The sequence below is a fragment of the Primulina eburnea genome, chromosome 12 (genome assembly GCF_022965805.1).
Source record: "Primulina eburnea isolate SZY01 chromosome 12, ASM2296580v1, whole genome shotgun sequence".
In the NCBI taxonomy this organism is placed as follows: domain Eukaryota; kingdom Viridiplantae; phylum Streptophyta; class Magnoliopsida; order Lamiales; family Gesneriaceae; genus Primulina; species Primulina eburnea.
The window spans coordinates 37,512,177-37,583,698 of record NC_133112.1 but is presented as its reverse complement, the minus strand read 5'-3'; the positions used below and the strand labels follow the sequence as shown (position 1 = coordinate 37,583,698).

General features: G+C 33.8%; 6 protein-coding genes and 1 long non-coding RNA gene across 14 annotated transcripts; 4 read left to right on the top strand and 3 right to left on the bottom strand.

Moving 5' to 3' along the window:
- Positions 1-5,718: 5,718 nt before the first annotated feature.
- Positions 5,719-6,334, bottom strand: LOC140807818 (uncharacterized). The gene is made up of 2 exons (XR_012112770.1): positions 6,110-6,334; positions 5,719-5,793 (listed from the first exon to the last, which is right to left on the bottom strand). It is a non-coding gene; the product is annotated as an uncharacterized lncRNA (long non-coding RNA).
- A 4,773-nt stretch (positions 6,335-11,107) lies between these two features.
- Positions 11,108-17,166, top strand: LOC140808218 (uncharacterized). The gene is made up of 7 exons (XM_073165286.1): positions 11,108-11,301; positions 11,380-11,446; positions 11,631-11,714; positions 16,075-16,114; positions 16,366-16,434; positions 16,545-16,654; positions 16,894-17,166. The coding sequence occupies exons 1-7, from the start codon at positions 11,292-11,294 to the stop codon at positions 17,021-17,023; spliced, it is 510 nt and encodes a 169-aa protein (XP_073021387.1). The 5' UTR covers positions 11,108-11,291; the 3' UTR covers positions 17,024-17,166.
- Positions 17,167-17,931: 765 nt separating this feature from the next.
- LOC140807071 (eukaryotic peptide chain release factor subunit 1-3) lies at positions 17,932-22,380 on the top strand. 2 transcript variants are annotated; one of them, XM_073163739.1, is made up of 2 exons: positions 17,932-18,069; positions 20,722-22,380. In XM_073163739.1, the coding sequence occupies exon 2, from the start codon at positions 20,769-20,771 to the stop codon at positions 22,080-22,082; it is 1,314 nt and encodes a 437-aa protein (XP_073019840.1). In that variant the 5' UTR covers positions 17,932-18,069; positions 20,722-20,768; the 3' UTR covers positions 22,083-22,380. The 2 variants fall into 2 exon arrangements, with proteins under 2 accessions (XP_073019840.1, XP_073019841.1); XM_073163740.1 differs by having other exon boundaries at positions 17,964-18,130.
- An 882-nt stretch (positions 22,381-23,262) lies between these two features.
- LOC140807988 (protein MAEA homolog) lies at positions 23,263-26,642 on the top strand. Its single transcript, XM_073164976.1, has 7 exons — positions 23,263-23,606; positions 24,119-24,313; positions 24,405-24,527; positions 24,690-24,875; positions 25,789-25,922; positions 26,063-26,249; positions 26,330-26,642. The coding sequence occupies exons 1-7, from the start codon at positions 23,298-23,300 to the stop codon at positions 26,429-26,431; spliced, it is 1,236 nt and encodes a 411-aa protein (XP_073021077.1). The 5' UTR covers positions 23,263-23,297; the 3' UTR covers positions 26,432-26,642.
- A 717-nt stretch (positions 26,643-27,359) lies between these two features.
- LOC140806974 (protein RDM16-like) lies at positions 27,360-31,704 on the bottom strand. 3 transcript variants are annotated; one of them, XM_073163561.1, is made up of 7 exons: positions 31,362-31,511; positions 30,562-30,642; positions 30,367-30,485; positions 29,742-30,209; positions 29,354-29,548; positions 29,101-29,261; positions 27,360-28,556 (listed from the first exon to the last, which is right to left on the bottom strand). In XM_073163561.1, the coding sequence occupies exons 3-7, from the start codon at positions 30,406-30,408 to the stop codon at positions 27,677-27,679; spliced, it is 1,746 nt and encodes a 581-aa protein (XP_073019662.1). In that variant the 5' UTR covers positions 30,409-30,485; positions 30,562-30,642; positions 31,362-31,511; the 3' UTR covers positions 27,360-27,676. The 3 variants fall into 3 exon arrangements, with proteins under 3 accessions (XP_073019662.1, XP_073019663.1, XP_073019661.1); XM_073163562.1 differs by having other exon boundaries at positions 30,367-30,490; positions 31,362-31,421; XM_073163560.1 differs by having other exon boundaries at positions 30,367-30,642; positions 31,362-31,704.
- Positions 31,705-33,115: 1,411 nt separating this feature from the next.
- On the bottom strand, positions 33,116-48,582 carry LOC140807544 (E3 ubiquitin-protein ligase UPL1-like). 5 transcript variants are annotated; one of them, XM_073164444.1, is made up of 16 exons: positions 48,248-48,582; positions 47,637-47,741; positions 47,357-47,563; positions 38,927-46,801; positions 38,541-38,858; positions 38,203-38,401; positions 37,831-38,120; positions 37,455-37,744; positions 36,161-37,283; positions 35,914-36,060; positions 35,745-35,825; positions 35,387-35,612; positions 35,157-35,296; positions 34,609-34,715; positions 34,334-34,500; positions 33,116-33,438 (listed from the first exon to the last, which is right to left on the bottom strand). In XM_073164444.1, exons 1-15 carry the CDS (start codon positions 48,278-48,280, stop codon positions 34,398-34,400), a joined length of 11,244 nt encoding a protein of 3,747 aa, XP_073020545.1. In that variant the 5' UTR covers positions 48,281-48,582; the 3' UTR covers positions 33,116-33,438; positions 34,334-34,397. The 5 variants fall into 5 exon arrangements, with proteins under 5 accessions (XP_073020545.1, XP_073020544.1, XP_073020548.1 ...); XM_073164443.1 differs by having other exon boundaries at positions 34,338-34,500; XM_073164447.1 differs by having other exon boundaries at positions 34,338-34,500; positions 38,927-46,552.
- Positions 48,583-49,149: 567 nt separating this feature from the next.
- On the top strand, positions 49,150-57,160 carry LOC140807545 (sulfate transporter 4.1, chloroplastic-like). Its single transcript, XM_073164448.1, has 17 exons — positions 49,150-49,521; positions 49,721-49,769; positions 49,996-50,197; positions 50,615-50,783; positions 51,851-51,916; positions 52,001-52,108; positions 52,250-52,357; positions 52,481-52,546; positions 53,248-53,308; positions 53,432-53,559; positions 53,945-53,986; positions 54,946-55,062; positions 55,454-55,505; positions 55,789-55,927; positions 56,040-56,128; positions 56,350-56,426; positions 56,498-57,160. The coding sequence occupies exons 1-17, from the start codon at positions 49,228-49,230 to the stop codon at positions 56,822-56,824; spliced, it is 2,094 nt and encodes a 697-aa protein (XP_073020549.1). The 5' UTR covers positions 49,150-49,227; the 3' UTR covers positions 56,825-57,160.
- Positions 57,161-71,522: the final 14,362 nt, after the last annotated feature.

Genomic DNA, 71,522 nt, shown 5'->3' with positions numbered 1-71,522 from the left:
CTTGAATGAATGTATAAATTGTGAAGAATGACGTCAAGGTCATCAAAATTGAGATAGAGATCATTCGTAGATGGGTTTAAACTACTTTCCTATAAATTGATTCATATCTCTGATCACATTCTTATGCCAAAATGACCTTCCAGTTGTCCCAAGTGTTTAGAAACCTTCAGAATTTCAAAAATAGTGATGAATCCAATGACTCTTGTCAGGTAGTCAGTTACAAGTTTTACTTGAGTAGCGTATACAATGAGTAATTAGGTAGTACAGGGTCTTACATTGCACGTTTCATGCTGCGGCTTTCTAAACTTGTCGATTTCAGCTATTTGAATATTAGGGTAGGTGTTCAGCGAGTCAACTTGTGACTTGAGTTTTATTGACTTTTATATAAAAAATAATATTTATTTTAATAATATTTTACAGTTTTATCCAATTACAACATTTACTTTATATGTAAATCAATGCAAATTGCATAGATAAAGTCTTTAAATACAATATAGGTACCACAAGGTATGCCTCTCAACTTAAAATCATTAAATTTATGAGGAAGTGTACTATATATTTTAAACATATTTTTAGGCGGCTGCTTGAGCTAAAGACTAACATATGTAATGTAATAAACGTCATGTTTTATTTGCAAGTGCATGAAGATATTCATTCATACAGATAACTGATCATTTGATGAGACAATGAACAACTCTCCTTTGAATTGTCCAATTGGTTATCACTTACCGAGTGAAATAGTCCGTGTTTATGGTTGTAACCATTAGTCCTTTGACTCGGGACAACATGGAGGCTCTACTTACTAGCATGTATTTTGATCCGTTTACCGACTTCATTGAGGGTTATCAGGTGGCGATGGTGGGTGTAGTTTCGAAATATGTAGAAGTCAATATATTGTATCCGGTGATTCATCATTTGCCTGCGTCCGAAAATATCCTATGTGATATTGTAAATTAATAGTGCAAGGAATCTGCAAGGAATCTTTGTCCAAAATAAGACGTGTGCATTTTGGAAAGATGTTTCCTTAGTTACAAATATCATGACAACATTATTACTCAAAGATACATCACATCATTATCGAATTCATATGTAACTCTCGATATACTAATGTCTGTATATTCGATCGGGATATATGAGATGAAAATACTGTATTATATGCCAACCATAACTTAAGGTTCTTCCAAGTACCGCTCTTACCACGATCTGGTTGATGCAATCGGACTTGAGTTCTGATATTCTCGATCAAAGGGTTAATGAAAAAATGAGGCTAATTAGGGTAAGTGCGAATACGAATAAATGTTATTATGAATCACAAGAAGTTTTGAACCCACGACTAGCTATGTCCCTAAACCATTGAGGGTTACACAAGTATCAGATTTTGTATTCTCGTTGAGATAGTTAAGATTAAAGAGATGAATTTGGCTACTGTAGTTTGATGGAGATCAAACAGATTGCTTATAAAGAAATTTATAAGTAAGTTTCATGTATTGAAAATTGTAGAGTTTAGCTTAATTGCTAATTAAGTAAAGGGAGTTGAACTGCCTGTTTTGGTGAAGGAATTCACAAAAATGACAGCTGCAAAAAATGGATTTGTAAAAATTTTGATCTTCGAAATTTTCAATTTTCATTATATGAACAAGATTTGTACCCTTGATACATCGACGTTATCTGATCGTCGATCAATGTTATAGTGAGTTCACAGTTATTTGTTTAGTAAATTTAGAATCTACTAATTAAATAATAATGTTAGTAGTAGTGACTTCTATATATACAAGATTCTCACGAAATATTCTAGATATGTCTAGAATTGCTTAATTAATTTATTAACAATTATTTAAAAACTTAAATAACGATGATTTAATTTTATATATATGTCCATACATTTACATATGTGTATATGTATGTATATCATACATTATCAAAAGTTGACTCTACATTATATATAAATACATGTGAATTTTAATTAATTAATGCAAATAGTAATCATAATGAGATTAGGATTATGAATCTAATAGGATAAAAAAAAATTGATATGATTAGGAAATCAAAGTCTATAAATATTTCATTGAGGGTTATATGAAATAACATAAGTTTTTACACACAAAATTGTCACCCTCTCCTCTCATTCTAAGATTTCGGGAAATTAAGATTTTTGAAGAAAAATTTCACGGCCACTTCCACATTCATCATCGTCGCAGCATCTCTGAAACTCCGGCGATTTAGTCTCAAAAATTGTTTAGGATCTCTAATGCGATCTAAACAAGAAATCTAGTATTCGATCATGGACTTGATTAGGCAATCAAAAAGAGGAAGACTTTTCGTATTGATTTACAAGAAGGATCAACTTTACTAATCTCGTACTGGTATGGTGTCTATCATTAAATACGCAAAAGTAAATAAACTAAAACACCACATGAATGTATCAAAAAAAAAAAAAAGCACCACCTGAATGTTATAAATCATACGTCAACCAAAGAACGTTTCGAACATTGAATCTAAAAATTTTTAAACTTCTGCTATGATCTGGATGCTAGAAAACGGTTCTCAACATTGAGAAGAAGCAGATTTCTCGTTTCTTGGATCGAACTTGTCCCTAGGATTGATATTTGTAGAAAGTAATGATATTGGAGAAAAACAATCACCATATTCCATTGAGAAACCAAGTACATATACAAGAGAACATAACAACTAAACGACTATTCAAATAAGATACAACAGATCCTAAACAACCGAGCTATAAACATGGGAGGCTAGTAACTAGTTACAACAAACTTCACAAAACTAGCTAACAGAAATGGGGTTTCCACACTCCCCCTCAAGGTTGATTGTAGATGTTAAGTAAATCAAGCTTGCTACACATTTCTTGAAAATTAGCTCGATGAAGTGCTTTAGTAATAATGTCAGCAACTTGGAGCTTTGATGAGACGTAGTTCATTGAGATTTCCTTTCATTCAATCTTCTCATTGAAGAAATGGCGGTTGATATCTATATGCTTAGTACGATCATGTTGAACTGGGTCCTTTGATATGCTAATTGATGCCTGGCTATCACACAACAAGCATACCAGACCATTCACTGTAATTTTAAGATCTTCTAGGAGTTTCTTTAATCAAATTCCTTCACAGACACCACTAGCTAAAGCTCGGAGTTCAGTTTCTGCACTACTTTGTGCTACGACACTTTGCTTATTACTCCGCCATGTCACCAAATTCCCCTATACAAACGTTTACATCCCCGAAGTTGATCTCTTGCCACTCACTGAACCAGCCTAGTCTGCTTCGTGTAAACATCAATTGTTTGCATCTGTGACTTTTTGAAGAATAAACCAATACCGGGTGTGCCCTTTAAGTACCCGAGGATCATCATGATTGCTTCCATGTGAGAAGTTGAGGGATTGTTCATGAATCGACTAACCATGCTAACTGCGAATCCAATGTATGGTCTAGTGTGTGCTAGATAAATTAGCTTCCCAACTAAACGTTGATATCTCCCCCTATCTACAGACTCTTCTGAAGTTTTGACCTATAATTTGATGTTGGGATCCATAGGAGTTGCAGCCGGCTTACAAATAGTTATACATGTCTCTTTGAGTAGGTCCAGAGTATACTTTCTCTGTGAAACTATGATTCCTCTACTTGATCGAGCCAGTTCCATGCCAAGGAAGTACTTCATCTGGCCGAGGTCCTTCATTTCAAACAATGAGCTGAGAGTGTTTTTGAGTTCTTTTATGCCTTCCAAGTTATCTCCGGTGATCACAATATCATCCACATACACGCTGAGAATAGTACACTTTCCATTTGTTGTATGTTTTGTGAATAACATGTGATTGACATAGCTTTGAGTGAAACCATAATGTTTGAGAGCTCGAGAGAATTTATCAAACCATGCTCTAGGAGATTGCTTGAGACCATACAATGACTTTTTCAACCTGCATTACTATTCGATTCATCGCAAAAACCTTGTGGAATCTGCATATAAACTTCTCCCTCGAGGTCACCATTGATGAAGGCGTTTTTTATGTCAAACTGGAAGAGGGGCCAATCTAAGTTAGCAGCGAGTGAGAGAAGTACATGTACCGTGTTGAATTTAGCCACAGGTGCAAAGGTTTCACTGTAATCTTCCCCATATGCATGTGTATATCCTTTTGCAACAAGTCTGGATTTGAGCCTATCAATTGATCTATCTGGACGGTGTTTGATAGTGAACAACCACTTACAACCAACGGCTCTTTTTCCATGGGGCAAATCTGTGATCTCTTAGGTGCCATTACTCTCAAGAGCTCTAATCTCCTCATGTGTAGCCTGCTTCCACTCGGGTATCTCAAGGGCTTCTTCAACTGAGCGAGGTATCGTTACCTTGTCCAGCTGTGATAGGAATGCTCTGAATTTGGATGACAGATTCCCATAATAGATATAGTCACTGAGTTGGTATGGGCTACATGACCGGGTTGGTTTCCTTAAGGCTATAGGCACATTCAAGTCAGTTTTCTCATTATCAGGAGTGACAACATTAGATGAGTTACCTGGTGAATCATCTTGCACCTGTGAATCTGGACTTGGTTCCTGTGACTCATGGATGTGTATCTGTGGTTCCTCAAGGATATTGGCATGATGATCTGGGGTTGGCTACACATGAGTGTGAGGTGGGGTTGAAGTGGAACTAGAGGAAGTGTGTACGGTGTTGAGTGTTGTCGGATCTGGATTGAAATACTTCCACGACTGAGACTGATATTGACTAGAGTTCCCCTTGAATCAAAGTGGAATTGAAATATGGGCTATGTTCCACGAACGTCGCATCCATTGTGGTATAGTATTTGCGGAGAGAGGGTGAAAAACATTTATACCCTTTTTGAGTTGTCCAGTAGCCTAGGAAGACACATTTGATGGATTTTGGGTCCAGTTTAGTCTGACCATATTGATGTACAAAGGCAGCGCACCCAAATACTTTGAGTGGGATGGTGGTGATTAGTCTAGTTGAAGGGTATGTTTTGAGAAAGGTTTGACACGGAGACTAAAATTTTAAGGCTCGTGATGGCATGCGATTTATAAGAAAAGTGACAGTTAAAACAGTATCACCCCAGAAGTGTTTGGGAACGTTGGTGGTAAACATGAGTGAGCGTGCAACTTCGAGTGGGTGTTTGTTTTTCCGTTCTGCAATACCATTTTGCAGGGGGGTTTTGGGTACATGAACTAGTGTGGACTATGTCGTGTGTTTTAAAATAACAGCCTAGTTGATCATTAAAGAATTCACCAGCATTATCTGTATGAAAGATGATATTTGCCTGGAATTGGGTTTGTATGATAACATTGAAGTTTTTGAACAATTGACAGGATTCAGACTTGTCTTTCATAAGGTAGACCCAACTAAGACAAGTATGATCATCGACGAACAGTAGGAACCACCAGGTTCTATTGAGATTAGAGACCTAGGATGGTCCACATACATCACAATGGATCATAGAAAAAAGATGGGATGGGGTGTATGGTCTAGGATAATATGAACCTCGTGTATGCTTTGAAAATGACATATCTCACATGAAAAATGTTTTGCCTTTTTATTAATGAACAATGATGGATATAAGTGCTCAAGATACATAAAGTTAGGGTGTTCTAGACGATAATGATAAAACATAATCTCGCTATCTTTATTAACTGAAAAGTGAAAAGAACTAGCAAAGCACGACATAGTTGGGCTGGCGGTAATGCACAGAACAAGTGATTTTTGATTACTTTTGAGTAGATATAGGCCACCACGTAGCTCAGCACATCCAATCATCATCCCCGAGTCCTGATCCTGAAAAGAACATGAGCGAAAAATGAAGGTTTTTAGGAAATTAGAATCACGATTAAGCTTTCCAACTGACAGCAAATTGCACTTAAGTTGTGTATGCGTAAAACAGATTTGAGCTCAAAGGAGTTGGATATGGGCACTGTTCTCATGCCTACAACACTCGATTGTGATCCATCCGCAATGGTCACTAACATATTTCTATTGCATGGAGTGTAGGTGTTGAACAATGCTTTATTACCCGTCATATGATCCGATGCTCCTGAATTGATTATCCACGACGAGTGTTCAGCTGTAGCATGTAGGGACAGAGATTGATTACCTCGTTGTGCAACATTCCCGGAGTTAGGATTGGGAGGTACTGAGCTCGGTACACCAGCCTTGATGGAGATAGCCTTGTTGACGAGGTTCTGGATTACCTCTAGCTATTCTTGATTTAACATGCTTGAGGTCACCGCATTCCCTTGTGAAGTCTGATCAGTTTGGTTTCGTGGCTTCTAATCTAGTGGTTTGCCATGGATCTTCCAGCATGTATCTCAAGTATGTCATGGCTTTCAGCAGTGGTCACAATAAGGGCGAGGTTTTTCTGGTCTTGCTATCGCTGTATGCTTTTGCAGCATTAGCCTGTATGTCTGAGGTTGAGGATAGAGTTGACATGTCTGAGGCTGAGCCCCCTGAAGTGTTTGAGGGACATTCCATCATCACCTTTCTTCGACTTTCTTCATGACGGATCATGGAGAATGTTTTTCTCAGTGTTGGTAGTGGTTTGCCATGGATCTTCCAGCAGGTATCTCAAGTATGTCATGGCTTTCAGCAGTGGTCACAATAAGGGCGAGGTTTTTCTGGTCTTGCTATCGCTGGATGCTTTTGCAGCATTAGCCTGTATGTCTGAGGTTGAGGATAGAGCTGACATGTCTGAGGCTGAGCCCCCTGAAGTGTTTGAGGGACATCCCATCATCACCTTTCTTCGACTTTCTTCATGACAGATCATGGAGAATGTTTTTCTCAGTGTTGGTAGTGGTTTTTCTCAGTGTTGGTAGTGGTTTAGATCTCAGATGAGAATTCTAAATAACATAATAAGTGTTAAAGATGATCATATATTTATTGAGTATACCAAAATAGTTATACACATATTATAAAAACTACCAAACCCGCTATTTTTTTTTTTTAAAAAAAAAAAAAAAACCTCGTCTTGCTGCATTATAAAATCACTAGCATTTCACCCGTGCGATGCACGGAGTGTTGATTTATATAATTAATGATTAAAATTAGTAAGTATTAATGTTTTAATAATTATTTAAAATACTTAATATAATATAATGAATATATTTAAATTTTAAATATTATTATAAAAAGTTATCATATCAAAATATTTATGTCATTTGAGATAACACTCAAATGATGAAAACAATATTCTGTCATTAAATTGACTTATTTATTTTGTTTAAGTGAAACTGTTATTAATAAATAAAAAATAAAAATATTTAAAAAATCATATATTATTTGTTTATCAAAATTTTAAATAATAAATAAATAATTTTTTGAAAATTAAATTTTTATGTCACTTATTTAGATGAATAAATTTATTTAATTTTTGAAAATATTAAAAATATTTAAATTAAATTTTTATTAAGATACATATAATAAAATTCTATTAAGATATATAATAATAATAACATTTCACAGGTAGTTAATATACCAAAAATTATGACAATTTTTAAAATAGTTGAAAACTTAATATTATATTAAAATTTGATATTTTATTTAATATGATATAAAGTAGTAAAAATTAACTCTATAAAAATAACACACAACTTAAAAACATAATTGAAATAAAATAGAATGATATAATCAATGCAAATACTTAAATGTAGTTTATCTTTTCAAAAAACATCAAATTTAAATTTAAATTTTAAAAAATAAATTTAAAAAAATCACATTTCAATACATATTTATTTCTTATTTGTTTCAAATATTCATATATTAATAATTATCATTTTTCTTTTATAGCATATTAGTGTTGGCGGAAACTTTTTAAATAGAACAAAAACTATGTTTATATATATATGACATTATTTGAGAATATTTTTCACTCTTTTTCATGATCGGACGCTTGATTATTTCATATATGTGTGAACCACATAAAATAAAAAAATATAAATAATACATCTATATCAAAAAAATAAAATATATGGAAAAAAATTGTAGCCTCTTGGTAATGAAAATAATAAGTTACATTTAAATTGATATAAAAATAATAAAATTCAAATTTGAATTAGAAAATAATTGATATAATCAATGCAAATAATAATTGAAGTTATCATTTATTACATTACACCTATTTCGAGATTTATTATATCTATATCTTTCTTTTTTTAGCATTGTCATTTTGGCGGGAACTTGCTATGTTAAGCACAACTCAGCTTTTATATATACTAGTATTTAACCCGTGCGATGCACGGCATGCTATTATTAAAAATTAGTGAAAAATGAATAAATATTTAAATTGAAAAAATAATATAATTTAAAAAATTAAAAATAAAAACTATTTTTCGCTAATTTAAAAAAACTTTCTTAAATATAACGCATGTCGATTAATTTTTTTGACTAATGATCACTATCATATATCAAAATTTTAGATTATGTTAGTCTAAGGCAATGACACGATTCTTATCGTGTTTAGTGTATTGATGTCGAACATCAACTTTAATACATATTTAATTCTTTAATTTTCGAGAAGCTATATGATTTTTTTAATATGTGATAAAATAAATATTTTTAAATCACATTCAATAAAATTAATGAGAACTTTTTTAAAAATTCAATAATTTCGTCTAAATCCACATTCACAAACAATTTTGTGACATGACACGTGTTTGACACATTTGAATGATAACAATAATTGTTTCATCAATATCTTTATCCAAATGGGTTGTGATTTTATCTACAAAATATCTTCATAATATACACAACAGCCTATTATTTTGAAAGAAAAATGAAACATGTGATCATAAGTAAATTATGTATAAATCAGAAAAGTTATTTTATTAACATTTACTATGTGTTTTCCAAAACAATGTCAATAAATTTTATAAGATGTCTTCTAATAACATGCGTACTTTCTTTGGAATTCGTTTAATCATTTCAATTACGGAGCATTTTATACTATCATGTATCCGTGACTTTGTAGCATAGAAGAAAATTATCACATTAGTAATACGTAATAATTAAAATTTTGTACAAATAGAAAAATAATATTTTTTACTCCTCGATCATGAAAGACATATTTCAAATTTAATGTCTCGTTGTTCTCGCTGTTTTCATATGTAAGTAGTTCATAACAACGAACAAATCTAAATTTAAACGAACATTACATCTTGGAAGGATTCAACTCATATATGGTGTTGAAAAGAGGAGTCATTTCAGAATTCAATTTTGGAGTAGATAAATTTAGTAAGATAAATTGAACAAAATTGGTTTTTAATATAATATGCAATATTATATTACTTATAGTTTAAAATTCAAATAAGACATCCCAAGGGACAAAAATTATACATTGGATGTTTTTGACAGAATTATACCATACATTAACTCTATCAAATTATGAAAATCTCAAATTGCATGCACTGAGTGTCAAACATTTCTGATTATTGAGGGTGATATACATGTTTATTGAGAGTAATTTAATGTCCATTTGAAACTCTTTTGAATCTATCTATTTTAATTCTCTTGTGCTATTTTATTTGAATTTTTAAAAAGACAATTCAAAATATATAATATACTTATGGTAAAAAGACAATTCAAAATATACAATATACATATGGTTTTGGAAGAAAATTACAATGCATTAATTCTTTCAAATTAAGGTAATTTCGAAATAATATGCATTTGAGATCAAAAAATTATGATTATTAAATGATAATTTAATGTCCATTGAAAAACCTTGTTGTAGTGATAACTTTTAACAATCGACCAATTTTATTTTTAGAAAAAATTTAATATTATATTTCTTTTTTAGTAAGTAATTTGGACAGAAAATTACTTAAAATAGCAAAATGTATTTTTGAATGATTTACATAATGAGTGATACTGAACATTGCAATCATTTGTATTTTAAATTTATTTATATATTTTTTAATTAAATTGATTGATATAATCAATGCAATGTATTTTATGTTTTCAATTTGAATAAAAAACATATAATACATAAATTATATTTGAATTAATATAAAAATGAATTAAATTCAAATTTGAATTAAATGAATTGATATAATCAATGCAAACAATAATTGAAGTGATCATTTATTGCAGTATATATATATATATATATATATATATATATATATATATATATATATATATATATGACATTTTGACGGAAAATTATCATTTTTTGCAAAAACTCTGCTTATATATAGATTTAAATAAAAAAACATATAATTTATAAATTACATTCAAATTGATATAAAAATAATAAAATTCAAATTTGAATTAATAAAAGAATTGATGTAATCAATGCAAACAATAATTAAAATTATCATTTATTACAGTACACCTATTTCGAGATTCATTGTATTTATATCTTTCTTTTTTTAGAAATGACATTTTAGCGGGAAACTACTATTTTTGGCAAAAGCTCTGTTTTTATATATATATAGATATAGATTTGTTTTTTTTCCATCGATTGAAATATTGAGTTGATAGCTCAATTGGTCTCATGTGCAGGCGTAGATTACTGCTTTGAGTCCCACTCCCCTCATTTTGTTCTAAAAAAAATATCGAGTCTTTTTGAACTGTTCGTTTCATAAATTAATATTATCCACTCTCTTATTTTAAATTAAACTCATTATTATCACATTCATTTATCTTCAAGATGATTATGATTATATTACTAATTATAATTTATATTTGATTGTTGTATCAAAATAAAAGCTATTCTAAATATATAATAATTAACTTGGCTTATTCTTACAAAATATGAGGTCGATTACAACCATTTAGTTTGAATCCTATATGTTTCAAATTATATATTTTAAAAGACCTCGATTTTCCTCGCCCACCCAGATCGTCGTTGGGTTAAGGACTTGAGAAAATAATTTATCAACATAATATATATAATTAATTAATGTTAAATCTCTTGCGCTAAATAACTTTTAATAAGAATGAAGTTTTAATTTTAAAAACATTTCATTTCCATCCACTTGTATATAAAATATTAGAGACACATACCATGGATTTTTAAACTTCCAAACATTTCTCTCTCTTTTTAAAAAAAAAAAAAAAAAACCAAAAGCATTTCTAATTTTGTTCATGTAATTAAAGTTTTATACATATGTGTCTCTCTGTATATATTTGAAAAAATTCATGGCCACGAAGCATACACGCAGTCGGTCCCATTTCTTTCCTTTTGAGGTCGAGACTCGAATTTTCTTCGTCAATTAATATCCTTCTCGACCAAAGGCCGCGCTGTATGATTCTACAATTTTCTAGCAAAGCTTTTTGTTATGGAAAAAGGTAAACTCTGATTTTCGATTGATTTTGAAGTCTAAATTAGGTATTAATTCTGATGTTTGATGTTATGTCTTTGTGAAGATGCAATGAAGGGCGCCGGGTTGTCCAAAACTGTATCTGATATCATTCTCCCTCGTATTCTTAACCTGTGAGTGTTCATCGTTCTGTTTGTCCAAAGATTTTTTGTTATGTAAATTCAACTCAACCAAGATTTAATTTATAATTATAGCTGGTTGGTTTTGGAGTTGGTTTTGGAAACTTGATGAGTTTCGAGTGCTTTAGAAAAAACTTGATGTCTTTGCTATAATTGCATCTTCTGTTGATTGTTTCAGTTATGCATCCCGTGCAACTCCTCAAGATTTTGAAATCTATGCTCCACATGCAACTTTTGAAGACCCACTTATGCAGGCACAAGGGTATGCATTTGTATTTGTTTTGCAGAATAATGGTTACTCATTGTGTGAACAAAATGTTACCTTTCAGATAATTGAAATACAAGGAAAATAAATTATATAAATTCAAAATAATACAAGTGATGATTTTGAACTTTATTAATTGTTTATGCCTTATGGTTGTGGAAATCCATTTGTATATCTCATAAGGTGTGTGTGTGTGTGGCAATGTAATGACGAACAAGTCTTGTTATCTATTTAACTCCTATTTTTGTACTATGGAATTTTATATTACTAGAAATATGCACGTGCGTTGCACGTGGAAACGATTTTATCTGAGATAAAATTAGTTGATATAATAAATAAAAATGAAAATTATATTTTTTATAAATTCATATTAATTACATATATGAAATTTACATGTTTTCACATGTTTATTTTAAATAATTTAATTTTCGTTATATAAATTTGTTTGTTATTTCTGTGTACATGTCGAGTTTTAATAACAAGTACGGATATCGTCCGACAAAACTTGATATATTACAAATCTACATTAAAAACAATTCTTTAATTAACTTGAACAAAAACTTGATAAATTAATAAAATAAATTGAAATTAAAATAAAAGGATGAAACAAACACAATTTAAATAATTTAAATTAAAATAATTAATAAACGACCGTACGAATATCGGTTAATGTACATATCAATTCTTAAGCAACGTCTTTGAAGGAATTCATTATTTTATCAATATACTATGTCAAATTATATTTAACTAATTCAACAACATACAATAACCAAGTGTCTTTTTGTTATTTAATAATTGCAATTGCAACAATGAATGATGGATTTCTCCAGCTTTCGTTTTTTAGTCTATGATTATCAGCATGTACTCAATCTCATATGTTGTTAGGACCGGCTAGATGTTTAGAGGGGGTGAATGAATGAATACCCTATTAAAACTTTCGGTATGATTGGTTTGAGGTAACAAAATACAATCGCTTTATCTCAACTCAGTTGAGTTACAAGTCAACAAGGTAAAATATATGCGCAGAAAAAGAGTTGTGTTCAAAGTTGAACCAAATAGATACTAACACGATAATCGGTAGATGCAGTTATCCCAATGCCAAAAATATTCATGATGTTCAGTAGTTTTTCGTTGATGAAAATATTGTTAGACAACCAATTCAAGCTGATTTTGATGTAGAAAATGGAGAAGAAATGCAGATCCTTTGGAGAATGCATAATCTGTAGAGTACAAGCAACAATCAATAATCAATCAACATATTTCAGTCAATGAGAAAGAAAATGAACAAAGATCTCAACGATTTAGAAAAAAGAGCAACATAGATGACACATCCTTTGGAGAATGCATAATCTGTAGAGTACAAGCAACAATCAATAATCAATCAACATATTTCAGTCAATGAAACAGAAAATGAACAAAGATCTCAACGATTTAGAAGAAGAGCAACATGGATGACTAATTATGAGGTAACTGGTAATAACCAAATTGAAGATTAATTTGTTCATTTTGCTCTATTTTCATAAATCAAATATTAAATAACCAAAAATGTATGGATGCGTATTATAGATAAATATGAATGGTATAATGACAAATTTATATATTTTATTTAACTTTAAGTTAACATATTAATATGAATAATTTTTTGTTAAAAAATATAGAAATATATTGTAGGTTTAAAAAAATACTAAACTTCAAATTTATATGTTCATTTAACTTGAAGTTTAAAAAATAAAGTCTGAACTATTTTTTGTTATGAAACATATATTTTTATTTAACTTGAAGTTTAAAAAATTAAGTTCGAACCGCTAACCAAAATTTATATGTTTATGTAACTTGAAGTTTAAAAAATTAAGTCTGAACCATTTTTGGTTATAAAACATAAAAAATATATTAAAAAAATAGAAAATATATTGTAGGTTTAAAAAATACTGACCACAAATTTATATGTTAAATCAACTCGAAGTTTAAAAAATAAAGTTTAAATTATTTTTAATTATAAAACATATATGTTTTTTTAACTTGAAGTTTAAAAAACTAAGTTCAAACCGCTAACAAAAAATTTATATTATAATGTAACTTAAAGTTTAAAAAAGCATAGAAAATATTTGAAGTTTAAAAAATTAAGTCCGGACCGCTAAAAATAGAAAATATATTATAGGTTTAAAAAATATTAACCACAAATTTATATGTTCATTGAACTTGAAGTTTAAAAAATAAAGTTTGAAATATTTTTAGTTATAAAAACATATATGTTTTTTTAACTTGAATTTTAAAAAATTAAGTCCGAACCGCTAACCAAAAATTTATATATTATTGTAACTTGAAGTTTTAAAAAAAATTAAGTACGCATTTTTGATTATAAAGCTTAGAAAATATAAAGATGTGAAATGTATTAATTAAACAAATTAGGTAATTAGATAAGAAAATTGAAAAGTCACCTAAAAAAATAAATAAGACATTAATTAAATAATAGTTGAAAAAGAGTAACCAAGTAAATTCACAATTGAAACTCATATATTTATAATAGTATAGATAATAGTATATATATAGATATAGATGAGTGCTGATTTTGGAAATGAAGCCAATAAAATATTTTGATTTTGATTTTGGTTCCATTTTTCTTGAGAACCGAGGTCGGGTTTATTTTTAGATCTAATATCTAAAATCTTAAGCAATGTTTGTAGATGTATCAAATACTACTAAATTTTATGTGGTGAATTTATAATTTGTTGATATATAATTTTTTTAAAAAAAGTGCTACTAAAATCTTTAAATTCCTTATCATAACTAAACTCTCTGAATTTTTCTAAAAGATTCATATTTTATGAGATTATTAATATATTAACATTCATAATTGTTGATATAAATTCTCCAAAATAATTTATTAACTCTTTACTTTCAATTATTAGTTAAAAAACCCATAAAATATGTTAGTATTAAACTTCATATTATCATATTATTTTATATTTATTATGTTATTCTACTGTTGCATATATAGTTAATTTTTTTTCATATATCTTCTTGTGATACTATAATTTATTACTTAATTTGAAATTTCACTAAAAATATAATTATAAAATTGTACTAAAATTATAAAAAATCACATAGAGAGAAAATTAAAAGGATAAAACAATTAAATGTAGTATATAGATGAAATATTTGATAAAATTAAGATAGGAGTTTAATTTTATTCTTGAAGTGATATAAATTACTACAATCAATGTGTAATATAGTGATAATTCATTAACTATTAATTATATATTAGGTGGAATAAACATAAAATTTTGATATTCCATTTTTGTCTTTGCAACAATTAGAATTTTACGTACATATCTTTATAGAGTTTTGGATTTGTATTAATAAAGAGATCATTTTTATCGTTTCACAATTGGAAAACAAGCTCATAATCTATACTTTTATAGGTATATAGATATAGATAAGGCATATAGCCACGTCCATCGAACCCAGGCTAGCCAAAGTGGTCGTGATTTTACTGGGAAATTTTGTTCTGGTTAGGGGAAGCTGCCCAAGCTGTACTCGGCTCAACAAAAGATCGAGCATGGGCAGAAGGCTCAGACACACTGCTAAGATGTTTAAAAACGAAGGGAGAATCAAAAAGGCCTACTGGAAGAAGGCCTTACTACATGACATTGAGCCGCAGACAGGGGCGGAGCCAAAGGCTCCTATAAAGCCCGGGTGACCCAATATTTTTTTAAAAAAAATTATATGTAAATTTTATATAATTTTGGAACAATATAATATTAGTCCGGGTAGATCAATTTAATATATTAAAAAATTATAGAGTTTAAAATTTTAGTCCGGGGCGGAGCCATGTTTCTGGCTCCGCCACTGGCCGCAGAACCAACGGAAGTGGACCCTTATGTAAACAATACCAACAATAAAATGAAAATAACAATGACAATAAATATATAGGGTGATGAACATTAAAATTTGATCGGGTTAAAATCGTGTTGAGCTTTGAGGTTGTTCTGAGTGTCCAATAACTTTAATGGAAGGTATGAAGTTATAACAGTGACTTTATTGGGCAATTCAAGGAAAATTTATCAATCAAATTTTTGTCTTGTATTCCTGAACTTACTTGACAAACTGCTTACCATTGATGAACTTTAGTTTATTGTTGAAATTTGAAGAATCATATTTCACTTTGATGACTTTTTTCCTTTTTGATTGGATATCCTTTGTTACCCCAAGAATGAAGAAGGTTTGATAGCAAGAAAGAAATAAAGGCGATGTTAACTAGTTTGAAACTCGCATTACTATTTGAGTATCATGCTTACCATTTTTCAGCTAGCATGATGAAATCTGGTTAACATTTGCTCTCATCTGTAACTTGCAGGGTAAAGGAGATCAAATCAGCATTCTATTCGCTAGCCAAGGTTGTATAATATTACATGCATTATCATGTTTTATTGTTATTTATTAACTTAGCCAGTTGCGCAAAGTGATAAATAGACATTGCAAATGTTCCAATTCATGTCTAAAAAAGTTTTATTTGCATAGAATCTTTTTTTATGGTACTCGATTAGACGAAACTACTGCCACTATTTTATCTTGCATTTCGTCATATTGTCATGAATACATTGTTGTTTTAGCTCATTATTGAAATGTCTCCTTTTAAACACTTCAGGTCTTCCGTGAATCAAAAATTGTGGACTACAATATTGAAGAAAATGTTATTTCACCTGGACACACGGAGGTTAGAAGTCCATCTTTCATTTCACAGCAAATCCATATTTACGTTTTCATATGGACTGGGTTTTACATTGTTTAGTTGTCGTTTTATTCATACTTAGTTTGGTCATCCAGATACTAATTGACAACAAACAGTATTACAAGTTTTGCGGAAAAGACATAAATGTGGCATCACTCATCAAGCTGTACACAGAGGATGGGAAGATTGTCCGTCATGAAGACTGGTATGTATTTCTACTTTGTAACTACTTCTGGTTCGCGCAGAAATCCTTGTCCATGTGGAGCTACTCATATAGATGACCCGATAATGTCCATGTGTAGCATAGTTAAAATACTTATTACTGCATATCTGTTTTTTGTCAGGACAGAACACCACTTAATGTTTTACTTGTCTGAATAAGCAAAACATATATTTCATCTTGTCTATATTGATCAATGAAAGCTTTGGCAAAATTTGTAACAGGTGGGATAAGAAGCCTTTGTCGAATAAAGAGACTTCACCATTCGTTGGCCGCATCAGTGAGTTTGGGAGAAGAGCAGCTATGCTCGTTACTCATGCTTTCATGGGGTTCGGGAAGGACCCGGCTGTGTAATTTCTTATTTCCTCCAAAGTTTGGTTTCAACTTTATATTACTGAAGTCATGGGCAGTGTAATAGTCAGTGGAATGATGTTTCTTAGAATAAAAATGGACCATTGTTGTACATATATATATCCAATAAAAGATATTCCACTCGATGGCCTGTGGAGTCAAATAATCTTTACAATTATTTATTTATTTCTTGGTAATATTTTGCAACTGGTACAACCAAACCCACTATTTTAAAATTACCCTCTTTAACTCTTCTTGATGCATCTTAAAGTCATTTGTTTTTTCCATTTAATTATGTTATTTTGTCGTTGATTCCATCAACTGAAATATTGAGTCAATATATTTTTTAATGAATTAATTTATATTGCGTTTGAATTGAGTGATTTTATTTCATAAATTGATTTGAAGGTTCGAATTTAATTACTCTATAATTAAAAATGATTTCAAATGCCTTGGTATTATTGAAAGAATATTGTTCAAGATTGAGATTGGATTTGAAGATTAGGCAAATAAATGTAGTCTACATGTAAATGTTTTTATTTAGTAGTTTGAAATCCAAAATTTTCTATCTAATGAAGACTCTGTCTCAGCGCTTTTAACGAAGTAATTATGATTATCACGAGTAAAGATATTTCCAAAAGTTAAATTTCAAATTTTTTTGCTGCAATTCCTCAAGCTTATTAAATGAATAATGAATAAATGGAGTCAAATTAATGAATGAACGAAATAAATATTTATAAAAGTTTCATATAAGAAGATGAAAATAAAAAAAAATATTGTAATAAAGAATCCGATTTATCTTAATCTAAATCGTTTATTATTATTTTTTTATAAAAATGATTACAATTTACTGTCTATTTTTTTAATTAATTAATTATATATTTTTTTTTAAAAAAGACAGTTGTCAGTTGATTAAAGAACAAATTCCGGAGGCCACCAGAGAACAAAATAAAGACCTATGCTGTCAAAACCCATTTCGGAAATCCTCAAAATTTTGGACCTCAAATCTCTAAATTTTTGGGCGATTTGCGCACCCTTTTCCACATACCGTAAAGCGACTCTCTTCACTTTTTCTCTTCTGTTGGATTTGATTTTCTTGATTTTAACGATGTAATTTTCATTATTTTGTTCCTTATGATATGATTGTCGTCTAAAATTCTGTTTTTGTTTTTGTTTTTCTTAATTAATTATTATGGCTCGAAGTAATTGACACTGTAGGCTTGCCCATCATGGATTGCATATGGTTTTATGGAGTCTGAATTGTGTGTGTGCATATATATATATATATATATATATATGTTGAGTGGTGCTTACAAACTGTTATTGGGTAAGTGAACAGATGTTTCCCGCCTCATAAAGGTTTTGGTGTAAAGAAAAAGTCAGAGGAGTAAAAAGGAGATGAAAACCCAAAATTTAATGGACTATGATTTGTGTAATTTAACTGGTACAAGTCTAATGGGAGTGATGCCCAATGGTAGTAAGTAAACCTCTCGTGGTCTGGGTTTATATATTTTCCAATTTCTCTAGATAATGAAAATTTATTGTTTTTAGTGGACGGGGCATTTCTCAACCCGGGAAGGACAGTTTCGCAGTTATATGAAGCACAATGATTTCAAGTGGAAAGCTTTGTAAGTTTGAGGTGATTTAAGGAGCGTTTTTAGTTTGGGGATCAAGATTAGGTTTTTTTTTCTTTTTTTTTTGGGGATCAAGATTAGGTTGAAAGGCAGTCAATGAATAAAATTGTCAGTTAGTGACTACGTGAACTAATGGTGTTGCCGTCATGGCAATGACTGAGTTTTCTGACTGACTATTGTTCTCATGTGAGTATTAAAAATGAATCAGTTTATATAATCAAGAGCATTGAATAATTTCCTATTTGCTGTGCCCAAACAAAAGCAAGAGATTGAAAAGCAAAGTGATTATTGTACCAATTTAGAGTTTTACTAAGTAAAAGAACTCCGAGAGGCAACAAAAGATCATTAAATATTTTCCTCAGCAAGCAAAATGCCATAAAACAAAAACAAAATTTGAGGTTAGAAGGTGTCAGGTGACATTAACTTGTTTTTGAGTCACATTTCAGCGTTCAAAGAATTGGTGCTAAATCTAAAAACAGGCAAGGACAATATTTGATGATTACATGAAGTGCAATTTTTCTACCCAATAACGTGGTTCAGAATCCTCTTGCACATTACTTTACAAGCAGTAATCTTTATCTGGCATCAGACAACCATGCCATATGCGAGTATTAAATTTTTAAATCTGACATAGGTTAGGAAAGATTTAGAAGAATTTCTAATAAGTTACAGAATTAGTAAGCATCATAGGATGAGCAGAAAAGAACTAAATGCCATTTCTAATTTATAGGAAGATTGGAACTGAAATTTTTGTCATTATCTATGGTTGCATTTATATTCTCTTAAATCTAGCAGCTTTCTATTGTGAGTGCTGTACATTTATCTCTAGAGATAAGAATGTAATTATATTCGTTGACGAGAAAGTGTGTTTATAATTTTCATTCAACAAGGTCAAGGTAAAGACATCAACTTAAATGTCATGCTGTGAGTTTTAAATTTTTTGGAGCTTTTGTTGTGTTTTGCATATTAAGATTCCCATGTTTGTTTTTATAAGGCCTTAGTGATATTTTATATTACAATTTTCTAATTGCAAGACATGATACCTTTTCAAATATATCAAGGGGAACAATGTTAACTTGGATTGTTTTTATCTAATGGCTTGGTAGGGAAAGAAATGGGAAAGAAAATATTTACTTGTACTTGTACCGACCACAAGAAATGGTCGAAACACCAATGAATTATGATTTAATTATAGGTAATTTTTCAACCCATGTGAGGAACTAAGAAGTTATTAAGAACTTTAAATAAGTAGTAAGATTATTGGCGAATCCTAAATACTTTGAATACATCTTTTTTGCTACCATCCACTGAGTCTTTGTGAATTGTGGAAATTTTTTGTACTTCTAGATAATTTTTTTTACAATTTTCAACCTAAGTTTCTTACCTTTGGATATTCTATCCAAGTTAAATAAAAAAATTTCTTTACTACTTAAAATATGATTCCTTTGATAGTGGTAGAATATTAAAGCAACAATGCATGCATTTTTTGAACATGATAAAATAAAAATGGACATTATGAAACTTACTAATCGAAAAGTGAAAAAGAGAAGAAAAGACTTTGAAGGAGCAACTCATTTTCAACTTTGAATCTATTAAAAATTCGAAATCTCAAACTGAATAAAGTATTGAAATTTTTTATAATGGATGATGAAATGTAATCTAGATGAAGTATTCGTAATGCTTAATCAACTTATTGGGCTGTCTATATAGGAAAGGCTACGTTTATGGAATTTGTTTAGTTTGCTGAGGATTGGACATCATAATATTGTTGTAAAATGTCTAAAGTCTTGTTTAAAGTCCTCTGATGTCTGCAACTGTGGTGCTAATTTCCTTCTCTGTCTGCTCTTAGGAAGCTAATTTTTCAATACCTTTATGTTTAGCCTTTTGATATTGTACTATCAAATGATTTCTTCAACCGACCTTAGTTACTGTCAATTTATAAGCTTCATATATCCTGTTTTCTGTTCTGTGCGTCGTTAGACTTTATGCATATTGGTCATTTCATTGAGCTCTATATAATCACTGTGAAAACTGTTTTAAAAGTCTCTCTATTTTCTATCTTGTTAGGTTCATTCGGTACCTGATCGAAACGGTAACATTATTCACGAATCACAATGGCAGATGGTCAAGAAAATGATAAGAATATTGAAATATGGAAAATAAAGAAATTGATTAAGGCTCTTGAATCTGCTAGAGGAAATGGTACCAGCATGATATCCCTCATCATTCCACCAGGTGATCAAATATCCCGGATCACCAAAATGCTTGCTGAGGAATATGGGACGGCTTCAAATATTAAAAGCAGGGTGAATCGTCAATCTGTGTTGGGCGCAATCACATCTGCTCAGCAAAGGCTTAAACTGTATAACAAGGTACCCCCTAATGGATTAGTGCTTTATACAGGAACTATAGTAACTGATGATGGAAAAGAAAAAAAGGTGACTTTCGACTTCATGCCTTTCAAGCCCATAAATGCTTCTTTATACCTTTGTGACAATAAATTTCACACTGAACCTCTTACTCAACTCCTAGAATCTGATGAGAAGTTTGGATTTATTGTCATGGATGGAAATGGAACCCTTTTTGGGACCTTAAGTGGTAACACTAGGGAAGTACTTCACAAGTTCACTGTTGATCTTCCAAAAAAACATGGAAGAGGTGGACAATCAGCTCTTCGATTTGCTCGTCTGCGAATGGAGAAGCGCCACAACTATGTGAGGAAGACTGCAGAGCTTGCTACCCAATTTTTTATTAATCCTGCTACCAGCCAGCCAAATGTATCAGGTCTAATACTTGCTGGTTCAGCTGATTTCAAGACCGAACTGAGTCAATCTGATATGTTTGATCCTCGCCTCCAGGCCAAGATACTAAACGTGGTAGACGTCTCATATGGTGGAGAAAATGGTTTCAATCAGGCCATCGAATTGTCTGCTGAAATTCTGTCCAATGTGAAATTCATTCAAGAAAAGCGTCTGATAGGGAAATTTTTTGAAGAAATCAGTCAGGACACTGGAAAATATGTATTTGGTGTGGATGACACTATAAAAGCTTTGGAGATGGGAGCTGTCGAAGTATTGATTGTGTGGGAAAACTTGGATATCAACCGTTGTGTGCTGAAAAACAGTACGACCAGTGAGATTATCATAAAATATTTTAATAAGGATCAAGAAACTGATCAGAGCAACTTCAAGGATTCAAATACCTCTGCTGAGTTAGAGGTTCAAGACAAAATGCCTCTGCTTGAGTGGTTTGCTAACGAATACAAAAATTTTGGCTGTTCACTTGAGTTTGTGACTAATAGATCTCAAGAAGGCTCTCAGTTCTGCCGTGGCTTTGGTGGCATTGGAGGAGTTCTTCGCTACCAGTTGGACATGCGATCTTTTGATGAGCCATCCGACGAAGGGGAAATCTACGAGGATTCAGATTAAAGCAATCGTTCTACCTGTACTTGGCCATGACAAGATGAGAAAACTTGCCACTGCTTGAAATTGTTGTCAGTTTCATGTTTCTTATAAATTATCTTGGATTGGATCTTTTCTTTTCTTTTCTTATTTTTGCATTGAATGGACTTCACTACTTATTAGTAGAGCAGTTTGTTTCACAGTCGCATTTGGTACATCACACCAGTGTGTGTGTCTGTGGGGGAAAAAATGTAACTTATCTTGCTTGTTCTATGAGCTTCTGTGCTTTAAAGAAGTTGCACTTTTTAGAAAAGTTTACATTACATTTCAAGTCCCACAAGGCACTGGTAACGGTCAGTTGGATGTCATAGACTCGCTTTGAGTTTTGAACTCATTGAAATCCTTGATTTTGGCTCTAATTAGTCTTTGGAGTAAAATGGAAAGATGTCTAGCATCGAGATTCGACTGTTGCTATCAGCTGGTAACCTCTTAGAACAAACCAAGTTTGTATCCACACACAATAAACAAGGAAAAGCCTTCAGAAAATTGAGTCATGCCTCCTAAAATAATTTAATATTTTCGAGATTAGAGGTGTGTCATTACATGCATGTATAATATATATACATATATATATGTGTGTGTGTGTGATTATATTTATTTAATATTTTCGAGATTAGAGGTGAATTTACGTTAAATGGAAATTTTAATTATATGTTTAAAATCGAAAATTATTATAAATTTCAGATCAAATTTGCCTATAAAAAACAAACACATAACGAAATTAAATATAAATATAACTAGCTTTGCAACTCAAAAATTCAAGACATAATTTATTTATATATTTTCCATAGATATAATTAATATATGATAAACAAATATTTTACATATATGAGTATGACATTTTGCCATATTTAATTATTAAAGTAAAATTTTCCATTATAAAAGAATGTTGTGAATTGGTTTAAAATATAATACAAGTACTTCTAACTTAATTATTTTGTATATATTAATATATATCAACATTTAAAAAACGTACCTTTAAATCAATAAATTTTCAAATTTTAACTTCAACTTATTATTAATACTAGCAGTTTATGCAAGTGATTGTCAACATTATTCATTTAATTAATTATTTTTATATTTTCTAATATATTTTTTTCAAAATTTAATTTAATTATAATATTATTACAAAAATGATGACATTTGTGTTAATGCACAGAGAAAAAAAAAAAAAGAAGAAAGATGTCTTCTCCAATGGACACCGATTCGCAACTCAGTAACGGAAACCCCGGCGGCGACGCGGCTGTCGGCGCCACTACCCCGTCGAAGATGGGGAAACTGGTCGAGTCTCTGAAACTGGAACATCAGTTCCTCCGTGTACCTTTCGAGCAGTATAAGAAGACGATCCGAGCCAACCACCGCGCCGTCGAGAAAGAGGTCTCAGCCGTCATTTCCGCCGCCTCTGTGGCCGTAGACTCGGATATCTCGCGAGACGACGCTGTTCTACAACTCAATTCTATTGTCTCCCGATTGCACGGCCTTAAAAGAAAGGTATTTTGTGTTTCGCGTTTTCGTTTGCCATTTTATTTTACTTTCTTTCCGCACAAAGATGCTTTTCTTGGTAACATTTTTCTTTCTTTGCGTTTTCGGTTGCGAAGAATCCTAGGAAATATGTGAGTAATTTTAAAACTCGTCTTCTGTCTAAGAGTATTTGCATCCTCGGTGTTTTTTAGTGAGAGGAATTTTAAAGTTTGAGGTTCTCAAATTTGTTTTTTTGTTAGATGGTGTAGTTAATTTATCAAGAACGAGAAAATTCTAACTTTTCAAAAAATTATATTTTCTGGCAAAATATGGCTACACGTTCAACGATAGTTTGATCTCTCTAACACTACAGCTGTCAATCTAACTTTTAGGGTATAAGCTGGAATTAGGAGTTTTCTTGGCATTCGATTTATGAGACACATGTTTAGTCGTGAAGTTGTTTACTGTTTTCACTCGGTTGTCTTGTTGAAAGTTGGAGTTGAATCATCTGAGGTACTTAAATCTGATGTTTGATCCATCAGTTGGCAGAGGAAAGTCGGACTGAGCACTTGCAAGCTCAGAAATGCCGAACTAGACTGGATCATTTAGAATCTGTAGAGGTGGACAATTTGTCAGAGTGGAACAACATCCGCTTGAAGCGAATACTTGTCGACTACATGTTGCGAATGTCATACTATGACACAGCTGTAAAGCTAGCAGATAGTAGCAACATTCAGGTGAACTTCATGACGAACCTCATATTGCATGTTGTTGTAATCCAAATGATAGATGGCATACAGATAACCTTTGGTATCTATCGGCAAGCAGGATCTTGTTGATATAGATCTGTTTCATGAAGCAAAGAAAGTCATTGATGCTCTGCAAAAGAAGGATGTGTCCCCTGCTCTAGCCTGGTGTGCTGATAACAAGTCCAGACTGAAGAAGTCAAAGGCAAATCACCATTTTCTGCCCACCTTGCTTTTCTGCTTGAATCTAATACTACCACAGACTTGCACCACTTTTCCACCTGCCAAATCCTATAATTACAAATGGTGTCGTTACAGTTTCCTAGATTATTTCTTTTAACCACATTCTTGCTGGTTTCTTCTGCAGAGCAAATTTGAGTTTCAACTGAGACTGCAAGAGTTCATTGAGTTTGTTAGAGCTGAACACAATATGCCAGCTATATCATATGCTCGGAAGTATCTGGCTTCTTGGGGAGCTACCCATATGAAAGAATTGCAGCGAGTCATGGCAACGCTTGCTTTTAGAAGTAATACTGAATGTGCTACATACAAGGTGAAACCATTACTTGTCTTATTAAAATTCATATTGCTCGATGCCTCCCTCTATGTATGGTCTGGATGCCTTGGTAGTATTATGAAATCCAATTTCTATTCTATTTATTTGCCATCAATAAATAATTTTCATAAATCCGCGTGACCCCAGGAACCACATCTCTATGGAGCATCTTTAACATTGCGCCTGTCAGCCTTCAATTAATACATCATTTTTTGTATAGATGTAGTCATCAACTTTTAATTATGATGGTAGTTTCCTGGATGATTTTTTTAACATTTAATGTTATATTAACAACGAACTTGTGCTCTTAAAGAGGTGGCTAACCAACCAGAGGTGGAGATAGCATCCATGAGTCTGCTTTCCACAAGTCCGTGTTCAAGTCACACCTTCTAGAATGCGCCCCTCCACCCAACCACCACCACCACCACCACCCCCCGGGAGAAAATTATCCCCAAGCTCCCCAATTATATCTTAACAGCAATTTTTTGTCTCTGAAGAGGTATCTTACCAACTACCTCTACTGCAGCCATGGAGGAGTTATTTTCCCAGAGTTCGGTTCTGGGTTCTGGCATCTCCCCAGATTGTTCCTCCCTCCTTCTACCCGCACACACTGAAAGAAAAACACCATAATGCACTAAGGAAGTAAATTGAAATAACTTAATTTGATAAATTTAAGAAAATAAAAATAGCCTTTTCCTGTGAAGAGGGAAAAATAACATGTTGGGAACTGTGTAAGAAATTCTGAACATTCTACTCTACCTGAATAATTTAATTTTCTCCTTGTTATATAACTAACCATTAAATTCATCCGCTTTTGTATTGTTTGCTGTGAGTTTTTCCATTCCATTAAGGCAGATGCTGTACTAATAAAAAAAATAACACATCGAACTTCATGATTGCTTTCTTCCAGGTTTTATTCGAAGCGAAGCAATGGGACTACCTGGTTGACCAATTTAAGCAAGAGTTCTGCAGATTATATGGCATGACACTAGAGCCTTTGTTGAATATATATCTGCAAGCGGGCTTATCTGCACTGAAAACACCGTATCCATGTTTTTACGCTTAGCCATGGACTTTCAGATTCTTTTAATATGTATATTACTAAAATCTCAGCATGATAATTTTTTACTTAGGCTTTGTTATGTGCCTCTTTCTGTCCTTGGTTCTGCCTTTGACACGGGTAGATTTTGCTATCAAGATGATTGTACAAAAGAGGATCCTCTGTCACAGGAGGGCTTTCGCAAATTAGCACAATCTCTGCCATATTCAAAGCAGCATCACTCAAAACTTGTTTGCTACATAAGTAAAGGATTTATGGATACTGAAAACCCCCCTCTTGTCCTGCCAAATGGCTATGTTTACAGCACAAAGGTTTGTGGTTGGTTTCAAGTCTTCTTCAAGCATGGATATTGTTCTTAACGTACCTTCTAATATTTAGTTTTGATGTACAGGCACTCGAAGATATGGCGAAGCAAAATAATGGTAAAATCACATGTCCAAGGACAGGTTTGGTTTGCAACTATACGGATGTGGTGAAAGCATATGTTTCTTAGGTTCGGTTGAAGTTGATTACTTTGCTTGTCAATTCTAATCTGCATCTTATCTGGCTGTGACCTGGGAACAGAGATATATGTTGTACATATGCAGAAATCGTTGGTTGGGATTTGTTCTTGCCCCCTGTTAAGTTTGCTAAACCAAATCAAGCATTTACATTTGTAAGCTGTGGATATTCTTGAGAAATTAAAGATGAAATTGAATTCTATATTGCCATCCTGATTTAGATTGATGTACTAGAATTGCACCCACACCAAATTTTAGTTGTTTCTAACTTCCTGGTGGTGTCTGGTAAGAGTGGTCATTTTGCTGTTGCGTGTCTCGCCTATTTGGATGCATTATTGGTATGTAACTGAAGCTTTGAGTCTCTATAATTTGGCACTGATTCGAAGTAGTGGCCGCTTTCGTGTCTTCTAGTCTCAGCAATCGGAGCGATTCGTGAAATCTCAAATGATAATTATTGGAAGTTTCATTACAGTGTAGACGCGTGTACCTTTTGTACAAGGTGTGGAATAGATCACCTCTCTATCAGACGATTTTCAGTATAAACTATATTTTAAAGCATGAGTCATAATCCCTAGTCTTGGGCCAATTTCTCTTCATTGCTGCTTCACATGGAATATGCGACGCTTGATGGGTTGTTTTGTTGAGACCAATATATATTTTTTTCCTCCAAAACTATATCCAAACTTATCCATATCGGGTATGGCAATAACACCATAATCGTAAAACCAGCTAGTTCAATGATCGAGCAGTTGTTTCCCTAACAGTGAAGTGGCAAAACTGAGTTACATTATATTTCCGAACTCGTTCGTTAAGCACAACAGTTGGATCCTGAGCACGAAAATGGATAAATTTCTAACATAGAGAAATATATCCTCTAAAATAAGTAGATCAGAACGTTCTTTTTACTAAAAAAAGCCAGGATTTAAAGAAGAAAATGCTTTCGCTTTCTAAGCTAAGGAAACCAAACATGCCTGCTGGGGCCTTCCTTGGACAAGTACACGAAAGTTGCGGCATCCAAGTAAATGAGATAGATACAGCGCTACCGAGAGAGGGTTTCAAGTATAACATAAGATGGTCCACAAAAATAAGGCAGAAAAACAGTAAAGTTACAGCCAACACCATGACCTACACTCTTTAACTTCATAACAGAACGGTTCCAATTTTAATATACCACTGAAGAAGGCATATAACAACCAAAATGCAAACGAAACATACGCCTGCATCTAACAACTCTCCAATTAAATTGATTCTTCGGTGAAGTTGACTGCAAGATCCCAAAAATGAGCGACCCCATGATCCGAAAAGAATTTGCGTGCAGCTGTTTCAGTTCTGCATTCTTGAACGAAAAATCTGTTAAAGCTTGGTTTGGCAACACTTCCCTGCCACACAAGTACACATTTGTTAAGGGGCTTAACCTCAGCATCATTCTCATCCCCATCTTCTTTCTTAACAGAAGCAGTCCAGTCGATTCTCTTAAGTATAAGCTTTCCATATCTCTTGATTGGTTTGGCACCACCTTCAACAACCACAACACTTAGACCTTCTGAAATTATTGCACATCCTGTAAGCCTGTTTTCTTGGGCATTGATATCAACCTTAAAACGAGCCTGGGGGTGAGATAGGTCATTTATCTTGTAAACAGAGACAATTGTATCAAGTGAATTTGAATCATCAAAAAGCTTTCTCTCTTTCTTTTCACGACGCTCTTTTGGAGTGAGCTTTCGAGCAACATTCCTGTCAATGTGAGCTTGCTCACGCTCAGCTGCAGCACTTCGTATTTCCATTTCAAGCTTTGTAGGATCTTGGGTTGCTTCAGAACCAAGCACTTTCATGAGGTTGCTCATTTTGACTTTAGGTTTTGGTGGTTCCAGTACACCCAGTCTAATCATTTCCTGCCTATCTTTCTCCCGACCCAATCGACGCTGTGTGCGAAGTTTCTTCTGCTCCTTCTTGGTTAACTTCAAAGGTTGAGGTGGAGGAGGAGGAGCTTCAGCAGGAGGCTCGATAGGTCGTGGGTGTTCAACATATATCATTAACTTTTCCAATTTCATTTTATCTTCACTGATGTCACCCTCAAGCACATCACCATAAGCACCAGATTGTAGAAAAGGTATGTCCCTGCAGGTCAAAGAAAAGCAGTAAGGCCAATAGCCTGCACCTAAGAATAATATCTACCCAATTAAGCAACTGATGACAGAATAAACACCTTACCGATCCACCCCCCCATCTCTTTCTCAGGGTAAGGACTAAGGCATAAAGAGTAATGTGACCGATAAAAAATCAAATTTCCCTCCGAGTAGTGGAGTAAATATTTTGTGACGAAGAACTACATTTCAGAGGTATTTAAGCATGCCGGACTATACCAGGTATCAGATGTTCATACAAGTGTGAACAATTCAAAGTGTAACCCTTTACCTTGAAAGGTATACTAAGAGAAATTTTCAAATATATAGTTCTAGTGATTACTCAAAACATCAAGAGGTCCTGGCTCCAAAATAAATCATCAAAAGGTCCAACACAGCCTCTCCTTTAAGGCCGAGATAACTACTTCAGTTGCCCGTCACCACCAATGTATAAAAGAAACACCGAGATGTTACACGAAAAAAGAAATTGAAATTTAACTAGAGAAACAAAATATTTAACGTAGTTGAAATTGACTTACCACCACTCGACTTCAGGAATTAGCTCCTTGGGTTTTTCTCTGGTAATAACTCTCTCTCCCACTTCTATGAGATTCGGATTAATACCTGGCTCTGCTTTCGCCTTTGCAAGCTGAGCTTGTTTTGTCTTGAGCTCCTTGGCTTTTGCTTCTCCAAATTGAGACTGTCAAAGGTAAAGTTTGGAAGAATTAGAGTAAAATCAGGTACTTTTTCTTAAGTTTAAACATCCCGCACAGAATGGCACAAATGAATTACCTTTAGCTTAATGATTTCTGCGTCTTTTGACCACTTTCCTTCCTCAACAAACTGGAAATTCATCCTTTTTGGCCTCAATAACTTATTCTTGTCAATCCCCAGTATCGAGTCAAAATGAGGATTTATATCTGGATCAATATCAAGTTCAGGTTTCAGAATTTGGAAGGCCTCCTTTTTTTGCTTATTGATGTTTACCTGGGACGTAATATGGAAAACTATAAAAATACAATCAAACAATCAAAAAATATATGAAAGATGATAATATCACCCACCTTCATTTTTCCTTTCTTTTAACTCAATTCAACAATAATTCAGATGTTTTTATTATCCAAAAGTAAAGAAATCATCAATATTTCACTATCATCATTATAGTAGTAATCCATGATACCTTGAGGGTACTCAAGCTGTTCACTTTTGAAATATTCACCACATTGCCATGCTCATCAATTTCCCTACCGAGTGCATCCAAACGAAGAACAGGTGCTCTAGAGGGCTTTGGCTGAATGGTAACCTCTGGGGGCATCTGCCCAGGAAACATATTTATGAGGGGAGCAAACTCTGGGTCTTGTCGAAACCCCATTTTGGCAGCTAGCTCCTGTGCACGTTTCACAGCTTCATATTTCTGTGTAGTGAGCCCAAGAAGATGTGGCAAACCACTGCCGGTAGGAATTACAGGAGGTGGAGCAACAGGCACACTTGATGAGCTTGGCGAGACTACAACAGGATCTGAGGCAGGGGGAGTTACAAGAGGAAATGGCGAGGGCAATTTACCATTAGCGGATGGAGAAACTTTAACAATCTCTTTTTCGTCCATCTGTGCACTACCCTCTCTCCCTTCACGAGCATCTCTGTTCAACTACAAAAAGTGAAATAAAGAAAAGGGTAAATTTCAAAAAGGCCAAAGAAAAGACCAACCTCAACAATATCTTCTCTCATTGATTAGGCATCTGTTATAGCAGGAAAGAAAAACACATCCGGTAATCTGAATTTTCCGAAGTAAAAAACTGACTTACTGATGGTATCTTCTTCATCCTTTCAGCGAGCTCCTTCTGCATTTGTAAAGCTCTCTTAGCTTTTGTTAAAGCATCAAGAGACAATCCTGCACTCTTTCCAGCATCCGAAGCTGTCCCATCTGTACTGGATTTCCCAGGAACCTCATGAGATCTGCTAATATTAACTCCCTTATTTTCATTTGTCATAGAAGATACCTTTGTAGCAGGAGGATGACCTTGAGCCACAACAGCTCCAGGAAAAATGCTGGATGTCGTAGAAGTTGATCCAATTGCACCCTGTAAGTAGAATCATGTCAAGCTTCCAAACCAAGAAAAAGGATTACAATATTAACCCAGGTTTTGAAAGCTACTCAACAAGTAAAGCTTCAACTTTACAGCATGTGACGGCACTTGCAACTCAAAACTAACAATAGATTCATCTAAAAATACACTGCCTATGTGATCCCAAAACAACGATGAAAGGAGGCTTGAATCAAGGTGGTGACATTACAAACAAGCGAAAATTGCTAGTTTCATAAAGGACTGAAGTATTTCAGAATACAAAAAAATAAAAATCCAACTGAAAAATCTAAACATCATGTTTTGAGAAACATCGGTAAGAAACAAGATTAGAATTTTGTCAATGGATACTCTATATATATTCTACAATCTCAATTAAAACTGAATATAATTAATGTGCTCAAACAACCAAATGAAGAGGAAATATCCGAATTCTGAATTCAGGGGTGATGTCAAACTGGAGCTGGCAGGGTTGTCGCACACCTCAATTCTAAATTTTCATGTGTGTCCAAAACTAGATTTAGAACTACTGTGATTACCTTCTGCCACTTGCATAATTTCATACATCTGTAGCTAAAACAGTAAGTATTCAACAATAGGTCGTCTGATTAATATATAGCACAGTTGTAGTCAATGAAGCAGAATTCAGCATTTTTATCAACAGAAAATTTCCAATGAAAGTACTAACAATAATCGAAGAATAATTAATTACTCACGTTAGCAATCAGACCGGTTTCAGCATCATGCGGTTCCAAGGAATCAACCTCCTCCTTGACCCTAACATCCTCAAATCTAGCCCTCTTCCTTCCATTTTCTTCCGCAACCTTACTTCTCTCTTTCCTCTTCTTCCTCTCCACCGAGTCTTCTCTCCCACGGCGCGAATCTCGATCGACGCTTCCCTCTCGGTGCTTGGAACGGTGGTGGTGGTGGTGGTGATGGTGGTGGTCTTTGTCCCGTCTGCGACTCGAATTCTCCTTCTCCATGGCCAGTCCTAGCTTAGGGTTTCGATTAGATTTTTATCAGAGCAAACCCACGTGGTTTTATGGACTTTATTTTAGGCTTTCACTCTATTTTCTACATAATATATTATTTATAAAATCAGGTGACTGGTATTTATTCTTTTTAATTTAATAATTAATTATATTGATTAATTAAATAAAGAAACAAGAATGATAATAAAATGCAATCACAAAAAACACAATCAAAGTTATTTAATATAATCAAATTTTATAGGATCAAAATCTGTCCAGTAATGTAACCACAAAGTTTTAATTTCTAACTTTTAAACTCACATTAAACTTACGATCTTAAGAATTTATATTTTTACGGGAAATTTGTAATATAATATTGATATATAAAGTTAGATTAAAAAAATTAACTTATGTTTAAAAATAATCAAAATATTTTATTTGAAATCGACCATCTAATCTTTGTCTATTAAGTACATAAGTTGACAACCCAAATAAATATAAATATGTTACCTGTTATATTTTGGTTAGAGATATGAATTGAACTACAATGATTCGTAAAACCGAAAGTGCAAACTAAATTCAAGAGCAAAATTATGATCAAAATGGACCATTTATGGTTGGCCTCGTGGATTTTTATCAATAAAACTGGTCAAATTTTGCTCATATTTATAATAATAACTAATAGTTTTCGATGGATGACATAAATATAATATAAATATCATAAAATTAATCAATGAGACTGTCTCAATAGAGTTTTTGTGTTATGATTCATCACCATTTCTAGAAATAAACATCAAAGCTAAAATAAAAATGTCATCTTATTCTTAAGTATTAAATGGTCTCTTTACTTTTAAATTGTATTAATATTTAACTAATTTTAATAATCTAGTTCGTTCGATTTGGTTTATGTATGGCTTTCGAACATAAAACGTAAATCATATGAATAATGTTAAAGATACAACTAATATATTGTACAACAATATTTATAATAATTATATCGTGAGATTTTATTTTTATATCGTATGATTTTAATATTAAATAGTGAAATTTTATATTGAATGTATCATAGATTTGATAAATAAAAATTTTATATTGAATTTTTTATGGCAACAATTTTTACACCGTAAAAAATTCAACGGTTGTATTTGTAACACTACTCAATACACACAAACACAAAAATCACAAAAACAAAATATATATGAGCGAACAATTATCAACTTCTACAGAGCATTCATGTAAAACATTTATATATTTGATATTCCTATAAAAAAATTTAAATTAAATCAACCAAGTAATTTAATAAATACAATTTAAATTTGGACATTTTAAATTACGAACAATATTAACTAATAACTGATAAAGCCACATATAACAACATATCAGCTTAAGAAGGCATTGCATCAAAGCATATGTTGAGTGTATTGCAACAAAATGAAGGGAAACAAACGACGAACAACCTGCAACATATATTAATAACAAAATAGAAACTTAGGCTCAAATGAATGAATAGTGACTTTTATTTAATAATAGAAGCATCAAAACCTGTACATGATTGGGTGAAAAGAGCTTTCAAAATCAGTAAATTCAATTGTATATTGCAATTAATAAGCCACTCTTTATTATGTTATATCTATCTATACAGTAGAAAACCAAAACACTAGACATTTTCCTGTTTTCAGGGTAGAAGCTAACTAAATAAATTGAATTTGGAGCTATAGAAAGATCCTTCCGCCAATGACATACAATCCATGTGAAGGAGAGGACATGGTCCTCAGTATCTTTGAAAAGTACTCGAAAGATTAATCAAATCTGCATTTGTTATCTGCAAATTGAAGTATCACATATCAGAGGAAACAAATTTAGCATCGAAAGATTAATCAAATCTGCATTTGTTATCTGCAAATTAAAGTAAAACATATTAGAGGAAACAAATTTAGTACATTCATTGCATTTTTCCGGATGCACCAACACATTTACCGCAGTCAGTTGTCTAGTTTGTGTGATAATGAATGTATCCTACCAAAATAAAGCGATGGGAAAGATACCCAAACTGGGATATGGGATGAGTTTCAGAACATTTCTATTCGTAATGTTATTTACGTGTATCTGGAGGAAACATGTGAGAGTTATGAAAACCTTTCAGTTTATTGTATTAAAACAACATTCTTTTACTACTGACAGGTAGATTTGAAACCAAGATGTTTTCTAAAGTCACAAAACAATGAAGAAAAAAAGGCTACATCATTAAGAGCTGATTATTCATGGTGAGGTAAGATTTGGAGATTGAGACTTGAAACGTTACCCAATGTTCTCGTACAAAATCCAAAAGTTTTTCAAATTTGACCACTCAATTTTTTAGGACACATTTGAGACAAACCTGAAAAAAAAACTAAGTATGCACAATCATTAGTGCTGCAGCTGCGAGGTTTGGATTCACATTCTGACCACCAAAAAACAATTTAAAAATCGTTTGATAAGTGCCGATGTTATATAGATACCCCTTGTAGATATTGATAAATTTGAAAAAAATTCAACATTCCAACAATTCCAGGTGCATCTCAAACTGAGATTTAGGGATTCCAATTGGATCAGTAAAACAAGGTACATTACTTCAATGATGCTTGAAACAGATACAGCCAAAGAAAGAACATGCAGACCGTCCAAGTCAAATTAGAGATAAGTAATGAAACTAAATGAAGGTAAAAAGTAACTAGCACGTACATGGCAATGAGGAACCTGGATGCTATTTTTATAGAACACCACGTTACGTGCCACTAAAATTTAACCAAATCCAAATCCTTCGCTAGCTTCGTGGATTGCTAGCAGCATACGTTCTTGAAGTTGTTCCTTTGAAGAGTACTCTGGTAGGTCCAGCTGGTTAAAGCTGGAAAGAAGTAAAAAAGATGAACTTGTAGGATAAGATTGCAAAACAAGCATTTAATTAGCAAGAACAGAACTTATCAACTCTCTACTCCACATTACAAGAACTTACCAGGTATGAGCTGAAGGAAGTCTCTCAGGAGCTCCATATGCTTTGTGAATCTGAAATCTCTGGGGACCAGATATTCCTTGCAATGCCTTAAAACCTTCTAAAGGAACCTAAAAGCCAAAATCCAATTTAGTGCCGGAAGAAATCTTTCTATCAACAAAGGATAATAATGCACACTAAATTAGCACATATCAGAAGATATCCACTATTTATATCCAAGGGATTTTTTATTGTTTTGCACCATGATGAAAACTATGCCAAGAAGTAAACTTATATGACATACATGTCAAACTCAAAAAGTTCCTCCCTTTAGGTACATTTATTTTCTAATGCTCTATCTTTCACACAACCACACACTCAAGCATTATTGCTGTTGCAAAAAAACAATAGCTAAAATCCGTCCAAGAATCATTTTGTCTCAGTAGACTAGAAACATCATGGTGCAAATCGTCACATATGCCTTTCAAATTGAAGCTGGGTATTACTTTAGATATTGACAATCAAATTAGCCACACAACTAATTTCACATGATTCAAGATTAGCCAAATCACCTTGGAGGTTCCAGTCACAAACTGAAGCAATCTTGCCATGTCTTCCTTATTGAAACCCTCGACAACCTCCCAAAACCACTGAACAACATTTGAGGCTGCTGTGTAGCCCGTATACTCAGTGCTGGCCTTCAGATCAACCACTGCAAAAATAATCGAATCACGAAGATATTTTCTAAGACAATAAAAATTATTAAATGAAATTGAGAAAGGAGAAAAGTGTGTAGACTTACAGTCAATTTCAGGAAGACCGCTAATTAATAATTCAAGCTCTTTATCATTAAAAATAGATACAAGTTCTCGGGGTACTAATTCATTGAAACCTTCAAGAAAGGAATTGATCTGAGGCCGGATAGCATTTGTCAAAATGTGGTCAGCTACAACATCTACATATTCATGCTTTGTTTCTTCCGTTACTCTTATGTTTCTTCCTCCCGGCTTCAGCTCATAATCAGTAACCTTTTCATAATAGCACATATATAAGAGATGCTTAATTGTCCAGAAGTCTTGAAACATTTGAGTTGAAATTAGCAATACAATACGGCACAACTTCCCAATGAAGTATAGTACATATAATTCCTATATATGTACCTCTGTTTTCTCATAAAGGATGTGTTTTTCTTCATCCGCATCTATGCTAAATGTCAAATCTGGTATATCACTCACATCGTTCTGTCACAAGGAAAAGGATATATTTAGAAACTACTTAACAAACTCTCTTGGCTAAACAACAAATGGTGGCATTCTTAGTCCCACTCACCTCAAGCATCCATTTCAGATTTTTATAGTAATCAGGATCAACGGCCTCTATGTCATGGTAAGTCACCTTCACACCAAGGATGTGCTTGTAGAAGGAGCGGGTGAAATAAACATCCAGCAATTGTCCATCAAACAGCGCTTTGGCAACCTATAAATAAGATGGTAACAACTGATATGTTAGAAGATGAAAATACAAATTACAAAGAGCTATAAATTTTCAAGCTCAAAATAGGTATTCGAATAATTACCACACGGCCTACAAATCTGAAATAAGAGAGATGTTCAGTTTGATAAACAGAATTGGGATTTGGCTGAAAAGTTGCATTGTTTCTGACAGTGGTGAAAAGAAGAGCTCCTTTGTCAAATAGGACCCTTGACAGTAACTGATACCATTCTCTAGTTAAACCACCAGCATCAATGCCCTCTTCGCCTTGAAAATGAACATTCAACCGCCCTTTAAGATCTTGACTTGGTTTCTTGCGTAGCTGGTTATATGAATCCTCCAAAATGTATGCGCGTCTAACACTAATTCGCAGTGGACCTGAAAGGTGTTGATCATGGTGCTGCCTAATCCTGGATCGAAAATAAGCCCTTTTGTTATCAAAATCAATCAGCCGAGGAGCTTTCAGCATCATGCAGAATGATTTTTCCAATAAAACAGGATTCTGCCTTATAAACGCATTAAGCAGGCGACGGTGCTTCTCAGCAAACCTTGCAAATGTGACAGATCCATCTAGTCTTCTGCAAGGATCCACAAATTTAGCAGATGATGGAACTGAGCTCCCAGCAGACTCTTTCACCTCTCTCGCTGTCACATTGAAATTATCGTGATACAAAATTGTATTTTTAGACTGTATTTTCTCGCATAGAACAAAAAAACCCTCAATAAAAGGCAAGAGTCTCTGACTTCCAGGGGGAAGAGGGGCAGATGCAGGTGAAACCTGCATCTGCTCGCCAATGTTGTTACTGGAAACTGGAGAGTGGGAATTCAGACTTAGCTCTGACTCCACAGCACTGATGCACTCACTTAGCTCTTTCCATAATGATTCCAGAGCGACATTTAGCTTCCACATGGTGGTATGCTCTTCCTGCACCTCATCATCCACCCTGTTCTCATTCAAGCCACTGCCAACTGAAGTAACTGCACTTAGTATCTGTAGCACGCGAAGAACTGCTGCCCCAGCCATGGATCCAAAGCTCAATCCCAGCATGTGTGTATCTCTAAGTGTTATAAGCTCATTAACAGCTGATCTGCTCAACCTATGGGCTGACTCAGAAAGCTCCAAAACAAAAAATTGGCGATGAGCAACAGCAACAAAGGCCAACTTCTTTAGCACCTCGCCAGCCATTGTGTAAACTTTGTCTGAAAGCCTAATTATAAATGTTACAGATTAACATGGTAGCATTACTTCTCTACCAGTTATTCTAAAATAAAAAAAATTAGGTAAAATGTCACGCAGTGGTGGATATGAACAGCGAGGTAAAATCCTATGCTTTTAATAAAAGAAAAAATAGGTAACAGTAAGAATTTAAAAATAATACCCTTCATGCCCTAGAAGGCTGCAGAGATTATGCAAATCCTGCCTCGGAATCCGTACGAAAATATCATGAGTAGTATCACTTTTTTGACCATCTGCTTTGGAGTTCAAAGCACTGGAACTCTGGTCAAGAAGATTAGATTTGACTTCATTTACATGAGGATCTTTCTGAATGTCGATTGCAGTTTCATTACCAGAAACATTTTCAGTCCGAGCTGCAGTTTCTGCCACACTAGACTTAAAATCTACCTTGGCTGCCGCAGCAAATACAACCACCTGGAGTAGACCCATGACCTACACCATGACAAGCATTAAATACTACGATAATGCAAAACCACTTGAGGAGCAGTTGGTACACACGATAGTATGAGAATAGCTACCTGTTCTAGGTGAGCCATACTCCGCAAGCAAAGTGGCTGGTTTAAAAGTCTAAGAAGCAATATCAATGGGACATCCCCGTTTTGTGAGCTTTCAGAAAGGATAAGATGGTGATCTTCTCCAGTGATTTTATCCTTACCCTTATCACTCGTTCCTCCTGGATGACTTATGTTGGCAGATTCAGAAATATTTGAGGCCTCAAAGTAGAAAAGAAGACTGGCAATGCCAGAATGATTTGTAGCCATATAGGTCAGAATCTCAAGTACCCGTCGCATTACAATTGGAGGAACACCTTGAAAAAAGGTTACTTTTGTAAGAACAAAATCCAAATCACAAAATATTGAACATCATAAACAAAAAAGATTTACTCTTACCATCATGCAATTGAGATCGACCATTAATATCAAACTGACATCCATAAAGCCTGTGTGCATTCTTTACTGTCACTCCACCAGTTATACCTACAGTCTCGGGGTTGATCATATCAAGCAGAAGACGAACAAGAATAGCTCTTGTTTCGCCGTGGGTGCATAAGTTTAACAAAAGTCTCTGCAACAGACCTTTCCCAAGAGGCTAAAGGTGAAAAACAACTATATTTCAGTATTAATTCACACATGATCAAAACAATAAAGAGAATGCTGAAAAAGCAGCAGATGTCTGTATTCCGCAATCTATGAAATAAGCTATTTTTAAGTTCAAGATTCTGAACTACCTGTGCCAGTCGTAACAGGCGAATTAATGCTTTCAAGCCCTTAGCATTCAAAAGTGGTTCTCCATCAAACTCTTTCAACTTTAAGTTCTCTACTAGAGAAGATCCACGACCAATAGTGACTCCGACACCCCTGTCCATCATTGTCTGCCTATCAAAGCCCAATCCCAATCTATTTCCTCGACTATTGAGGCCTTGGCTATTTCCAAACAAACTGCGAGCATGATAACGATTTAAAGCTCGGTCTCTGAGCATTTGCGCTTCAGCAAGTAATGGAGATGGCAATGCCGATAAAACAGCCTCTGAAGAAGTCAAAAGAACCTGACAGATAGAAGCAAAATTAGCAAATTTGGCCAAAGCCAACAGGTCTACAATTCGAAACAACAAACCTCTTCACGTAAATCAGCAGAAAAGGTGGCAATAATCGATGCATTGTCCATATCAACGGGCTGACCATCCGATTGTTGCGCAATCCTTTGAACTCTTTGTTGGGCAAGCACTTCAGCTTGAATATCAAGTGGAAGAGCAGCCAAAAACTCAGGATCAATATCTTCAACCATAGGAGGTGCATAAGTAGGAGCTGGAACTTGAACTGGCTGAGCTTGTTGTGAAGCAAGAACCTCAGCACGAAGTTCTTCTGGAAGCGCATCCAAAAATGTTGGATCTATACCATTTGAATTTGAAGCCTCATTATTCAATCTACTTTCATCTGCTTGACCTGAATCCCGAACAATCAAACCACTTTGTTGTGGTGATGGCCCCTCTAGATTGATCTCGGTCCGAGGTAATTGTTGGGCATTCTGACTGTTTTCTGCTACAGCAATACCCATTTCAACATCACTATTTTCTGGACGTGATGAAGCATGATGATTGCTAACATCTTGCAAACATGATCCAGAAATTGATGGAGCATGAGAACTGGACTGATTATCTGGAACTATGGACCTATCAGAACCCTCATCTTGAGATGGAATACCATCCCTTGAAGTCATATCAACGAGAGCAATCAAACCAGATGATGTCTCCAATGACTCGCTGCCAAAAGCATTTCCTTCCCCCATTTCAATGTTATCACTAACAATCAAACTTGGAACATTTTCCCTTGCTTGTTGGCACCCACCAGCTTGTTCAGCGAGGACCTCTGTGTTGCCATTCTCGAGTAGATGAGGTTCAACTAGTTGATTAACTTGACCGTCATTATTGTGACTTGTATCATCATTCTGTAGATTATCAACAATATCCACCTGTTGATTTCCAGCAGTGACGTAATCTCCCCCCTGTTTCTCTGGAACTGCTAGGTTTTGCGAAAATTTTTCAGCAGTAACATTATTGCTCAATAGATAAATGAATTTCTCTTCAACTGCCCGTGCAATTGCAGTGGCTTGTCCGCCAGCTTGGGGTTGACCATCATCAGTCCACCGGCCATCACTTGGCCCCCTTCGACCAGACACATGCAAGGACTCTAAGCCAATAGAAAAATCAGCTAGCGGGGGCGGTGCAGACCCACTAATTCGGTCACCAAATATATTAGAAGGAGAGTTTTCATAAGGAAGAATGGAAGCATCAAACATATAGAAATGGGCCACATCTAGGTTTTCAGCACCTTCTGAATCCTGGGAGGTATTTCCACCAGAAGCCCTTACTGACACCAAATCCGCAGAATGTGATGGCCTCAAAAGGAGAGGATGTTGAAGACCATTCCCACCTGTAACTGATCGTTCATAGGAAGTTCTATTAGCTTGACGCCGTCTCTCAAAACCAAAAGATTGACGCATTCCAAATAAGTCATCCACAGTTGCACCTTCAAAGGTTTCAGCTACATCAATTAACCCTCCTCCAGTTCCTGGTTGTCCAAGTACCTGCAAATGATCTAAGCCATCAAGGGCTTCCCTCCACCTCACCTCAATGAAACGATTTTCATGGAAATCATCTTCTTCATCAACCATATCATCATTATATTCATCTCCAATGCCAGTATCATCACGATCCTCTACATCTGTGTCAGCTAGGGACATCAGACCATTGCCGTCTTCGGCTATATCTTCATCCTCATCTTCTCCATCGTCGTCATCGTCGTCGTCGTCGTCATCACCACCATCACCCATGACATCCTCTTCATCATTCATATCGTGATCTACTCTATTCTCCACATGAAATGTCATTTCAATCTGTGTTGTATTGGGTGAGGCAGGACTTTCTTCCATTTCCTCCCTCATGTAATCCAACCCAAGTTCCATGCGTGGACTAGCATTTGGAATCTCCTCAATTCTCATCTCTTGATGAATCGACACATTTAAATTTGTAGTTTGATTACCGTCGTTGTGAGGGATAATTTGGGGATACGTTTCTAAACCAGTATTACTGATGGCCCTATGTAGCTCGCTCCCGTCCTCAGCAGTTTGCAATTCTTGAGAAGCTGGAATTCCATCATGTTGAGCATCGGACCTTCCACTTGGGCCAATTATTTTTTTCTTACTTAATGCATCAGATTTAAGAACTTGTTCGCTTGCATTAGCAGCCTTTGTCAAGCTTTCCAAAGACTTGAGTATGAGATTAACAACTTTCGACGCATCAGGGTGGTCCAAATCAATAGCTTGAAGAATGTCCGATAAGCAATGCACAATACCACCATCTATCATGCTTTTTGCAATGTCAGGTGAACACCCAGATCCAGGTAAATTTCCTGAAGAAGAATTCTTTGACAAAATGGAAAACACCAAATCAACAAAAGCATGGATTTTCTTGTCAGGTAACAGAATGCTACAAGATGGATTATCCTCAACTTGTGAAAATGAAGATAGAGATTTGAAAAGTTCATTGATCACCCTTCTCCTTCCTTCACTAGAGCGGCCAGCCAAAACAACCAAAAACCATGAAGCTTTTTCAGAAAGCTTGTCTCTCCATTCATCCGAGTTAAAAGATTTATCTACTGCAAGGGGAAGAAGACGATGTAGAAGATGATGAATTACACCCCCTTGTTCAGGATAGCCTATATGACCAGACACGCGCAATTGAGACATTTCCAAATCTCGTTTCAAAATAAAACCACCAGCATGAACATACATCAATAAAATGTCACTCAATAATTTGAGCACAAAAGTCACCTTAGCTAGGGCATCCAATTGGTCTGACAAACCATCTGATCCTAAATTTACCATCTCATCGACCTTTAATTTACCTTTCTTTTTGGTGGTAGGTTCATCTACCTCCATAGTGTTTAGATGGCCTGTGCAATCATCCTCCTCCAGCATAGGATACGTCAACACAATTTCCAGAAGAAAATCAATCACTTGAGTAAGATTTGCTGAAACCTTTTTATGTCCTTTAGAGTACTTACTAAACCCATCATGAGCCTTATTTTCAACAATACGACATTCATTAGTAGATGCTCCAGCTTCAACACCAGCTGCCTTCGACTTTTCTTTCTCTTTATCTTTTAACAACATGATAACAGACCTCCCTCCTAATGACTCCAACTGACAGACGGCAACTGCCGCTCTCATGAAGACCTCTGGATTTCTAGATATAACAGGTGCCATTGTTGTCAAAAATGTTCTCACAGATGTGCCACCAACATGTCGATTTCCACTAAGAGTTTGGCGTATCTCCAATTCCATGGCTGTTTGCAATGTCTGAGGATCTTCAAGAAGATGTCTAATGATAGCAGAAGCTAAGATGACGAATCCGGGAAAAAAACAACTTCTTGGAATGCCAAAAAGGGCAATCATGCCACCACTTTCAAGAAATTGTAAAGCCAGAACATGTGATTTTGTTAACCGAGCACATAACTGAAGAACAGCCTGCATTACCATCGGTGGTACATGCCTCTTTATCATGTCACAAGCAATTCCTAGTGCCTTAGAACTCTCATCCATCGTCAAATAACCAGTTGGCTTTCCAAGCATATCTGCAAACTCAGATCCATCCAAAGCAGAGTCAATTTTATCTTCAACAGTTGGAATTGATTTATTTTTTGTCTCAGAAGATTGGTTTTCAGTTGAGTCAGATGAAGGACCAATTTGTGCTCCCTCATTAGCATCACCATATAATTTGGGCCTGGTCTGCGACAAATTATCCAAGATGAGAAGCAACGCACTGATACATTTAGGAACAAGGAGCCCATTTGAAGCCTCATTCTTGCCCAAAAAATTCATTAAGATATCAATTACAGTTGAGACAATTCCATTTTGCGCAGCGATTTCCTGAGCACTTCCATCTTCTGAAATAATCAATGCTAAAGTATGTGAGATCATACCCAGTGGACTGCTATCCTTGGAGAATTCAAGTGGGCATAGCTTTAACTGCTGAACAAGATAAGAAATAACTTTCAGGCGGTCTTCCCCAGTGTTCCGGTTGCAAACAGTCACAAGCAAATCTGTCAGCCTGAAAACCACTGTATCATTACCTTGGAACAACTTCATAGCTGTTGCAAGGATGTCATCGGCAGGAGGTGCTTTTGCTTGTCCCTCTTCTATTACAACAAGCACAGATTTATCAACACTATCAATCTTAGGTGTTTCTGATGAACTACCAAGAGATAAAGCCAGTGCACGAGCCAACTCATCATCCTCCTGCACAGGATCTTCCGCGTGATTAAACAGCCATTCCATTGCCATCTCAACACTATTTGTTTCCGCCCTTCTCAGTGCTTCCTCTGCTCGCGCTCTTGAGAAGCCCATCTCAATAATGGTCCCAATGGTTGCTTCATCAGGAGGAGGCATAAAATGTTGGTTCGCAGTTCTAGACAACCCACCACGGCTCCGTTTTACATCACTAACACCATTGTAGACATGAATCATAAGTGAAATGATTGAAGTGATGAAACATGGACCACATTTAGGAAACAAAGGATGACACCAAATGGGACGTATCACATCTAAAACTTGGGACTGCAACATGCAAATGAACGCTTCTGGGTCCTTTGGAACAGGAAATAACCCCAACGACAAACCAACAGCTACAGGTTGCACAAGTATTTGAGAAGCTGAGGTTGAAGATAACAGCAGACCAGAATTAACAAAATACTCAAGTTCACGACAATGACTCTGTAGTGTATCAAGCAGCCAAGAGCTCTGAGATGGTTTGCCACCCTCTCCAATCTTAACAATATCAGCACTGGAAGCCGAACCAGTATAAGGAAGGGTCCAAAGCAACTGACTTGTTGCTTCAAAAGTTGTAAGAAGCTCCCTGAATGTCCCATGGACATAGAAATTATTAATCATAGCATTGTAACAAGTGCGCCGCCGGCTATCAAATGTAAGAGCCACCATGTCAGCCACAACTTTCCCCAGATACCGACACTTGACTGAAAATGATATATCATGTCCACTAGAGTTGGAGTGACCCGAGAAACCCAAGGCCTCATGAAAATTTTTTGCCAGAGCAGTTCCAACACTCTTAGCAGCAGATACCAAGGATGCAGTTTCAGTCCTTCTACGATTTGGCAAAGTAAAACCTTTCACTAGAGCTGTGAAGAATGAGCGCATTGTTAAAGCAAGCTTATTGAGATTTTCATAAATCAGTATTTCGGGACTCTTTTGCTTCAGTTCACCGTAAGATATCTCTGCATTACTTGGTCCAGCTTCAGAATCCATTTGGAAAGCTTCCAAACACCTACCAATCCTGCTACCTCGAAGCCGAGCCAAACTATGCCGACTGCGACGACCTGAACCTTCACTTGAACGGACCATCGGTCTAAACTCACGTTCAACTCCCCAATGTGAGTGATGTGCATTTCTGATAGCAGCAGGATTCATGTATCTAATAGATGGAATATTAGCATCATCATCACTCTCCCTCCCAACAACAGTAGACAGTCCCATATCTGCACTTACAGGATCCAATTCAACATTCCGCTTCTCCTCCAGCTTCAACTCACAACACAAAGATACTTGCCAAAGAATTTCACGATAAACCTTGCCGAGATCCATAATCACATCAGCATCAGCAGAACCCAATTCAGAGACAATGGTAGTAGTACCTTTTAGCAAAGAATTGCAAAGGTACAGGATGCCTTCCAAACTAGAGAGACGCCTTAAGATCTTTACTCTTTCAGAAAATTCCACCTGAGCAAATTGGGATCCCCCAATTGAAGTCAAAAGCTCATCTGTTAACTTCAAATGTTCTCTCAGAAATATACACAATGCATGAGCAAGTGATGTAGAATGCTGAGGAGAAAAGTTTTTAAACGCAACAGCGATGCATTGACCAAGAGAAGCTGAAAGGGGTATGAGAGGCAAAGTAAACAATTGCAAGACACACTCGATTCCTCTTCTTTCGACAAAAATTCGGCACGTATCAGAATTCTGAAGAACTGTTTCGAGTAAACGGGAAACATTACTAATACAATCAGGCAAAAATGATTCCCCATTCATCGATGAGACATCTAGAATTAATTCCGACGATCCACTTTCAGGTTTATGTGAATCATTAACATCTACAAAGGGCAAATCTCTATTCTCAGATTCAATTTCCATGGGAACAGGTTCAGAAGAGTTTAAAGAATATGCAGACTGAGAAGCTACTTCAAGCCCAGATCCAATTTTTGCAATATTATTCAGTATTTCAATCAGCATGTCAACTCCTTGGCCACGCAATGATGAAGCATGGCGCATTAGTTCATCCAGACCACTAGATAATGAGCCAAGAGTATCAGCAGCAAGGGCTCGTAGGTATGTTTTGGAAGTAAAAACTTTTACAAAGCACCTCAAAGCATTGCGTTCTTTCACAGCCTGAAGACCATTGTTGTTTAAACAAAGAGCATCAAGACATTGTGGTATACAAGTAATCGCCTCCGCAGAACAAAGGACACCATCCATAATAGCAACCATAAAAGCAGAAGGAAGACCAGCTGCTTCTAAGACGGAGAAGCACATAGGATCTTTATGAATCAAATCACTCATGACAGTTGCCGCCAGTGAAAATACGCCACCACCAAAGTCTTTTGATCTTTTAAATATTATGCATATGCAATGTGGCAACAAGCTCTCTTCGGAGCCATACAAGTGAGTCGTTGTCCCAGGTGCATAAGTACCAAGAGATATAGCACGCAATAAGGCTTTCATCAACAACCGACGGTTATACGAAACCAAAGCTTCAGAATAAAGAGGTTGCGAACTATCAAGCTCAGCAAAAGTATCTGTGATAATCTGCGAACTACTACACCCAGCACTATCAAGGTCAACAGAAATATTATGTTGCTTTGAACCATTTTCAATGTGAGATACTTCTACCATCAAGCGAGTTATTGTGTCATCCAAACCTCCCAAATCTCGGAAAAGAGCAGCAGCCGGATTGCTATAATCCATAAACGCTTCTAGAACATGAACAGCAGTGGTAACCAAATGCAAGTGCTGAGAATTCACATCTTTCAGCAGAGGTAAAAGAGTTGGTATAAATCCCGCTTCACGCATGGCTGAGCAACCTGATGAAGATGATACTAACATCGTAATAAGAGATAACAGAGACTCCGCAAAAACAATAGACCACTTTGATGGATTGTTAACAACAGAATCAACAGCTTTCAGCATAAGGCTAGACAGAATACCACGGTGCCCACCCAATGTGACAACAGACAATACTGTCGGCTGACGAGACCTATCTTGACAAAGGGCAACCAGGGAAAGAAGGCATAAAATTCGAATTTTTCCAGGTATTGCATCTTCATAGCTCAATGAGGTAACCAATTCAGTGATGAACTCTGGCTCGGTGTTGAGGTAAGAAACCAGATCATCGGTATCGCTACAGGCCTGAACAAGAACCATAAAAGCATAGAGGCGGATGCATGTGTACTGATGACGTGTAGCTACTGAGCTAAAGGACCTAGCAAACCGCAATCTTGTCAGAAGAGAAAACCTCATATGATGCGGAACTTTATACTGTAAGACTAACTTATTAAGAAGTTCCAGGTCCGAATCCTTCCCAGCGTCAACAGCAGATAAGTGTATGACTTGTAAACCTCTAGTCGTCTGCTCGGAAGAAGTGGATTCATTTGCAGTTTCGCTCGCAGCATAAAACTGAAAATGCAGAGAGCAACCCAACTCGAAAGCAATAGGGTCCAATCCATTTTGTAAAGCACATGAAATCAATCCTAGACCTTCTTCCTTGCCCCCCCATCCCTGGGCAAAAGCAAATAATCTTGAACGTAGAGAAGCATCTCTTAAAATGTATTTTGTATTAGATTTCTTCAAAAAAGCAGCCAAAGTTTGTAGAGAAGCCTCCACAACATCCGAATCAGTGGAAGAAAGCAAAGACGCTAAGTGATGCTGCACAGCCATTAAAAAATATAGATAAAAAGACGGCAACTGAAACACATAAAGCACACAATGAAGTGCAAGTCTATGGCAACAAATGACAAAACACATAAAACTAGGCTAACAACGACGAAAATTAAAATATGTAAGAGCTTTATCTAGAGGCAAAATGATGCGTATAGTTTTTGGTTTTCTTCAACATAAGAAGCTTAAAAGATTGCAACCTCAGAATATGTTCAGAACACTGGCAATAGATATGTATTCCCACAATCTAAAATCAATTCCCTCCTCTACTTAGATCTTTCTGATAGCTACCTCCCTCCTCTCACTTAGCCAACCTTGTAAATCAACCACCTTTCCACCATCAAAGGCAAAATCATCCAAAACCAACCACCTAGACGCCTATTAGTTTTTTTTATAAAACATTTATCAACAATATTCACTCAGTATATTTTTGGCATCGTAAAGCGATGGAGTGGATACAAAACATCATGGGCATGTTAGATTTTAAATAACATTAAGCAGCTTAGATATAAACTGTGGCAGAATGAGGGTAAAGAAAGGAACCTCATAAGAGCTGTAAAGATGCTTATTGGTGCAATTTTCTAATATTATCCTTATGACACGAAGAATATGTAGAACGGCTTCCCTTGGGAAGGGTGGATCAGATTCCAAAGTGTTGTCCTCAAGCTGCAAATCCTTCCTTGGCTTGATGTATTTCTCAAAATAGGTATCGAAATGATTAAATAAGTCAACCCAGTGATGAAAATCTCCCTGCAATCACAAGCATTGTTATTATCAAAGCAGGAAGGATAAATTTGCATAGTTTACCGGAGTTAAAATGCACCTTGTCAAACACCCAAAAGAAACTTTTTAGAGAATTCAGAGAATCTTCTATATTCTCTACAGGTGTAGCGGTAACATTGTTGATAAAGGTTTTAATCTTAGAAGGCTGCGGAAAAAAAAAAAGACAGGAATGTCAGTTATCCCGAAAATAGTAAAAATTATACATGGATAACTCAACGAAACGAGAAAGGAACAAAGAAAAACACAACAGAATAGAGGATAACTAACCAAATTAATTTATAAAAAAAATACCAGAAAAAAATCATATAGATTAGAGAAGAGTTAGAGCTCAAAGATACGCAGATAAAAAGAAACAGAAATATAGCTGTTTTTGCTCTGATGAGGATTCTCTGGCGCGTTGTGTAACTATTCAGAACATATTAACCCTTGTCAGTAGCAATCCATTAGAACATTATCATCACAAGAAACAAGTATGTTAATGCGATCAAAAGAGTGTTATGCGACACTAAAAGAATGAACTTTTAGAAATTCAAAGCTTAAAACACGACATTCCCCCCTAACTAGAACCGTCTCAAGCAAGTAAAATTAACCATTAAGAAAACTTCTCCCCACAGACAAATCAAAGAGGAGCAAGAAAATAATTCCACTGACCACTTCAAGCGCCCTCCTTCGCTTCAACTTCATTTCTTGCTATCAATCAGACGTGCCCATTGCCCAATTCAAGGGTTAGTCGACCATTCAATAACTTTTTATATATATATATATATATATATAAAAATCAAAACCGAGAACACGATAAAAAACAGGAATTGAGGGATTTGAAGAGGGCGATCAGAAGGTGGAAATCTTATGGGATTGAAAAAATTAGAGAAAGTCTGAATGAAACATAGAAGCCTCTGAGTGCGTGTGAATCGATTGCAGGGGTGGGTTTTTGTCGCAGAGAAGGTGGAAAGAAAGAAAGAATGAAGGAAAATAAGAAGACTGGGGATGTTTTAAAAAAACTTATTTTCATAAAAAAAAACTTTTGACATCAAATTTAAATTAGAGATGTGAATAAAGTTTATTATTCATTAAACAAGATTAGATATTTTTGACAGTAAATGAAAAAGCATCCCATTCGTACGAAAGAAAGAAAGATAGAATATTATACTTTTCTTAACTGACACACAACATGCTGACGGCTTTTGAACTTAGACGAAGACAAATATTTAAAAAACATTAATTAACTGGATTGATTGTGTGAAATGCTCGTCGGAGGCCACTTTTCATCGGTGGGTAAATGCATGCTTCGCTTTCTAAACAATAAATAGGTGCTGTGCTGAATTCATCTCTACTAGTCACATTAATGCAAGAAGGAACGAATCTCAATCATTTCTTTTGATTTTGTGTAGCAGCGTTAGATTACTAAGAACTCATACCGATCCATCTTCCGGTGGTTGACTTTTCTTTTGATTTGATTTTTCATATTATTTTACACCAAAAACTAATAATAATAATATTATTATTAATTAATTAACTAATAATAAATATAACAGCTGAAGTTGTATTTCTCACGTTCTTTGATTACTGATATACAGACTAATCTTGCAAAATTCAATTTCCTCTCGTCGTAATCGGCGGCTGGCTTTGCTATGGCGGAGATAACCTTCTCCTCCCCCAGCGCCGGCGACCTCGCCACTCGACAACCGGTGAAAATCATACACCTGCAGCACCCTTCCAGCTCTCCCAAAGCCACCTTGTCCTCTTTGGCAAATAATCATGGTGCTTTCTCCACATGGAAAGCCAAGGTGAAGCGGATGACTTTGATGGATTGGATTCAGCTCTTCCTGCCTTGCTCCCGTTGGATTAGCACCTACAAATGGCGTGAATATCTGCACCCAGACCTCATGGCTGGCATCACTGTCGGCATCATGCTTGTTCCTCAGGTATCCTCCCCCACCCTAGTGATTGGTGGAATGGATTCTTTTTCGTTCCCACATGTTTAAATATGAGGGTGGAGGCTAAGCTCACCAATCCGATTTATCGATGTTGCGTAGATTTTTTGTCTATGATTTGGATTCAATATTTTATTTTGTTTGGCTCGTAATAACATTTGAACTCTGCTTTTTTTACGTGTCAAACCAGTCCATGTCCTATGCAAAGCTAGCAGGGCTGCGACCCATTTATGGACTTTGTAAGTCTTATCCATTCTTCTCTTTTTTTCATTGTAATTATGTTTTTTTTTTTCTGGCTGGTTGTTTCCAATTTGGTTATGGGTATTCAAGATCGTTAATTCAATGATATATGAGCTGTTTTTTTTATTAAAAAAAAAAATTATTAATGCGATCATACTTGTTCTACTCAATTGTTGATTCAGCAGCCTGATTAATACCGTTTTCTTGTTTTTCTTTGTAATTCAGATTCTGGTTTTATGCCTATCTTCGTATATACCATTTTCGGGTCATCTCGCCAGCTTGCCATCGGGCCTGTTGCGTTGACTTCCCTCTTGGTTTCAAATGTATTGGGAAACATAGTGGACTCATCGGAACCGTTGTACACGGATCTTGCTATACTGCTGGCACTTATGGTTGGTGTTTTGGAATGTATTATGGGGCTTTTAAGGTGCTGTTTTAGAAGCTTGCATTTTCTTTTAAATCTTTGAAGCTACATCATTCTGTATAAACCTGTGGATCATGCATTTGAATTATTGCCTATTGCCTATGTCCTCTGGCTTAATATACTAGAATCAAAACAGCCTTGCACAACATTTTTGTTTCCCTTGTGCATTGGGAAAATACCAACTGGGTGGTATCGCGGATATAGGTTTTCAACGTCTAATTGAATGAATCATATCTGTGTATGATTATGGAACTTTGGAATAATTGATAACCTAACATCATGTGGCCCTTTCCATTTTTACAAATACTATTAAAATCTTGTTACAAACTGCTTGTAGAAGAAAAGAACTTATTTTCTTCCTTTAAGGTTGAAAACAGTTTCATGCAACATACGTTCTTATATTTATGTTTTCTCAACTAGGCTTGGATGGCTAATTCGGTTCATCAGCCATTCTGTGATTTCTGGTTTTACTACCGCTTCAGCCATTGTTATTGCCCTGTCTCAGGCAAAATATTTCCTGGGCTACAGTGTAGAACGAAGCAGCAAAATAATTCCATTGGTTAGGAGCATAATTTATGGTGCAGATAAGGTACATCTTTTGTCAAGAGCTATAATACTGTTGAAAAGTACTCTATTCTTTGTCAGTTTATCCTTTGTGAAACTGTGATGGGTTCTCCAATAAAATTTTATGTTGCTTTCTGTCTGAAAGATAAATTCATTTCTCTTCTATATCACAATTTATGCAGGTCTTTTAATAAATCCAGTGATGAATAATATATAATAGAATAAGATCTTCAGCTTCATCACAATGCACTCACATCCTTTCATTAAATATTTTCCCAAATGAAAGAATCATTTTAAAGAATTTCAATTATTATTTGCTCTATATTTGAAACAGCTAGCTCTGAGTAATTCCCATTAGATCTGGCTGATGTAATACAATAAAACAGTGGTCCCTTACTCAGAAGATTGCCACGGTCAAGGATTTCTAGTATTATTAGGCCCCATTTTTGTGATTTGATGTTTGGCCAGACAGTTGGGAAGCTAGCAACTTTATAATAAGTCTATTCCACTAGTTGTTATTAACTGAAAGTTAAGAAGGTACCCCCTGATAATTCATTCATGTAATATGTGGGTAGTTTCTCAAGCATTTATCTTAAAACCAACTGTCAATGTGCAGAAAGGTAAAACTAGGCTCTTAGTTTCATAAAAGTTTTGTACAATTGAAAGAGGGCCAAACTAGATGTTGTGAGCCCTTCCTATTTCGTTGGAGGGAATATTAGAATCCTTGTATCAAACCTCCAATGCTCTCAGATTAACAATTCAACTTACTGGGCAAATGAAAAACTATTCTATTTTGAGTTGCCTTAAACTTAAGTGGGAATAATACCTTTTGGCCTTTGCATGATTCTAAACATCTACTCGAGAAACAGTTGACCCTGTTCCTTTGTTAATGTGCGGCTGCAAATTTTAAATTATGAAATTATTGTAGTTGATTCTGAATCATCCTGTAGTTGGTGATGTGATATTATTCTTTTTCAAGTTTCAGTTTATTGATATGTCTTGCATTGGTTTCTGTCACACTTTCCTTAATAAAATAATTCCTCTGTTTTTATTCTTACCGGCTTTTCATTTTCTTCCTTTTTTTCTCTCTAGTTCTTGTGGCCACCTTTCGTCATGGGCTCTATTATATTAGCCATCATTCTAAACATGAAGCACTTGGTATGACTTCAGTTTGCCTTTGATTAAGTGTGACATTTAGGTTTTGTTCCTTATGAATTTTCTTTACGTGGTCTTTGTTTACAGGGACAAACCAGGAAAAATTTACAGTTTTTACGGGCAGCTGGTCCCCTCACAGCTGTTGTGCTTGGTACCGCCTTTGTGAAAGTATACCATCCATCTTCAATTTCATTGGTGAGAACTTCATGAATTTGTAAATAGTCAAGATGTAAACTGGAAAAATTAATCAATATTTGTCTTCAACTACCATGCCTAAGATTTTGAATTCAGTGGAACTGAATGCAACATGTGTAATACTTTTGTCTGCTGTTGTAGGTTGGTGAAATACCTCAAGGTCTGCCAAAGTTCTCTGTCCCAAAAGAATTTGGACATATAAAGTCTCTGATTCCGACAACAATTCTCATCACTGGCGTGGCTATTTTGGTAAGGGGAAATTATCCTTGGTTGGATGTTTATGTATCTCCTTCTCCAAAACTTTATTGCCTGTTTTGTCAATGCACAATCTTCTAGGGGTAAGGAATTATTTATGTTCTTTTTCATTTGCAGGAATCTGTAGGGATTGCCAAGGCATTAGCAGCAAAGAATGGATATGAGTTGGATTCTAATCAAGAGGTCTCTTTTGGTAGACCTTGATTTATTTCTTTTTCCTTTTTCTGAAAATGTTGGATCTTATTGTTTTGATTTTTTCCGGAAATATTTTTTTCATTCCCCAAAATAAAAAAATAATATTTTGTATTTTTTCTCTTATTCACTGCCTTGTACGTGCCCATGCCCCAATGTAATAATTACTTATAACTTAACTTTTCATTATCTCTTAAAATTTTCCATCATTATTCCCTCAAAAAAATTATCCATTATTATATTATGACTTAAATTTTACTGTTTAAAATTTTATTGTTTTTTATCCTACCATTTTGACATGATAAGTTATCTACAATTCCAATTTCATTCTCCAAAAAGGAAATCAATTATACATTTCATATTCCCAAAACATTCCTCAAAAATATTTCCCAAATCTCTCGGCTCAGAACACCTAAAATAATGAAACTTGCAATTTTTAGATTCTCTATCAAAGGTAATTAAGTGTAAGCGCTATTTGATTATTTTTTTCCTCAGAGAAATATATTCATAAATGCATGGGTTCCAATGTTACAATGTTAGTGTGAGTGTATGCATTTGTTCAGACAGACATGTTTTACATATCAACTGCTTGTTTGAATTAGAACATTCAATTTGGTTCATTAGCAATCGCAAAAATACATATTTGATCTAGGGGATAGAGTTGAATTCAACTTACAATTTGTTTCTGGCAGTTATTTGGTCTTGGTGTTGCAAATATTGTTGGTTCATTCTTTTCTGCATATCCTACCACAGGTGAGTTTCCCATTCTTGAACCAAACATTGTACTTGACCTATTTGGTAAATTGTTGAGTGATATCAGATGCATGCGCTGTGTTGCGAATAATGTCAAGTTCTGAGTTTTCTTTATCCATACAGGCTCATTTTCGAGGTCAGCTGTGAATCATGAAAGTGGAGCAAAAACAGGCTTGTCTGGGCTACTAATGGGAATCATCATGGGCTGTGCACTTCAGTTTTTGACACCATTATTTGAATCTATACCCCAGGTTAATATCTAATCATTGTCTTTATTTACTGTTGATATTATCATTTAGGAAATTGTGTAATTACGTAACTGTGAAAAACTGGTTTAGTTACTTATATTACAGCAAAACAATTTCTTTCAAGTTACTTATATTACAGCAAAACAATTTTTTTCACTAGCACATAATTTAGGGCTCTGAACTGTCCAAGGCACTTCATTCTTTGAGGTAAATGGGTAACACTTTATTTTTTCGAAGATTGTCCAGAACAATGTCTCACTAATAAGCAGATTCTGGATGTCTGAGAAAACAGGGCAGCTATAGCTTAGCTATTTTTAATAATCGATGTTAGCTTATTTTGTTGTCTTGAGACTAATAAGTTTGTCCTTTGCTCTGTTTCCTTTTGCAGTGTGCTCTGGCTGCAATTGTGATTTCTGCTGTTCTTGGACTGGTGAGTTTTACTGTTTCTGGCTACCATACGAACTTAAATAAGATTTTATACAGCTGAAACTATTCAGTCTACTTCTATATGGTTGAGGACATAATATTGACCAATATACTTTGTTTTTAGGCAAATAATTAAAATGTTCAATCTCTAAGATGGGAATTATATAATTTTGAAAAATCAGTTTGGCATCCAGGACATTCCCCCAGACTCCAAGTTTTGAGATTTTGTGAATGCACTTACCAATGATACAAATTATAGAACAACAGACTTGTGTTTTTTTTTATTTGTTTTCTTTCAAGAATAAACATGTGCCTGAATTATGGTTTTTGGCGTGGATTCATACGCGTTAATCTTGATTAGCAAATACACTACTTAAAAAGTAGCATCTGACTATCTACATTTGTTCATGGGAAATTTCACATAATTAATCTGACTAGAGTATGTTTGCAATATGTCCATACATTCACACAATCTTAAAAAATAAAGAACTTTAGAAATAAAATTGTCATAATTAAAATTGTGTTCACACATGAATTTGATGAATTTGAAAATCATTACCTATATCCGTTGCCATTTCAATATCTGTTTTGGTCTCAAACAAATTCAGATTTCTGATGTCACACTTTATGAAATGATATCTTAGTCATTGCTTCCTCACAAGTTGCTATCTGTTGATCAAAACTTGTTTCTCTTCTTCAATTAAATAAACGTTTTTTTATGTAATTTCTCAATCTTTCTGGAGTGTATATTCATGTGTATGGAATTTGACATCAATATTCACGTAAGATCGTATGCATCTTGTTTCCATACCAGAAGTCAATGATTTGTTTTATTTTATTAGGATTTGAGATCTTGTTGTGTTTTTCATGTTAACGCTTAAGGCGGCATGGTGGTGAAGTGTGTGTTGCTTACATCGTTCAGCTGCTAAATTGCACATACAATGTCGCACTTCATGTTTTCAGGTGGATTACGGTGAGGCTATCTTCTTGTGGCGTGTAGATAAGAGAGACTTCCTTCTCTGGACCATTACTTGCATTGTGACCTTGTTCCTTGGGATAGAGATTGGTGTGCTTGCCGGTGTAAGCATAATGATCTTATTTCAGTATCTTATTTGAAATTATTTGAACTGTGGAGAAAATTGAATTCTTGCGCTTTTACCATCACGTGGAAGCTGCTTTAACATCAATGATGTATTATAATTGAGGCTTGGAACTTCTCAAATATCAGTAGCTAGTCAGTATCCGTTGTGTCTATATATTTTATTTCCTACATCTTATTATTTTTTACTGAAGCTGTATTTCCTTCTCATCATATACAGTTAAATAGTTAATACAGTTAAACTATATGATAGAAAATATAATTGTGTTCCCTTTACTTTCATTATGCCACTCTCGTATCTATTTTGCTTTTGATTCTGGATTAAGCACATCTTATTAATTGCCATGCTCCCCCTTCCCATATGATGCTCAGGTTGGTGTTTCACTTGCTTTTGTCATCCATGAATCAGCTAATCCACATATCGGTAAGTCTTGTCTTCATTGTTATACATTGTCTCATAGCTCGAAGTAGAACTAACAGAAGAAATCACCTCTATTTTGGAGTATTGCTTGCTTTCTCTATACTTTTGAAACCTCATGTAAATCAGCAATAATTTACTGTTTGTTATTTATTAGTCTTCTATCCTTTCTCCTGAGACTTTGGTAGGTTGCATTATAGTTCTGGTTTCTGCAACAAACTTTGAGATTGCAATTTTATTTGTGGTCGAGGCCACAATGTGAATTATGAGATTGAGATGATTTCTGCAGCTATATTGGGCCGCCTACCTGGCACCACTGTCTATAGGAACACCCAACAGTACCCAGAAGCATATACTTACAATGGAATAGTGATTGTTCGGATAGATGCACCTATCTATTTCGCAAATATAAGTTACATCAAGGACAGGTGAGAATAAATATTCTATGAAGTTGCATTGCATAATTTTTTCCTACTAATGCGACTTCACCTTTATTTAGTTATTTTATAAATCTCAAGCCATTAAGTTTTCTGTCACCAGGCTGCGAGAGTATGAAATTGAAGATGATGGATCTACAAAACGTGGACCTGAAGTTACAAGAGTTCATTTTGTAATCCTTGAGATGGCACGTAAGTTTATTTTGGCGGTACTTTAAGCTCGTGGTCCTTTCAATCTCTTGATGATCAATTCATTTGTAGAATTGGATTTTGCCATACGGAAATGGCTCATATTTCTCTGCATTAAGCTTAACAATCACCAGGAATTTGATGAGGAAATATTCTGAGAACATTTTAGGCCTCCAAATCGAGTCTCTCACTCGTGTATTTGAAAATTGTTCTTTTTGTTTCAGCCATCACTTACGTAGACTCTAGTGCTGTTCAGGCTTTAAAAGACTTGCATCAAGAATATAAGTCACGGGACATTCAGGTACATCCGAAGAACTCATTGTCTTCTTTGATAAGATTAATTCAGATAATAACAGCTCGATTCAAATTCAGATTGCCATTTCCAATCCAAATCGAGAAGTTCTGCTGACGCTAACAAAAGCTGGAGTGGTCGACCTGATAGGGAAAGAATGGTATTTTGTTAGAGTACACGACGCAGTCCAAGTTTGTCTTCAACATGTGCAGAGCTTAAATGATTCATCACCATCCCCTAGGACGCCGATGTCAATGCTGGAGGACAAACCGAGCCTTTTCCAAAGATTTTTGAAATATAAACCACAAGAATCATCCCCATCTCAACTGGAATCAGGTAACAGGCAAAGTCTCATCTCTAAAGATGAAACCAATCATTTGGAGCCACTATTAACAAAGAAGTCATGATGAAATAATAATATATAGCTGCCTACATTTTATATGCTTGTAAAGTTGAGGCATCACCATTTCTATGTTAATAATTATATAATCATATTTATGGTTGGAATAATTCGTTGATTGTAAATTATATGTTTGATCCAATTTATGTAAGTGTTGTATAAGGTGTTTTTCAATTTGATTTGTGCTTTCTCAAAGCAACGCTTGTAAAAGCTCCACTGATAAGACATGCATTGAAAGCATGCCATGATCTAGGTGAATATTTGTTTGTAATAAAGATATTTGGATTGTAAAAAATATTTTTGGGTTGTGCATAAAGTTCATGAAAGGCCTGTGTAAAATTTATACACCTTCCATAATTTTTCAAGTGCATTTCTTGTGAAATCACCTAACTGTATGAAAATATATGTGATTGCCAACCTATTTGCTTTTGAATTGAACAAAATCTTCCCCATATTATATTAGTTTTTTATTTTTTAAAAGGAAATATTTTTATGTGTATGAAATATATGGTATAGCAAAATTAACTTATAATTTATTTGCGTCCGGTGTTTAATGTAGAAAACAATTAATAAAATTTACGATCTCATTAGTTTTGCTGGTAAACTGTTAGCTTGATGTTTCACATGTTCACCTTTATTTTCAATGGTTATATAATTGCTTGACTCTACATTGCTATTATTTACTCAATTGTTATCAACATAATACAAAAGTAGTTTATTTTGAATTATTACTCGACAAATATAACTAACTTCTTGCTATAACTACTTGAGCTTTAAACTGAAATCAACTTCCGTCATCATTTCAAACTTGTAACTTTTATAACTAAAATCAATTCATGGTCACTATAATTATTTAATTCTTAATTATATTAAATTTTGTAGTATTGATGTTAGGATCGTGTTATAATTTAGAAGGGTGAATAAACTCTTTTGAAATTTTCTTTAAAAGCTTGAGCTATAATAGTTTGTTCTTGAGATGTTCAAAAAAAAATTTCAAGCACCGAGAAATTACATCGAGTTTGATTTTCAAACTAAGAAGAAGAAATTCAAAATAATCCCTCTAAAACGGATTAAACATTTTGTAAAACATTTAAATGATATACAAGTTGAATGTGTAAAAACGGTTTGGTTGAAGCATTTTATCAAATAATTTGTACGCAATATTTTGGTATTTGAAAGACACAAAAACTGCTTCAACTATGCTTACCAAAAACTGTAGCAAAAGTAATTAAATACAATAAATAAATAGACACTAATTTATTTATAGATGTTCGAAGATTATCAAATCACGTGTCACCTCTTCTTCCCATTTGAATGATTCAGTCGAAGAATATGATTTATACAACAATGTGTACAAATCCATTTCGATTTAGGAGTTATCCCTTGCCTATTCGAAACTCCTAGTACACTCGTTAAAACTGTTGTTAAAAGACATAAGACAATGGTTTTTACAAAAATCATTGTCGTATGTCTGTTGTTGTTTGCAGAATTTCTTGTAGTGTTGGAAGGACCAAGTGTATTTCTCGGTTTCATTTTTAGATGACTATAAGGAGGTGAGCGTTTTAGTGGCCTGAACAGATATACAACTTTGAAAAGATTAAATTTTAAATATATATATATAATTGAATTCAAATAAACATTAGATTAATTCCACGAACTTAGAATTTTAATTTTTTAATATTATATATGTATATAATATAATACATATATAATATTAAAGAAATTAAAATATAATATAATACATATATAATATTAAAAAAATTAAAATTCTAAGTCCGTGGAATTTATCTATTGTTTATTTGAATTCAATTCATCGACCGCAACTTCTACATATTGAGAAAGAAAGAGAAAATGGGAACATAATATTTTCGATTTTTTTCGTCTTTGTGATTTATCAGTTTATTCAATCGATAAATCGACTTCAATTCTAATGTCATTGACACGAGTTCTTCGATTTTAGGTATAAATTTCATATTTTTGGCTATATTTGAAATTCGTCGATTTCTGAAATAAATCCGATAAATTGTTAAATTATATCAAATTAAAGATTGTTACATTGTGTACGATTAATATAAAATTTTATTTGAGTTATTTGGAATTATTTCTAACTTATTATAACGAGAAATTTCAATAGTTGAATTGAAATTGAGACGCTGTTTGTCAGTTGTTGGTCAATCAATTTATATATTCGGAATCTGCGAGATATATGTTATCTTTTTATATGAATTTTATATATTTTAATGGATACTTTGATATAACATATTATGTGAAGTTAATTTATTTAGGATGTATTTGATGTTAGTATGGTTCAACCAAATAGATTGGGATATTAAGATGAAGATTTATTATCGAGATTTTTATTTTGTTAAATGTATTGATATTAGGTTATTTGATGTTATATATTAAGGCTGTTATGATTGTTTTGATATGGTGACAATAATATGATAATTATTATTGAATTATATAGATATATCACAAGCCTCGAGATCCAAGAAATATCCAGATTATATATATAATCAATTATCAGTTACGTGTTGACGTATGAGCTTATATTATTATTTCTAAGTATTGGCGAATACTATTGCATTGAACGATGATAAATCACCAGGAATGGGTACTTTGATATTATATTTGTTATTGTTTATTATTGTTGATGTTGTTGTCTGCCGGTTATTGTGCAATGATTTGTTGTTTTTGCAATATTAGGGGAACAATGTGTTGTTGATGTTGTTTGTCATAGTATTAGGGGAACGGCGTTTGTTGATATTGTAGGTCGTGATATCTCTCGTTGTTTAAAAATCAGCGAAGGGGTGGTACGAATAAGTCAGGGAATATTCCTTTATAATTTCAGTTAGATCTTATGTTGTTAGTATAATTGTTATGTATTACGATGATATTTGTTGTATATGCTCAGTCTTCATAGGTTGTTTCTATTGGATAAGTTATGTGAATAGTGCTGGGACAGAATATAGGAGAATGATCAGATGTGTCTAGTTAAGGAAATAATGTAATTGATAGCAGATAGAGGTAGTATAGTTATTGTCGTAGTTGAGTTATGTATTGTGTAATTATTATACTGTTTCTAATACACTGATGTAAATAATAAGTAAATTGCACTATTTTTTTGTATATACATTATATTATGATATATTCAAAAGAAATTTGTTATGCTTATTACGTTACATATTGTATGATTACGTGCCAAGATATGGAGAGCCAAATTTGATGGTCTCGGAGCATATGTTAGATGTTTGGGATGGTTCGGAGTTGGGTTTGTTTGTGATGAGAGAGTTGGAGGGTGATATTGTCTACTTGTGTCTATGCATTTGATTTTTTTTTTAATGATTTATTGTTCTTTAGCTGCGTGTGCTTTTTTGTGAAGAATGTGATAATGGATTGTAATTGTTACATATTATGGTTAACAATTTGATTTTCAGTGATTACAACTAGAGAACAAGGACATCCATACGAGGGAATGGATGATGTTGACATTGTGTTTGAGCAGATGAATTCATTTTCACCTCCTTCTACAGTAAATGTACCTGCAGAGCAAACTTTATTGTCTGGTGACTTGAGTCTGACACAATTTAGTATTTATCTTCTGCAAGATTTGTTAGTTCTGAGACTGAGGAACGAGCGGAAAAGTGTACTGAGAGGCTATAGAAGATATTTGTGATTGTTATTTGTGCCACGTCTTTTTGGTTACGATTAGCTATATTCCATTTTTCGGGAATGTGCTATTGTGGTGGCAGACGATTGGGGCTAGATTGAGAGCATGTGGTCGTACTGCTGATTGGTATGTGTTTCGATCTCGTTTTCTTGATAAGTATTTTTCTATTGCATCAAGACAAAAGAAAGAAGAGAATCTTAAGAGTTGAGACAAGGAGTATATATGTTGCTGAGTATGAGTCTCGGTATTCTACTCTATTGAAGTATATGCAACATGTTGCTATGAATGTTCATGCTAAGATGATACATTTCTTGAGAGTGTTGAATTTACAGTTGTTTGATCATGTGCAATTTAAAAACCTGGTATTGTTTGAAGATGCAGTGACGATGGCTTAGTTGACTGAGTTAGTGATGCAGGAGTATGAACTTCAGAGACGATTACCAAAGCTGACTAGGGAGTCATTGCGATCATAGGGGCAATCCTTTAAAGTTCAGAAAAGTTCATATTCTTCTACATCATCATTTGGGAATTGTCGATTTGATCCATGACGTGTTGAGAGCCATGGGGTAGTTGTCAGTCTATTCAGGGACAGAGAAGGGAGTCTATAGTGGTGAGGTGTTTTCGTTGTAGGAGACATCATCTGATCAAATAGTGCACACAGACCGAGATCACATGTTATGAGTATGGTGGTGTGGGTCATATGGAAAAGAGTGCCCTAGCCGTGAGGGGCAATGAGAGTCCAGGAGTGATAGAGACAGATCCTCGGAGAGAAGAGGACGACAACCTCAGTAGTCTACACCACGACCTTCTGGGGAATAGACACGTATGTAGAGGTTGATCTGCCTCAGGCACATGTGTATGCTTTGACATGAGAGCAGGCAGAGGAGGCACGAAAGGAGATGATAGTGGGTAAGTATTATTTATTTTTTTATCTTGCTTATATTCTTTTTGATACAGGTGTCTCACATACTTTTATATCGTCGAGGTTTGTTATTGAACATAATATGTGATCGTCTCCATTTTCTATGCCTCTTTCTATTTCGACACCCTCTGGAGTTGATATTTCAGTCATATCTATCATATCAGATTATGTTATTTCTTATGAGGTTTACAAGTTGAGATCTGACATGATTATCCTGAAGATGATTGATTTTGATTGTAATATAGGAATGATGTGTTGTGAAGATATTTTGTGATTGTTGATTGTTTTCAATGAATATTATATTTCTACAAATATAGAGAGAGGGTTGGATATTTTAGGGGAAGAGTTCTCGTCTCGTGTTACGTTGGTATCGGCTATCTGCTATCTGGATCTCTCGGTTATTGGAGCATGTTCATGAGGGCTATCTGATTTATGCTATAGATGTGATGGAAAAGAATAAAGAGGTGAGAATAGTAGAGATACATGTAGTTGTTGAGTTTTCTAATGTATTTCTTGATGAGATTCTAGGTTTCCCACTATTACGTGAGGTGGAGTTCAATATCGAGTTGATGTCAGATACTTCCTCTTTCTCAGGTGCTCCTTACAGAATGACATCAATAGAGCTAAGAGAGTTGATCAACCCTAGTTACAGGATTTGCTAGACAAGAGATATATCCGTCCGATCCTGTTGTTTGGTCTTGGAGTGCACCAGGCCGATTTGTAAAAAAGAAAGATGAAACGATACGACTTTATATTTACTATCAACAGTTGAATAAGATAACAATTAAGAATACATATATTTTCCCTCGTATTGATTATTTTTTTATTAGTTGAAAGGGACCTCTGTGGATTTGGAAAATATTTCTAATATCAATATGGAATGTATGTTTTCTTTAAACTTCCCCTCTTGTTTTTAAGAGAATAAAAATTACTATAATTGTTTTTTTCGCATATACATTTTTTAATAGTAAATTTTGTTAAAGCTAATTTACATTAAAAATTAAAATATAAATTAAATATATTGAATTTTTATTTTGTCCACTATTTTTTTTATACACATATGCTGAATAGTATATACAACTAATATCCATTTACATGCATTAAGTGCTTATGCAATTTCAATATTTGTTTAAACGTGATAATTTTTATTATTTTAAATAATGTTTTTTTTTCATTTTTTTTATTTGGAGTAATAGATTATCCAAAAAGTTAAAAATATAGATAAAGATAAGATTAAATATATAAAAAGAAAGGATATTTTAGGAAAATATAAAATCATTTATATAATTAGAATATAATTATAATTTTAAATAAAGATTTATCAAATCAATTAGAAGTTTAATTAAATATGAATAATATATATATATATATATATATATATAAATATAATGGATAATAATAAAATATTAAAAGAGTAAAATAGCGAGATGTTTCAAAAAAGTTAAAACTTTGTGATAAATTAATGGTGCAAATTTTGGGCTGATAAATTTGTTAGTTTAAATAATTGGAAAACCTATATAAAACCAACATCGATTATCAACTTCTTTTTTTTTATCATCGTTATCAAATTTAACTACCTAATCAATAAATCTTTTTTAAAAGAAATCAAGGAATGTTGAAGTTTGGAATTAAATTGCTCAAATATGCAAAAGCCTCGATCGTGTGCTGCATGTGGAGCTTTGTAACCCATGCATTTAGATAATTAATTAGTCCTCATGGTGTGTTAATTGTCCAACTGATTGATTAATTGCACCATATAATTATACAATCAATTATACATTATTTTAATTATCTTTAGTATGTCTATTGTGAAACGATATCACGATTTATATCATTGAGACGCGTTAATGATTCTCTTATTTACAATAATAAGTAATATTTTTGGAATAAAAAAATAATAATTTTTCACGAATTATTTAAATATGATATATGTCTCAAAAAATTGACTCGTTGTGTTTTTATCTTTGTTTATTATACCAATCCCAACATTTGATACTTAGATTATCGTATTTCATCATTTGGCTGAGTTTCTTTTTTTTAAAAAAAAAAAAAAAGGGCCTGTGTAGAATTAATAAATTTGGGGAGTTACCATTATTAATATGTGTCAACTGCACCAGAAAACTAGTAGTAATTAATCTCCAAAAAGAAATCTTCAAATTATTTGTCGAAGGTAGGTAATTTTGTCAGATCCGATTTAATGATATTTGTACTTTGACTACTCAACCACCCTTCCTTTATAATTAAAACATGCACTAATAAAGATTTCCTAATTTGAAATTTGTATTACGAGTTCAATAGAGTCAATATCCAAGGAATTTATTAAATATAACTTTAAATAAAAAAATATATATATATATATTATTTATTTATTATTAATTACTACAAGATGAAACTCGTAGAGAAAATAAATTTGGCAGGTCAACTTTAAACTTCCATTGTAGTAATTTTTTTTATTTATTATCCTGTTTTTTAGTAGTAATTTTTCTACAACTAAATTTAGATTTATTCACTATTTTACAAGCACAATATATATGATGAAATAATAATTATATGTTTTGTCAAAAAGAACACTAGCATACATAATACGACTAAATTTTGAATGACTATGTACCATTAATTAAAGTTAAATCACTCAACCTTTAATAATAATATTAATAATACTTTATGATTATGATATAGTATGGGGCCGCAACATCTTTTTAAATATTAATAAATTGATGATCACGTGCCAACTGCCAACACAAAACTTAAAGACGACCCCATATTATTAATCGTTTGTGCACACACCAACTGGCAAATAAAATTATGTTTTCTTTTTTCCAAAATAAACTGGATTTCAAATCCAACCGTAAATCTTCATTCTTTCCATTCCCATTTTTTTTTTCAAAAAATAAAATAAAAACCTAAAATCACATTCCTGTCATGATCTTTAAAAGTCTGAGCAAATATATGTATTATTATTTTTTTAAATCGGTATAGTTGAATTTACTGATAAAAAATATTGTATAAATACAAAAGTATGGTATATTTGTATTGTTTCTCTGATGTCAACTTTTACTATAATATGAAGGTCTCGTATGATTTAATAGTACAAAATATGTTAGACCTATTTTATTGTGGTGATGAGAATCAAAATCAGTAAGAATAACACCAATCAGAAGATAATGCAAAGAAGTAGCTTTTGACTCGCTTTACCAGAAGCAGTACTTTAGTTAGTGTTCAACGGCTTAGTATAACAGTAGCAGAACTTAGCCTTACTGGATCAGTACTCAACGGCATTTCACTCAATCGTTTCTATCTTAAATGTTACCGTTATTTTACCTAGTACCAAGCATTAATTACACCATTAAATGTTGTATGAAGTCATTTAATTCGCTTTACATACCCATTTTGGTAAGAAACAAGATTGCTTGTGTTGAAAGCTTTTTGCAGGATCTTTTTTTGAATCCAACTTCTATAATCAAAAACGCCTCTTTTGATTTCTGATAGAAACAGCTTTACATACCCATTTTGGTAAAAAAAAAAAAAAAAAAAAACAAGATTGATTGTGTTGAAAGCTTTTTGCAGGATCCTTTTAAGGAATAAAGTTGTTTCTATCAGAAATCAAAAGACGTGTTTTTTATTATAAACGTTGGATTCAAGTTATCTATATATATGGATCAAAACCATTTAGAGAATTAGGCTGATCATTCTATCCATCCAACGCTACATTGAGCAACCGCAAACCGATCATCATCTTCTAAGCTCAAACTTGCAGAAAAGCAGTACACGCTTCATATTATACATCTGATCTTTGGAAATCATTTTGTACTGTTATTTCTTCATCTCTTCAAGCAAAACACTTTACTACTTACTGAAGAAGAGTTTGTAATCCGGAAAAGAGTCTTTTCCAGAACGTTGTTGTATTGAACTATTGTATTGAGTTAGTAAGAGTTTCAGTAGGCAAAAGATAAGCCCTACTGAAGTGGGAGTGTACAAGTGTGTACTGTAAAAACCAAAGTCTTTTAGTGATACCTTCTGGAAACAGAAGAAGGAGAGACATAAAATATTTTATCTTCGAACTTCCAGAAACAACTACTGTTTTAATTGCCTACTGTTATTACTATTTTCACCTTACTCCATCGGATCGTTTCCGCACTTACTTTTGTGATCAGCTGGACTTACACTCGAACAAGAACATCTACAATCTCTAACAGAATTCTAGAACTCTTTGCAAAAACTATCATCAAAGGAGAAGAGTTTATTCACCCCCTCCTCCCCCTCTAAACTCTACATCGATCCTCAACAAAATATGTTAACCCGTTATTAGAAAATTTTTATTAAATAAGTTTATATGTGAATAATTATGTCTTGTGAATTGTTTTTTAAGTTAAGTCCAAAATTAAAGTAATCGATTAAAGTTTGTTGGGCTTTAATGTATATAATAGGTTGTGAGTCTTTATTAGAGAAATGAAGTGTGATTTCTGTTTTTGTCATCAGCTAAAACAGAAATATAAGAAGATAATGCTAGACATTTATCTATTTACGGGTTATGGTCCCCGGATCACGTTTAATCGTGTTCCTATACATTATAGAAAATATATCTGAAGAGAAAACAAAAGTATTGTCTCAAATAAGAACACGTCGATCTGGAAGATTAGGAACTCTCTCTTAATACGTAAGGTTTATATTTCAGGTACACTTTCTCTTAAGTTTTATGTCAAATTCTTAATGATTTAGCATAATTCATTTTGTGGTTATATGGATTTTTCTCAACAACTGTCTCAGAGCTACTCATGCTTGAATAATTAAGATTTGTTTAAAGTTTAGGAATATTATTTGGATCCAGATCTAGAAAAAAAATTATTTGAAATTTTTTTATATGGCTTCAGAACTAGAGAAGATTTTGGTTGAAAACAAATTTTGAAGATTTGGTGTAGAGATTTTGGCTGAAAATTTTAAATATTTGGTATGAAGATTTCTATTTTTTGTCTAGTTTTTTATTTTAACAAATTATTTAGAGGAAAATTGAAAATTTGGGCAAAACATTTCACCAAAATGGGTCTAGGGCACACCTACGCACCCAAGACTGTCCCCAACAGGCCCAGGCGTGCAGGGGTGCTATTTCAGGAAACGCAAAATTTTTATAAATTTTTTTAAGCATTCAAGTGATTTGGTTTGGGTAAAAAAATTTAAATTATTCAAATAATGATAAGGTTATATATATTTTAAAATAGATTTACTGAAATAAAATTTAGTCAAAATGGCCTCTTTTATGGAGATCAATCTTATTTTAAAATATAAAAAAGACTTTTTGGTGTGTGTAATATGTATGAATATTGTTCGGCCCAAAAGAAATTCAATATTTAATATAATTATATATGCACTTGTGGTGGTAAACATGTGATAATTGTTCGATTTTTCATGCGAGTTATAAATCGATCAAAAGAATTTTTATTTGACATGATAGTTACTATCAGTGTTTGACTGTTGCGCTCAGATATCACTTACAAGTTAATTTTTTGTCCAAAAATAAAACATTAATGGAGTGATCAGTTTCTTGTTATAGGTTTTACATTATATGAATTTATTAATTATTTTATTTGAATATTTTGTTCAATTTTGATTCATGCGATATTCATTCCAACATTAATTATATTCTCATGTTAAATGACTCAAATTTTAAAATGTGGCTAGAGAATTTATTGTTACTAATCGGAATCATGGATTTGGACTTTGCGATAAGAGTTCACTCTCTTCTCATCATTATGTATAAGAGTACCTCTGATAAAAAGAGGGATTTTGAAAAGTGAGAGATGTCGAATCGCATGTGTATGATGATAATTAAACGAGCCATTCAGAAAATATTAAGGGGCACCAATCTAGCTAGCGACATTTATATGACTAAGGAATTCCTTAAAACCTTGAAAAGAGGTTTGCTAAGAGTGAAAAATCTGAAGTTAGTACACTCCTGGAAAGCTTAGTTTCAATGAGATACATGGGTAAGGGCAACATAAGGGACTACATCATGAAGATGTCTTATCTTGGTTCAAGGTTGAAAAACTGAAAATTGACCTATCTGAGGTTTGCTAGTGCATTTGGTTTTGATATCTCTTTCTCCACCGTTTAACTAGTTTAAGGTGAGCTATAACTGTCAGAAAGAGACTTGGTTTCTGAATAAGCTCATATCACAATGTGTTCATGAAGAGAAAATGTTAAAGTAAGACATGATAGAAAGTGCTCACTATGCCTCTTAAATCGAAAGATAAAGGAAAGAAGATGAATGACAAAGAAACTGCAGATACACATCCTCCGAAAAGACAACAGAAGAATTCTAGTGATTCTCAGAGTTTTGGTTGTTTCTTATGTGGTAGTGTTGATAATATAAAGAACCAATGCACAAATTATCACGTTTGGTGTACTAATAAATGTTTGCTTGGATTGCTTAAAACCAAGTGATTATTGTTGGTGACGGCAACGAAGTTGAAGTGGAAACAATATAGAAATTTAGATTATCTTTAAAGGCTGAAATATATTGGGATATTTTTGAAAAATTTATTGTATAATATTTTAGACGAAATTTGATTTTCATCTCTGCATTAGAGACATTCGGTTATTCTTATTCATTTTGAAATGGAATATTCAGTTTATTTCATTATTCAAAATTGGTTTGTTTCAAAATAAGATAATATTTATTCTTTGAATTTTATAGCTTCATTTAATGAATCACTGTAGACAAGTAGAGACATTAAAAAAAATTAACCAAAGAGAATTTATCCACGTTATGCCATAAGAAATTGGGTCATACCTATGAAAGATAATAAGGAGACTTGTGTCAAACAAAATTCTCGAGCCTTTATATTACATAGATGTTAATAATTGTATAAAAGAAAAATAAACCAACAAAAAGATATTTGAAGCTAACAGGAGTTCAGGCATCTTAGAACTTATACATACTGATATTTGTAGATTATTCCCTTCGGATTCTTGGAATGGTCAACGGTATTTTATATAGTTCATAGACAATTTTTTAAGATATATCTTCATTTATCTCATTCATGGAAAGAAACAATCGTTGGATGTGTTAAAAAGTTATAAAGCTGAAGTTGAAAACCAACTTGGCTTAAAGATTAAAAGTGTTATATCTGACTGTGGTATTGAATACTATATTAGATATGATGGTTCAGGGAAACAATGTCCATGAAGTTTTGCTAGATTTCTAGAAGAATGTCGTATCGTCTGACAATATACTATGCCGAATTTGTCCACTATGAATGATGTTGCTGAAAGGAGAAACAGAACGCTTAAGGACATGGTGAGAAGTACGATTAGTCATTCTACATTACCAGAATCACTCTGGGGAGAAGCACTAAAGACCTCAATTTATATATTTAACAGGGTTCGAACTAAAGTAGTAACCAAAACCCCTTATAAATTTTGGATAAGAAAAAAGCGTGGTCTTCAGAATTTGCATGCTTGGGTATGTCCAATTGAGGTAAAGCCTTACAAGCCTAATGAAAAAACTGGATCAAAGACGATAATTTGTTATTTTATTGGATACTCTAAAGATTCAGAGGGTACAAGTTTTATGATCCCACGAGTAAGTCGATTTTTGAGTCAAGAAATGCCCGCTTCTTTGAGGATGCTGAGTTTGCAAGGGAAGATAAAGTAAGAGTTATTATTTTTGAAAAGGATTATGTAAATATTCCCACAAGTGTTTTGAGCATTGATCAGGATCATACTTTTCACCTTGACCAAGACACAAAACAAGAAGACAATATTGTAGATCGTCTCATTCCATATGAACAAGCTCAAGCACCTCCAAAACTTATGTCATTAAGGAGATCCACTAGAGAGCGGAGAAATGCAATGTAAAATGATTACATTGTATTTCGTCAAGAACATGAGGCAGGCAATGTAATGATGTAGGATGATCCTATCAACTTCCGTCAAGTCATGAAAAGTTCCAACTCTCAAAAGTGGATCATGTCATGAATGAAAAGATAAAGTCCATGAAGAACAATGACATATGGATCTTATCTCATTGCCTAAAGGTGTGAAGCCTATCGGTTTCAAATGAATATTTAAAACCAAGAGATATTCGAAATAAAATTTGGAAAGATATAAGGATCGTCTTGTCGTTAAAGATTTTACACTGAAAGAAAATATTGATTATTAATTGACTTTCTCTCTGGTTTTTTCGAAAGATTCTTTGAGGATTATAATGGGTTTGGTAGCGTATTTCAAACTTGAGTTACATCAGATGGATATAAAGACTGTGTTTTTAAATGGTGACATTGATGAAATGATTTATATGAAATATCCAGAAAATTTTGAGTCTAGAGACAAAATAATACGATTTGCAAACTCGGGAAATCCATCTATGGGCTCAAACAGTTATCTTGACATTGATATTTCAGGTTTCATTTAATGATTATCTTATTTGGTTTTGAGATGCATTTGTTCGATGATTGCGTATACCATAAGTTCAATGGGAATAAGTATGTTTTTCTGGTTTATAAGTTGATGACTTTTTACTCACTACAACGATATAGAGATGTTGCATAACCAATGATCAATGAATATCCATGTGGCTAAGTGAGGCAATTTTAGTCTCCAGTATCCCAAGAATGATTTTGAGGAAAATGATATGCAAAGGATTCTCAATGCCTCGGAAGTGGGGAATCTAATGTGTTGTTCAATTTTATATAATTTATGATATGAGAACATGAATGAAATGTTGGGAAGATATTTAAATAATCTAGGAGTAAAGTACTGGAAATCAGTCAAACAAATATTACGGTAACAAAGGATTAAATGTTTACGTATCGGATGTTTAGATCAGTTTGAGATCATTTTGTCGACTAAATCTGATTTCATGGTATACCATATTTGCAGGCAGAAGGTGTTGTCTCATGAAAGAATGCTAGAAGGTTATTTATCATAGCATTTTTATCATGACAGTAGGTTTTATATCTTGTTATGTTGCATCCAATCAAGTTTAAGGCTTTTTAAGAAATAGTTCAGAGTGAATAATTGTCTATAAATCACTTCAGTACAAACTCCATAATTGTGAATCCAATTATTAAAGGACTACACCCAAAAGGTTTTTTGTACACATTATTTGCATGATTGTTTGGAAAATTGAGGATATTTAGCTTTTGTGTGAGTTTGTAATTTTAAAATTTTTTATAGACATGTTCAGTAATTCAGTTTACGACTATGTAAAGTTATTTCTGCATAATTAAATGCCAATTTATTCACTCTAATCATGGTTAAATTTTGATCTCAATAAGGTTTAAGGAGGACTTTTTGACATGTTGTAATTATATTGCATGAATTTTCCATATTACACATCAGCTTCATAATCTGTGTCATTCAGTTGTATTGGAATATATGACTATTGATGAGTCTAGTTACCTTGATCCTATGTCGGTGTGACTGATGGACCAGATTGGTTATAGATACAATTCAGAATGACAATATTTTCGAGCTCATAAGATTACATTCACAAGCATAATTATAAAGTTACACATATAGGCCAAATGAGAGATTTTTAGATCAATTTTATTTATATTAGCTTATATGTGAATAATTATGTGTTGTGAGTTGTCTATTAAGTTAAGCCCAAAATTAAAGTGATCAATTAATTTTTGACTACTAGGCATTAATATATATAATAAGTTGTGAGCCTTTAATATGTCGAGACGTAAGTATAATTTCTTTTTTTATGATTAGCTAAAACAGAAATATCAGAAAATAATGGTATACATGACCTATATATGATTTATGATCCCAGGATCGCGCATAATCACTTTCATATTATCTTCCTCTATGATAGAAAATAGATCATAATAGAAAACTAAATAATTCTCTCAAAGAAATATGTTTTGATATGGAAATCATGAATCCATTTTTAAGGCGTAAGGATCATGACTTCAGGTACGTTTTTGCTTTTCAATTAAATTCTTAATAATTTAACACGATGAATTCTATGATTATATGGATTTTCCCAACAATCGTCTCCAAAATGCGAGTCATGAAGATATACATACGTACGTATGTATTATCTGCTCCCAAATACATGAAACATTTTAATAAGCTAAGAGAATCGATGTATGATATTTAATCATA

Bases quoted from the DNA above. Each gene is read 5' to 3' on its own strand.
- LOC140808218 (XM_073165286.1), top strand. The intron at 11,447-11,630 runs GTGAGTGTTCAT...TGATTGTTTCAG, and splicing joins CTCCCTCGTATTCTTAACCT to TTATGCATCCCGTGCAACTC. The intron at 16,435-16,544 runs GTTAGAAGTCCA...TTGGTCATCCAG, and splicing joins TTTCACCTGGACACACGGAG to ATACTAATTGACAACAAACA.
- LOC140807071 (XM_073163739.1), top strand. From the start codon at position 20,769: ATGGCAGATGGTCAAGAAAATGATAAGAATATTGAAATATGGAAAATA.
- LOC140807988 (XM_073164976.1), top strand. From the start codon at position 23,298: ATGTCTTCTCCAATGGACACCGATTCGCAACTCAGTAACGGAAACCCC. The intron at 24,528-24,689 runs GCAAATCACCAT...TTTCTTCTGCAG, and splicing joins CCAGACTGAAGAAGTCAAAG to AGCAAATTTGAGTTTCAACT. The intron at 26,250-26,329 runs GTTTGTGGTTGG...TTTGATGTACAG, and splicing joins GCTATGTTTACAGCACAAAG to GCACTCGAAGATATGGCGAA.
- LOC140806974 (XM_073163560.1), bottom strand. From the start codon at position 31,628: ATGGAGAAGGAGAATTCGAGTCGCAGACGGGACAAAGACCACCACCAT. The intron at 30,210-30,366 runs GTAAGTCAGTTT...CACTTTTTGTAG, and splicing joins GGATGAAGAAGATACCATCA to TTGAACAGAGATGCTCGTGA. The intron at 28,557-29,100 runs GTAAGTCAATTT...TTTGACCTGCAG, and splicing joins ATTCCTGAAGTCGAGTGGTG to GGACATACCTTTTCTACAAT.
- LOC140807544 (XM_073164444.1), bottom strand. From the start codon at position 48,280: ATGAAGTTGAAGCGAAGGAGGGCGCTTGAAGTG. The intron at 37,284-37,454 runs GTATTATTTTTA...ATTTATAATTAG, and splicing joins AGCCTTCTAGGGCATGAAGG to GCTTTCAGACAAAGTTTACA. The intron at 34,501-34,608 runs GTAAGTTCTTGT...ACTTCTTTCCAG, and splicing joins CTTCCTTCAGCTCATACCTG to CTTTAACCAGCTGGACCTAC.
- LOC140807545 (XM_073164448.1), top strand. From the start codon at position 49,228: ATGGCGGAGATAACCTTCTCCTCCCCCAGCGCCGGCGACCTCGCCACT. The intron at 49,522-49,720 runs GTATCCTCCCCC...GTGTCAAACCAG, and splicing joins GCATCATGCTTGTTCCTCAG to TCCATGTCCTATGCAAAGCT. The intron at 51,917-52,000 runs GTATGACTTCAG...CTTTGTTTACAG, and splicing joins TTCTAAACATGAAGCACTTG to GGACAAACCAGGAAAAATTT.